The 72,089-nt window shown below is 32.9% G+C and overlaps 1 protein-coding gene across 1 annotated transcript; it reads right to left on the bottom strand.

The window, feature by feature from the left end:
• Positions 1-35,733: 35,733 nt before the first annotated feature.
• Positions 35,734-37,041, bottom strand: LOC140438900 (uncharacterized). Its single transcript, XM_072528536.1, has one exon. It carries the CDS (start codon positions 37,039-37,041, stop codon positions 35,734-35,736), a length of 1,308 nt encoding a protein of 435 aa, XP_072384637.1.
• Positions 37,042-72,089: the final 35,048 nt, after the last annotated feature.

Genomic DNA, 72,089 nt, shown 5'->3' with positions numbered 1-72,089 from the left:
TTCTGTCCAATACTTTTTCTTTCCAATTCTCGATATACCTTTTTTTGTAAGTCTTCATTTACGCTATCCTTCTATCTTTTTCTGCGTCTACCCTTTCTTCTTTTTTGCATTGGCTTTTGTGATAGTACAATTTTCGGCATTTTTTTCTTTCCCATTATTTTAATGTATCTTAAATATCTTATTTTCTATTCTTTGTTTACCAGTGTTATTTTGGGTTTAGTGTATAGTTCTTCCAGTTCTTTATTATTCCTTCTTCTTCATTGACTAACTATTTTCACACCTCTATATATTATTCTTTGTATTTTCCTCTCTAATTTTTCTAAAAGGTCTATTTCTCATTTTTTAAACACCTCATTCATATGTAGCGATCGGCCTGATAACTATTTTGTAGATTCTAATTTTTGTTTTTCTTGAGACATATTTAGATTTCATTATTGAACACATCTTTATTACTCTATTTTATTTCTATCCTAAACCAAAATATTTCTGCCGTAGCAACAAGTAGTGGCTACAATCATAATCAGTGTCCGTATAGATAAACTTTTTCAGTAGGCAGCTATTAAGCCAACAAAAAAATCGCCTGTGGCGTATTCTTGAGAAACCGAAGACAGACAGAAGGCCGGTATTCTCATTCATATCCATCCCACGCGAATATTTAGCGTTTTCATTGTATTTCGATAGATTATATTAAACGAGGCGATGCATTTTTGATAAGATCTGTATAATAAAATAGATTTATGGTGTAAATTAAAGCAAGAATGTTAATTCGTCATCATCAAGTCTTTCCAATTTCAAGGAGTTGTTGTGAAACGCATGGGCGTCTTATAAAAACTTTAAAACGTTGATATAGATTATTAAAGTCTGATGGTGGTCGTAACCAGTTCATGTTTTTTTTATCATTATCTAAATATATAAATATATATATATATATATATATATATATATATATATATATAAATATATATATATATATATATATATATATATATATATATATATATATATATATATATATATATGTATATATATATATATATATATAAATATATATATATATACATATATAATTATATATATATATAAATATATATATATATATATATATATATATATTTATATATATATATATATATATATATATATATATATATATATATATTGTACTACAATACTATTTGACTATTAATATATATATATATATACATATATAATTATATATATATATAAATATATATATAAATATATATATAAATATATATATATATATATATATATATATATATATATATATATATATATATATATATATATATATTGTACTACAATACTATTTGACTTACAAACTTACAAAATTTATTTCACCATAGAATTCACCTTTACAAATAATTTACCTATGTACTTAATCAAAATGGTTTTTTAGGTACAAACCATTCAGTTATCCTCAAGTAAGTTTCCTTCTGGATAGTCACTATTAGTATTACTAGTATGCTTTTACTAGTATACTAGTTTTTATAAAAATCATGGAAAAATGTAGGAACATGTGGCAGTAACGCCAATAATTCATTATACTTTTGTTGTAATATAGGTATTGGACATTATGATGTTAGTTGCAAATCTTCTGGCAATGTTAGATGTCGCCTTGGAAACCTAATAAGGTCAATCTCCTGGTTTTTATTATGAAAATTACTCTTAAAAAAACAGAGTTCTCATGGTGTTTTGTTTTATTTGCAGTTAAACACAGTTTGACAAAAGAACTTGTTCGTTGTTAATATCTCTTTCTGTATTAATCAAAGACGTATTTTGAGATGTTTTGACATCATACAAAGGCCAATTTTTTTTTTTTAATCTTTTAGTTCTATCTTATGTACGGTATATTTGTAACGATTTAATTTGCCTACCACGTTGGGTATCACTTATAGGGGGCTGAAAGTGGGACTGAGCAATTCTTGGGCTGAAGATAGGGTAAGCAAACAAACCGAAACCTTTGCGAACGGCCACTATTATTTTGGTTGGAGAGTTGGGTCGTACGTAAGTGAATAAGGGAGGGACTGGAAAGGGTAACTACAAAGAAAGAAATAAAAAAAATACTTACAGAGATTTGCTGGGCAACAAAACACAAGAAGGTTTCTAAACTATTTTAATTGGACGCCGTTTAAAAGAATCCTCTTGCAGGATATCCTAAACCATATTAAACGGTGAAAATCTTTTTAAAGGAAATACCACTGCAACTTCTGAGTTAGAGAGAAACATTACATATTTATTATTACTTCACATCAACAGTTATTAAAAATAATATTAACACAATTTATCAGCACACCTTACAGGTTGGGCGACAGTTGTAACAATTTTACAATTAGTTGTAACTATTTAAATAATTATTAGAATGAAAAGTATCTCAATTTTTTAACGAAGCTTAGATTAAAGTTAACCTTTAAACAAAACAGAATTCAAAATTATGGTCATGTACCAACTAACAGAAAAGGATAATACTGACTGTCATATGCATATGTCGAAATAAGATATCAATCCTTTTTAAAATAATAATCAAATATTGTTAACTTTATTTAAAAGAAGACTAGAAGAAGAAGTAATCTTCAAAACACGGCCACTCAATTCCTTCTTAAAACCATGTGGACCTCTTAAATGGTTGGTAACGCGGTCTTACAAATCCCTCACATAGAGCACAGCACAAACAATTGGCGATTAACTCAACAAAAACTGCCAAGTAGCATCTTGAGCCAAAATTCACCTTTCAACTTAAAATAATTGCCGGCTTTGAAGACTACACGCCGAAAGCTATCTCTCCTAAATCTAAATCTTTCCTCAACTCTAACTACTAACTGCTACTTCCTCTTTGCACTTGAATTTCCAATAACCAAAACGAATAACAAAAAACCATTACGAATTAAAAAAAATCCGGGATAAACCTGACTGCTATCGTGGTCCATTGTAGAGTGATGTGATTTTTTCCCCTCATAACTTTCTCATCAATGTAAGTGCAAATGTTTATATTTATTTGACGCACAATATTAGGTGGAATCAACACCAAAAGAAATACCCACCTGTGTTATATAAACAAACTAAAAATGTTTATATTATTATTCTCAGCGACGCAAAGAGATTAAGAATATTTTTCGGTGTTTTAACATATACCAGGGGAAATAGAAATGCTACATGTTCCATTGGGTTTGTATGACTAACTACTGCCAGTCCCAGGGCGGTAAAATAGAAGTTTTGTTAATTTTTTTCTTTCGCTCTATCAGCGCATGGACAGTGTCCACCTCCATGTGGATGTGACCCTTTAGTAGAATTTTCTGAGTGATGATTTTTACTTGAGGATACTTATTGAAAAAGAAACACATAATAATGCTAACATTTTTATTCTAGCCGTAACAATAGTATGATTGCTTCTATCTCACTGCCAGGAATGACGGTATCTGCCCATTTTAGTATTGCAGATCGGATTTCATTTAGACCACGAGTAGTCCATCATAACTTTTGTCTATATTAGACTCAGCTTCTTTATCAAAAATCAAGGCATCTCTAATAATATGCTCTTTATTTAAAACATAATTGCTTGGTGTATTTTTTGATTCTGAAATAAATCAAGGCTTATACTATTGGTTGTAAAAGATTTAACAATATTGCTAGTCTAAGGTTGGTACCAAATCATTACATTCACTTTTTAAAGTTATGTTTATATTATATATACAAGTTTTTATTAAAAATAATGAGCAAAAAGGTAGCTTACTTGTAAATGAAGTAGAAGAATTCGCAGAACTTTTCAGTAGTTCAAGAATCTTTCTTCCTCGAAAATTATGGTTACATATTCTTATTATTAGTAACAAACAACTGTAAAAACACCTAAAATGGAAAAAGTACTATTATTAGATCACCAACAGTCTACCTGTAGCATAGAGATATGCAATACTCATATGTGCGGCATTAATTCATATGCGTAGAGGGATAAAATATTAAGTCCACAATCATGGTGTTCTATCTCTCTAAGTAAAAACTCTCCATTTTCTGAAAATTTTACTCAAAATTGTACATCAACGAATATACAGAGAAAGAAACCTGAGAGACAATCAATTTGGATTTCGTATGGGGCTTGGTACAAGGGAGGCATTATTTGGCCTTCAGATATTACTACAAAAATGCCGAGATCAGCGAAAAACCGTGTTTCTCTGTTTTATCGACTATGAAAAAGCGTTTGATCGAGTAAAACACTCATAGAAACCCTAACACAACATGGTATAGACCATAATACTGTAGCACTTATTAAAAAACTATATTGGGATTAAATGGCGTCGATTAAAATAAATAATCGTCTGACAGCAGAATTGCCAATAAAAAGAGGAGTTCGTCAGGGCTGTATACTTTCTCCACTGTTATTCAATATGTATTCCGAAAAGATCTTTCATAATACCCTCGAAAACATTGAAGAAGGAATAAAAATCAACGGAGAATACGTAAACAACTTGAGATACGCAGACGACACCGTCACTATTGCGGACAGTGCTGAGGGTTTACAACGACCTTTAAATGTCATAACCAGAGAGAGAGATAGCTTGGGACTAAATATAAACACAAATAAAACAAAAGTAATGACTGTTACTTGTGCACCAAATGTCGACATTAATATTTATATCTATAACAAACATATATAATCAGTACAAAGATTCCAGTATCTTGGTTGCTGGATAACAAACGATCTTGACCACGAGATCGAAATACGTGCTCGTATAGAATATGCTAGGTCCGCATTTCAATGAATGAAAAAATTCCTAATAAACTCTACGTTATTGGATATCCGATACCAATTTGTAAAAACGTTTATTTATTTCATATTGCTATACGGAGTGGAAACATGGACTCTCGGAATTACAAGTATAAGGCGTATAGAAGCCTTTGAGATGTGGGTTTTTCGAAGGATGCTGAAGATCTCTTGGACAGAGCACGTGACCAACAACGAGGTCCTAAGAAGAATGGGTACTGAGAGAGAATTCCTAAATATTGTAAAAAACGGAAAAACGAGTTATCTAGGACATATTTACAGAGGAGAAAAATACAACTTCCTACGGCTTATAATGGAAGGGAAAGTGGAAGGAAGAAGAGGTCCAGGAAGAAGAAAATGCTCCTGTTTGAAGAATGTAAGAGACTGGACAGGCATGGACACACACTCGATACTAAGAATAGCTCAAGATAGAGAGCAATTTGCTGTAGTTATAGCCAACCTTCAGTAATGGAGAAGGCACAGAGTAAGAAGAAGAAGTAAAAACGGACTTGGTGTTCTTTTAAAGGGCAAACAACGATACTTATTTTTTTTTCAAAAATAAAGAAATATTAGCAATTTAAAAAACACAAAATAAAGGAGATTACAGCAGATTACAGCGATAAGAAAAAGGCTTCCAATAAATCTTCTGGAAATACAATATTCATTTATAGCCTAACCTCACTCGTATAATGAGATATGACATATTACAGCTAAATACTATTACTGGGGATATTATTATTATTATTGTCTGAAAGTTTTAAATAATAAAATTTATAAATTAAAACACCAATGGAAAACACATGCGAGATAACTAAAAGAGATGCTAACATGTTAAAAAGATATTTCCCCCTAGTCTGCCCCCCACTTTGTAAATCAACGCCCATAATAAAAAATTGTACCGAGCGATAAACTAGATTGTTTCTGATTGAAGTTAAAACTATTTTAAATAATTACCTAAAAAAAATGTTGGCCATAATTCATCAATTTAAAAAGTTAGACTGTATTAATGACAGATGTAAAAACTGCTATGCTATCTGGCCATCAAATCTACCTCGTGTAAAGAAAATTAGTCAAGAAAGAGTAACTAGAGAGGACCCAAAACAGAGTGACGAATATTTTGAAAAGTAATATTTACCATTGTTATGAAGTGCAAGCCACTTAAGAAATATTTCCTGATGATCATTTTAAACGGATGAAGTTCTGTGAAATTATAATGGAGAAATTATAATTTCCGTATACACAAAAGTTTATTATTTGGATTGGAATCATATTATTAGTCCTTTCTTTATCGATGTAACTTTAAGCGATAAATCTTGATTTACTTTTCGATCCTATCAGATCATCATCAGCGACAAACGTCTATATAGCAGTTGTAACTAGCCACATGATGAGGTCAGTTGACCCTTACATTTCATAATTTGAGTAACTAATATTGAAATTAATAAGACACTAGGTCGATGATAAACAATTAAATTTTTTAAGGGAACGTACAATAATTGCTCAGCTCGAAAAAGGGAACCTTATGCCCTGAGAGGTAACAACCCACTCAAGTTGGAAGTTAGACCAAAAAACTAATTATTATGTAATATTTATAAAAAAAGAATTAGTAATCAGTGCGTAAAGTTTTTTTAGCACAAAATGGTTGACTTTAATTAGTGCGGTCGTAAATGTTATTAAACTTATCTGACTTGGCCCATTTTTAAGACCTTGTACCTCAGGTAAACCATTGTTACCTGAAACCGGGCCTTTTATACTATTATCAGTTAACGCAGGACGTTTATAGTCGATACTAATTGAAGTCAACTATTTACTGCTAAACAAACTTAACTTAAATGACATAAAAAAAATTAAGCGACGAAGATGATGAAAAAGATATAGACGAATTATTTGATATGTACCAAACAGAAATATTGATATTTTTTTTTTATTATATTATTTTTGAGTTATTTATATTGCTTCAGATAAATAAACATCATCAATAGATAGTTTTAAAATACATATAGAGATATAATCAGTTAAAATAGTTGTAACCATAGCAAATCTTGGATGCCATTGGAGGAAGTTTAATGACAATGTAAAAAACCATCAATCTGTATAAAATAATAAAGAACATTTACTTTCAGTAAAAAAATTGACTGCACATGTACATTTAATGACATGACTTTTCAACAATTTTTTATTATGATGATCATGAGCATGACTATTACATTAATAAATCATCACAATTAGATAGCAGGCAAATAAAACCGACAGAAAATTAGTATAATGCCAACAGCTAATTAGTGTTATTATTGAAATGTCTCTTATGATATTGGGTAATGCCTACGATACGACACTATTTGTCTATGATACTCCTTCATCTATCATCTCATTGTTCCATAGTTAAAATTTTTATCGTAGTTGGCATTAATCAAAGGATTACTAGTAATTTTTTTAAGTAAAGGTATACGAAGCTCTACTATCTAGCGATATTTTACATACCATTGTTGTATCCGTTTGATTTATTAATAATATGGAGGTAATCACAGTTGCCACACATATACTTGGTTAAACAAGAGCCGTATTAAGTGCTTTTTTGCGTAGCCTGTATATTATTAATTAAAAATTTTTATATAGAACATTTGTCTTCGTTTGTAAACCGATACTTTTCTTTTTGAGCTTAAAAGAACCTTTTTATTGACCACATTTTTCAAACTGCTTTGCAAAACCAAAACTAACAATTATCCAAATACACACGTTTCTCCAGTTCTTACAACAGATCCATCAACAATCTCGACATCATCCTTACCTCTCCCTGGAATGAAGAGAGCTTTTTCGAACAGTAAATACCAGTGTTATGAACGTCTGTAGACAATTATATATCTTCTTAAAAAGAGCTATGGTAGTAGCAACCCATTATCTGAAACATAGCATTTATAGATGATATCGAAGCATTCTTTTCCTTAAGGAAAAGAACAGGTATCAGTGATGTCGTCGAACGTATAGCCAAACTGAAATGGAATTGGGCAGGTCACATAGCGAGACTGAAAGACACAAGATGGACCAGAAAACTAATTGACTGGTGCCTACGAGAAGACAAACGCAGCAGAGGACGACCACTAACACGCTGGATGGACGACATTAGACGAATATCCAAGAAATGGCAACTAGAAGCACAGAACCGTGAAGAGTTGCCAAAAATGTGAGAGACCTATGTCCAGCAGTGGACAGAAGAGGTTGCATGATGATGATGATGATGATGATGATCGAAGCATTACTATTTTTATATTATTTATACAACTCCGCCTGCAGTTTTGTTGGGTGGAGCAGCAATGACAGAACAATTAACAACATAAATTAATAACAAAAAGAGAAATCAAACGATTTCTACCTAGCGAAACCGAATTAAAATTTTTACCACTTGTTTCCTAAAACTTGCGAAACAAACAGCTGGATAAATTACTCGGCAAGGGAATCTAAAATTGCATTCTACATGCCGTTCATCCTGGTCAAAATTCGTAGTGAATTCAGTTTTCTAGTACTCCAAACGAAGTAAGTAATAAAACATAATGACGATATTAGATTTTTGTTTTGATACAAGGCAGCGACAACCGCTTATACGTATTTCGACCTCTTTAGGTCTCGTCAGAATGGTATAGCGACTGCTGTGAACCAAAACAAAAATCTCTCCCGTCCTAGAAAATAGTTATCAAAATAACTATATACGGACGTAACTATGCCATCTAAAAACAAAAAGTGAAATCAAACGATTTCTACCTAGCGAAACCGAATTCAAATTTTTACCACTGTGTTTTCTAAAACTGGCGAAACAAACAGCTGGATAAATTACTCGGCAAGGGAATCTAAAATTGCATTCCACATGCCGTTCATCCTGGTCAAAATTCGTAGTGAATTGAGTTTCTAGTACTCCAAACGAAGTAAGTAATAAAACATAATGACGGTATTAGATTTTTTTTTTGATACAGGGCAGCGACAACCGCTTATACGTATTTCGACCTCTTTAGGTCTCGTCAGAACGGTATAGCCACTGCTCTGAAACAAAACAAAAATCTCTCCCGTCCTGGACAATAGTTATCAAAATAACTATATACGGACGTAACTACGCCATCTAAAAACAAAAAGAGAAATCAAACGATTTCTACCTAGCGAAACCGAATTCAAATTTTTACCACTGTGTTTCCTAAAACTTGCAAAACAAACAGCTGGATAAATAACTCGGCAAGGGAATCTAAATTGCGTTCCACATGCCGTTTATCCTCGTCAAAATTCGTAGTAAATTCAGTTTCTAGTACTCCAAACGAAGTAAGTAATAAAACATAATGACGGTATTAGATTTTTTTTTGATACAGGGCAGCGACAACCGTTTATACGTAGTTCGACCTCTTTAGGTTTCGTCAGAACGGTATAGCCACTGCTCTGAACCAAAACAAAAATCTCTCCCGTCCTAGACAATAGTTATCAAAATAACTATATGCGGACGTAACTACGCCATCTAAAAACAAAAAGAGAAATCAGACGATTTCTACCTAGCGAAACCGAATTCAAATTTTTACCACTGTGTTTCCTAAAACTTGCGAAACAAACAGCTGGATAAATTACTCGGCAAGGAAATCTAAAATTGCATTCCACATGCCGTTCATCCTGGTCAAAATTCGTAGTAAATTCAGTTTCTAGTACTCCAAACGAAGTAAGTAATAAAACATAATGACGGTATTAGATTTTTGTTTTGACCCTAAAGAGGTCGAAATACGTATAAGCGGTTGTCGCTGCCCTGTATCAAATACCGGAAGAATGCAGAACGAGCGAACTAATCCTACTATTCAAAATAGGAGATAAAAAACAGCTAGAAAACTACAGAGGTATAAACTTGTTAAATACTAAGCTAAAACTTACAACTAATATTTTACAAGTGCTAATAAATCAGAGGATTAGTTTAGAAGATAAACAATAGAGTTCTCGTAATAGAAGATCGTGTACAGGTGCAATATTCAATATAAAGCAAAGTACTGAGAAATCACTAGAGTATAATAGACCAGTATTTCTGTGTCTGATTGACCTAAAGAAAGCGTTTGTCAGGGTAAGACTCAAAGATGTAATCCATCTTCTGTATAATAGAGAAGCTCCCCTACATATTATAAAAACTATCGATATTATTCACCAAAACATCAGAATAGATGGACAACTTACAGAACCTATAGAAATAGGCAGCGGAATAAGACAAGGAAATTCATTGAGCCCAATGTGATTCAATTTGATCATGGATGACCATCAAAACCATTAACAAAGGAAGAGGATACAAAAAGGGAAACAAAGAAATCAAAATACTTTGTTACGTAGACGACGGAACATTGATAGCCCAAGACGAAGATAGTCTGCAAAGACTTGTTCACAGATTTAACATAAGAGCAAAAGAATTTAATAAGACGATCTCATCTCAGAAAACTAAAACAATAGTAGTCAGCAAGGAACCAACCAGATGTGAAATAGAAATTGATGGCATCAATATTAAACAAGTAATGGAAATAAAATATCTGGAAATTACACTGTCTAGCTATGGAGACCTAGACAATGAAGTAAGAGATCAAGTACAAAAAACAAAAAGACTGGCAGGATGCCTTAATAATATTATATGGCGAAACAGACACATTAACACTGAGATGAAGTTAATAATTTATAAAGCCAGTGTAAGACCAATACTAATATACGCCCCAGAAACAAGACACGACACAGCCACAACGCAAAGGCTACTGGAAACGGCAGAGATGAGAGTACTGAGAAGAATTACAGGAAATACGCTGAGAGATCGAAAAAAAAGTGAAGATATTAGAACAAAATGTAACGTACAGTGTATAAATGAATAAACACAAAATAAAAAAAAGAATGGAATAACCTCATAAGCAGAATGAAGGAGACCCATGTCGTCAAAATAGCAAGAGATAAGTCACCAATCGGCAGAAGAAGTATCGGATGACCTCGCAAAAGTTGGGGTGACAACCTTCCATAGAGGTATTAATCCGCCAAGGAACAAACAGAATTACTTAAAAAGAGGAAGAAGAATAAGAAGATAATATTTATATATATATATATATATATATATATATATATATATATATATATATATATATATATATTTACTATCACTCAGAAAGTGGTTTAGTTGCTCGTCTAATGAGCTTTTTAGAGCAGCAGTGAACAAAGTTTAGGTAATCATGATGATCGCCGACTTTCAAAAAGAAGAAAAAATTGATTCAATATGCAACTGTGATGGATTAAATTCTGGAATTGAATATCTTCAAAATTTAATCTTTGATGCTACTGCTAACATAGTCGTCATATAAGAAACGAATTTTTAATGTGAATAAAATAAACTTTTAATTAAAGGGTTTTGTAGGATGATACTATTTCTTGAAAACCGATTATGTAAGAGGTAGAACTTCTATATACGTTTTCAACAGTTGCTACAATACATGTCTACCGATTTTCACAAACCTAGGAGATATCACCATTAACAAAATGAAATTACAATTTGTCGCATCTGCATTCGTCCAGCTTAACTAAAGCTAAACTGGTGGACCTCATATATCAATTACCATCACCTTTCCTTCTTGTTGAAAATTTTAATGCCCACCATAATATAATCTGGGGTTTTAAAAAAGTTTCTGGTTGAGGAAAAACTGTCAACAATGTATGGAATATTGCTAACTCTAACATGATGAGTAATCACTCCAAAATTCATTTTAATATTGCTACCGGAACATTTTCCTCAATAGAATTAAGCTTATGCAATCCAAGAATACTTCTTATCTCTATTAGTATTATTCCTTATTCCTAATTGCTTCCTCTTCATCCAGATGTGTGTCCTCCATGTTAGCCTCTTGTCAAGGTGAAATTCAAGATATTGTACAGTATCATTTTTGGAAATTTTCTTGTTATACATTAGGATATTTGGTGTTTTTTTTTTGTGACATTTAGTAAATATCGCGTTAGCTGATTTTGCTTCGTTGATCTTTATCTTCCATTTCTTAGCCTGTTAGTGCCTATATTTCGATTATATATATACCCGGTATTTAGGCGGCACACGCCCTTCCGATAGGGATCTATGGAGGAGTATCACCAAGCCGCAAGCCATTATCTCTTGCCGTACTGCTCCACCATAGGCCGATCAGATACCAGCATATTCTAGACTAAGCCGCAGATTCATTTAGAATTTTAAACTGCTGCGTTAGCCTTTTTTGTTTTCTGTACACCGAGCTGGGGATTGAACTGACATCTCTCAAAGATTGTGTAGAGAATTGTTTCCAAGACACTGCCCCGCATTTATGTTGTGAATGCTAGACAAACTTTCTTCGTATCTTGCATAAAATAGTCTTTCTTTGAGGTATGATTTTAGTATCGCGTATAGCGGCAGTAAAAAAATCGTGCAGTCCTGAAAGGGTTCCACAAGAATTTATCTTAGGTTTGGCTAAAGATATAAAATTTTTTGGTGCATTTTAACGATTTTATTAAGTCTTGACATTACATTAAAAAATATTCCGTTTATCAAAATAATTATCACTAATCATTTTTAGCTCATACGGCCCTGCGTCTTCAGGATAACTCCTTTATATTGAGCATAATTTATAGTTTATTCCATGACGTTCTTACTTTTATAAAAGGTTTGTTAGTATGCGAGACACACTGTGATTTATTATCATTGTATCTAATGTGTATAAGACGAAAAGAATTTGACATTGTTTTGTTTTTAATTACTGTACGTTCGATGGCTTTCTCTTGCGTAATGAATATGTTGATGGATCGAAATTGCATATGATGACAGATATATTGCATTATTATGCGGTGTGATGGATTGGTACAGGTATTGAACCACCATGGGGCACAACAATACCGCACTGCATTTGAAATTAATAATTAATTTTTACCTAGTTTGTATTGGGTTGGCGCTTCTTTTGATGGATTTAGATCTATTAAGATAATATTTTGTTCTTCTTTACTAATTTATTAATTTACATCTTAGATGTAAATCATAATTCTTCTTCTTGTAGTATTTTCTTTACAATGATTGGTAGTAATTGTATTAGGGTAGTTACCTTACTTATACCTCGTACGATAGTTATATTCCAAGGAGCGTGTTATACTGCTTGTACCATTAACCAATTTTGCGATGCCCCTGACAGAAGATAATGAAATACCTTAGAAAGTTATATTTATAGAAAGTGAGGCAAACAATAATTTAATGACTTTTGTGCGTAAAAGTATAATAGAGTGTAGCACGTTGACGAAAAAAATAATTATTCACCCAACGACATTTTGTAAGTAATTACTGAAAAAATAATTATTGGTATCAGAACTGGGATGATAACAATATTAGTTTGCGTGGCACTTATATTGACAAATAACATTATATTTTGCTTATATTAATCAATAATTTACAATAAATTTTGATCGTAGTTTCTAAAGAACGAGAAGAATCATAAAGAAAAAGAACCGCAGAGAATACTAACTACTATTAAGAAAAAAGAAGAATTTAGTTATTTCTAGAATGAACCTAAAATTATTATTATTAGACAATTATTAGACAATTTAACAATTATGTTTTAGATAGTAACTACAGTCGGATCATAATTTGTTGATAGCTCACTACAAGTTTAACCCTAATTAGAAAACTGAAATACAGAGAGGATAGGTAATACAATATAATAGTAAAAACCAACCTAAAACTGACGGTTTAAGACGTTTTCGAGTAACGCACCTTATATCTGAAGGAATACAATACCTTATAATCCTATTACGGGGGTATTTTGAATGGTTAGAGATGAACGACCAGTGTCGTAGAGTATATGATTGAAACATTTATTTGAACTAAATAAATATATTGTTTAAATTGTACTTATGTAAATTGTATTTTTTAATAAAACTGATTTATTTTATTCAAAAATAAAAAGTTTCTTGCCATTTGTAAAAGATACATTTATTTAATTAAGGAAAAAGGCGCCAAATGTCGCCTGGCAAAATTTCCAATGTGTTTTAAATGTATCCATTATTTTCGAATCCGGAGAAAACTAATAAATATTTTTGAAAAATTTAAACGCAGAATGAAATATTACATTATTACTCAGGGCAGAAAGTCCCTGAAAACTTCTACAATGTTTATTTTAATATGTTATGTAACAGGGGTGAAAATAAAAGAGAAAATATAGTATAATTTTTAATTGAAACTATTGCATGCAAAAGAAATTTTTTATTTATTCTAAAAAATATTTCATTCTGCCTTTAAATTTTTCAAAAATGCTGTTTAGTTTTCTCAGGATTTGAAAAAAAAAATGGATACATTTAAAACACATTGAACATTTTGACAGGCGACATTTTGCGCCTTTTCCCTTTAATACCTTACGATTACAACTATTATTACTTACTTTAGATAATTACGATTAGAAAACTATTCAAATTCAAGTTAAATAGGATCAACTTCGGAATCCGAGTCATCTTGAGGGTTAATAATTAGCGCTTGTGTCTCTACGGTCGCATCAATTATGTTATCAAGATCCCACATTTTTTGTTCTTCTTCTATTACATGCCTTACTGCATCTTTCCAGTTTTGTTCTGCAATATGTTGTAAAGACTCGTATAACAATTCACGTACAGCTTGTATTTTATATAACGTATTTTTTCTAGCCAAATAACTTTTCATTTGTGCCCAAATAAGTTCAATTGGATTTATTTCGCAGTGGTAGGGTGGAAGTCTAAGGACTGTAATGTTTCGCCTTTCCGCCATTTTGTCAACTACATATTCCTTGAACTTACGATTTGTGTTGCCGGGCAATTTTTAGAAGTTCTGCTTTTACCATTCCATCTTCGTAAGGCAGATACTTATTCCGCAGCCAGTCAAGAATATCCTGTTTCTTCCACGCAGTCGTTGAAAGTCTTTCTACTAGTCGTGAATGATAAGGTGCATTATCTAATACTATAATTGAATTTGGTGGTATGTGTTCAATCATCTGCTCAACAGTACCGGTTGTAAAACTTGATGATGTTGATGATCAAGCCATCACAAATAATCCAACAAAACGAGCACGAGCGAAAGGTACGTATATGTTCGTAGGTATATGGAATAAAAAATCACTCACGCACTGCATATAATTCGCAAAAGAAATATTCGAGACTCTAATTACTGCCGTAGACGCGGACACACCGATGAGCCGTAAATGACATGCGATCAAAAACGTACTAAACAAAAAAATTGTTTTCGTTCGTAATAACTTCACCCTTTTAAGTTAAGTTTCGAATATAAACTGAACAAACGAGGCACGTGGCCAAAGCATACCCATTATATTATTAAAAATCTGGGGAATTCCATCCTAATTATCTTGCAACGAATAGTACTTTTGGATATGAATTCCAGGTTTTCTAGTAAGGTGATTAAACGCGAAGATTAGTATTGAAATATCCAAAGAGATAAGGTATTTTTATTTACAAAATTGTTAATGGTTAAATTCTTATTTTTATTAATATAATATAATTACATAACATTAGCCGTGAAAGTTTTAATTGTTTTTTTGCTAATAATATTAGTATTAAAATAGTATTAATATTATGTATATATAACAGTATTAAAAAATATTATATTATTATTTAATGAATAAACACCTCAACAATTTATGAACGGAGAATAGCAATAGATTACAAGCCTATGGGACATTTTTAGGGGGTCATTTGACCCAACATAAATCACATATAAATTAATACCACAATATGTAATAACAGCTTTAGAAACTATGTCGCCAATTCTTATTAGTATCCAAAGCATGAGGGTCCAAATTAAGGATTGCGCCTTAGATTTCTCACCCCTCTTCCAGTCGAAATGTACGGCGTTGCAAAAAAATAATCTGTATACCGATCGGAAATTTTGTGTATGAATGTCGTGGTGTATCAAATTGCCAAAAATGGGGAAAACGTTTTCCAAAATAAACAATTTTCCCTGCTCTTGGTACCAATACTTTATACGGCATTAGGTTACAGTTAGGTCATTATTTTTTTATTACCTACCCATGTTATAAAATCGGCCAATGACCAGTTCACCTCAGGTTATTAATATTTAAGATTTAAATATTTATATTGTAAGATTGTTAGATAATCTTATATTATTAGTATTACGTATGATATTGTCAAGATATACTTTTGGTACAAAAATTCACTTCCGGTTTTGAGATGACCGGAAGTTAAAATTTACTTAAAGTTTTAGACCCCACAATGTATATATGGATCGAAAGGTCTCGTCGAGACGAATCTAAATATATACTTCCGGTTGCGATCCGACACCGGAAGTGACCCGAAACGCGCATAAAACGTCAAGATAGAGCAAATCTGACACCGGATTCGTGATCAGCATGCAAAATTAACTGCTAAATGATAACATTGTAACAAAAAACATTGTTTTCGACGAAATATTTCGTGAAATTTAATACACTTTTTACTTGCATTATTATTAATGAATGTTATGTATATTCTTGCTTATATTGTTTGTATTGATCTCTTAATTTTTCTCGCAAAATAAAAATTTCATTTAAAAAACTCGATGTCGAGTTGGTCCGCTAGTAGAGTAATTAATCTCAATACAGTGTATTTGATACACCGAAAACAACTTTTTTTGACACAGAGGAAGGTGGGGGAATATTGACCGCAGGTTAATATCGACCACTCTCAAATTTTATCTAATTGACGTCGCAGAGCAAAACGAATGCGCACATTTTGAACGCATTAACAACAGGTGGTGCACTGGCCACTGGTGCAATACGCCATAGGCACTTAATGTCTTGTAAATTTGTGTTTTGAGGAAGCTTTTTATAAGATTCTACAATCGTATTTTAAGGTAAGGGCTCCTTTATTAGCTGAAGTCAGGATTTTATTATTTACAATGCATGAAAACATATTTCTAGAATACAGATATCACAAAATCATATAATTTCAGGTTAAGTGTTTTTTAAAAAAGTTCGTATCCACAATGAGCACACTTTCGGATAAAATCTACCATAGTGGTCGATTTTACCCTAACATGATCGATATTACCCTAATTCTGATAGGTCTTAGTTGATGTAATTTATTTCAGATGCCACGAACATATCACAGAAAAACAACACGGTCCTCAATGGACGAAGGGGCAATGGAAAGAGCCTACAGCGATATAGCTGACAAAATACTTTCGATAAGAGGAGCATCCAAGTTATACAACATCCTTTATGGAACATCGCAAGATCGATTAAGAGGGAGTTTCGAGGCCAAAAGAATTACACTAGGACGAAAAGCTGCTTTACCAAGGAAGAGGAATCCGAATTTGTATCTAGAATTTTAGAACTGTCGAAGGCGTTTTTGACCTTACGTCCCGTACCATACGTCAAATAATTTTTGAATATGCAGAGCAAAACAAAATTAAACATCCATTTAAAATGGCAACGAAAATGTATGGAAAAGACTGGTTTTATTCATTTATGCACCGTCATCCAGAACTCAGTTTGCGTAAACCAGAAGCAATAAGCTTGAGTAGAATTACTGCTTTTAATCGCCAGGAACTAAAGATATTTTACAAAAACTTGGCAACTCTATGTAATTGTTGCAAATTTGAGTGTCATCAAATTTTTATTTTGATGAGACGGGTATCAGTAATGTTCATATTCTCTATAAAATTGTTGCTACCAAAGGCCAGAAACAAGTTGGTGCAATTACCAGTGGTGAATGAGAACAAACCACGATGCTAGTATACGCTTTAAGTGTCTCAGGTAAATATATTTCACCTATGTTTATTTATAGAAGAAATCGGATGAATGAAGGTTTGGACAAAAACGGTCCTATTGGGGCAATATACAGATGTTCCAAATCAAGGTGGATAACGGAACAACTTTTCTTGGAATGGTTGAAACATTTATAGCGGCATGTTAATGCTTCTTAAGACCATCCAGTTCTTTTAGTGCTAGATAACCGCACAACGCATTCAAGTCTGCCTTCCTACAATTTTTGTCGCGACACCGAAATAAATCTCCTTTCATTGCCACCGCAGACTTCCCACCATCTCCAGCCTCTAGATATCACGTTTTTTTCTCCATTCAAGACATGTGACAAATATGTAAAGAAAAAAAAAATGAGAAAACCAATACAGCAGACTTTGCGGAACTTGTTAAAAATGCCTTTAATATGGCTGCGTCTGTTGAGAAGATTGTAAGTGGTTTTAGAACCACAGGGATCTTTTCCTTTAATCCCAATATTTTTTTCTAAAGAAGAACTAATATCTATACCAGTAGTTAAACAATATCAAGAGAATTTGTCTTCTCTGCCCGATACACATCAAATACCATCATCTAATACCAGTTCCCCTAGATGAACTACCAGGGCCCAGTGGAGTCCAAAATAAAAAACTGAGACCAAAAGCAGCACCATCATCAGAAGATTCTTTATCTGAATCAGAATTAGAGGAAGTTTTAGACATTGATCTCAGCAACGATAAGGATAAATCTGTGCAGCTAAAAAACGAAAGCATATCTCGTATATCTTTCAGTGAAATATGCCCTCTACTGGCACTACCAGTCAGTAGTTATACAAAAACTAGAGGCAGGTGAACTCAATACTTGATCATTTTAACATCAACATTAAAAGAACAATTAGAAAATAAGAAACAAAAAACCAAAAGAAGAATGAGGTTATGAAGACTTATGGCATGAAAGCACGCCAAATACGAGAAAGTGCACTATATGCAGTATGTTCGGAGTTTGGATCAAATGAATTATGGTGGAGTTGTCGTCTCTGTGGTCTCTGGGCTCATGCAGACTGCTCGGAAGCGGATACTGCTACTCTTTATATTTTCTCAAACTGTAAATGTAACTAAAAAATGTATTTTATACTTAAATCTAAGTAAACTTAACCATCCAACTTGTCTATCTGTGATCGATATTTCCCATCCTTGATCGATATATTACCTATCTCCATTGTTGATATTACCCGATTGATCGATATTACCCAAATTTTTTGAGTTTCAAAAATATGTATTTTTAAAATATCTGTAATTATTTTATAATATTATTGAAGCAGTAATTGGTTAACTGAATGAACTAAATGTCCATATTATAAGTTTCAAATTCGTAAAAGCTATAGCAAACAGTCTATAACAGTTTTGTTTTAAGTAGTCGACATTCTCCCACCTTCCCCTACATATGACCTTTTGCAGTTAGTTCGACGAAAATATACAGCTTGTAATTGAAGAAAAGATAGATGGAAAACAAAGCTTTGGTCAAAAAAAGAAATCGTGTCAGATATAAGGGACGATACAAACACCAACGAAACCAACCTCATTCATACAGCAGAATAAGTAAACAAAATATATCTTTTTTATTTTTCCCTATTAATTCGACGTTTTCGTAATTTGGCAATAGCGATTTTGCTCTTTATAAATAGCACGCGATACCAACCTGTATAGTTTTTGGCCAGCGACCCACCGACTTTCACAAAGATTGTTATCTTTTTTAATCTAATTAGGCTATGTAGTTATGTAAGAATATGTTCGACATAAAGAGCCACAAAACCATTTATCACTTAATTCTTACAATGATGTGATTCAATTAAGGTATAATTATGTAAATATCTGGCGGCCTGCAGGAAATATAAAGTATAATAGTTCGAAAACAACATAAATTGTTCTTAATCGATTGAGCAATATAGGTTATTGAATATTTATAACTCAACAAGAGTCCAATCTGCATCGTGAACATTGATTTTATTTGTATTAGATAGCCATAAACAAACGGAAACAGAATTATTTAGCAATCCGAAAAATTAATTGATGCCGCTACACCCATCGTTGTAAAATAATTGGTTGTAGAAAAATGTTAACATTTACTTAATATCTAAGGAAACTGGAAATGTCTTAACTAAGTAGATCATCTTTACCGAATTATAAAATACTAAATTTTACAAAATTGTAGTGAGAAAAAAGATACATACAAGACAAAATAAACAGTCTTTAAGTCTAAATATTTATTTATTTATTTTTTTCTTACAAAACAATAGTCGTTTTAACCAGCTTATGTCATTAGTTTAAAGAGCTAATTAAGTTTTTGGTATATAAATGTTCACCTAATATTGTTTTTAAGTCACTGGAAATATTTTTTTTAGTAAAAAAAACTAGCATCCGATAAAAGGTTATTAGCGATGGAACAAAAGATAAATAACAAAAGTGAATAATATGTTCGACATAAACAGCCACAAAACCATTTATCACTTAATTCTTACAATGATGTGATTCAATTAAGGTATAATTATGTAAATATCTGGCGGCCTGCAGGAAATATAAAGTATAATAGTTCGAAAACAACATAAATTGTTCAACAAAAATTTTCAAAAAATTCATAAGTATTTCTTATAATTATATCTTGATGCTGTAAAAAAAATAACAAAATCCTATGTTTGGTTTTCCCGCTTTATACTTGAAAAAAAGTAGTTTTTTTGAGTTTTTTCAAAAACGAAAACATGAAGTTTGCTTAAAAGTTGTCAAAATACTTCTAGTCATCACACATACCTTCTCAAATTTTTTAAAATTTTTTGAATTTGGAGTTTGTCTTTTGGGGGGTGCAGATCAACCTTAATCGATTGAGCAATATAGGTTATTGAATATTTAACTCAACAAGAGTCCAATCTGCATCGTGAACATTAATTTTATTTGTATTAGATAGCCATAAACAGAAGATCTTAATTCAACTATATTATCAAAGAAACACTTTTCACCTAGAGCTTCTGCTAGAGAGTTTGGGATATCGTAACGATGTCTTTCTTTATCAAATCACAATTTATTAAAAAATGTTCGACTGTTAATCAAACGTTACACTGATCACATATGGTGGTTTATTCTTTGTGTAAAGGTAAGAGTGTGTAAACTTGGTATTTCCTAGAGGTAAACACGCAAGCACAATTTGTTCACGCTTGTTAAGCGACGATGAAATCGTCTGAGAAACATTATTTTTGATTTTGTTTAGCTTGAAATTAGTTTGAGACCACTCATATTTCTCCTCAAGCATAACACTTTATTTTGAAAATAATATTTATGTCACTGAAAACCCACTATCCTGCCTATAGGATCCATATAATCGCTTAAAATTGCCCGTTGTCTTGCAGTACTGTCAGCTTCTTCATTTCCCGTTATTCCGATGTGTGAGGATACCCACAAAAATTAAACTTTTATTCCGTGTTAATGAGCTTGGGACAGCTGGTATTTTAGTAACCTTTCAAAAGAATGTTTTGGAAAATATGTTTTAATGAGTTTAGAGAGCTGAGAGAATCTGTTATGATCTGGGATTTTGTGAAGGTAAATCTTCACCTAAATATGTAATGTATACTGGGCTTAGACAAAAAAGAAGATTTTATGGCGATCGGGATACTTTCCTAAGAGGGTTTCGAACTCAAGCCGAATCAGGGAATTGTTCATACTGGATGTAGTATTAAAATATGCCACATATATATTACAGATTAGTAAATCGATTAACCAAGGCTCACGGTATTTAATATTCGAGAAGAAAACATCCGGAAAATTAGTGTTTGGATTTTGAAGTATTGATTTAATTTTTCTTTAATATGCTTTTTTAGTATTGTGAATATCTTGGAATTTGTTTACATATTTGTTTTTAAAAGTGTTTTAATATATTGGTTTTGAAATATTACAAGCGACTGAGGCTGCATGTGATAGGGCGAGGAACATGGGGCGGTGATCTAGCAGTGGTTTTCCTAAAGAAGCATAAATGCTGGGTACAGTGGAAGTTGTAAAAGCACCTCTGAATAATCTAAAAATTTTGTATATGAATTATATTTATTTATTAAGAAAAATATTTATTAGCAGTGGAATAAGCAATTACCCCATAATCTAGCTTAGAAGGTAATAAAAATTTATACAGAAGAAGTAGAGTGGATTGACCTAAACCCCAGTTTTTGTTACAGAGAGACCTTAATACATTTAATATTTTATTACAAATGAGTTATGAGATTGGATCATTCCATGTTAGCTTTGCATCAACGATTAAACCCAAGAATTTGTGATGATGATTTCTAAACTCCAAAGCTGGGAATTGTGGCAAGGAGCTTGAAAAAAAATACAACTCCTATTGATTTTTCTAGTGAAAATTGAAAACCTTTTAAGTGGTACGAATTTGCGAGAGTATCTAAAAAGTTTTGAAAAATTAAGGACACTAAGAGATATTTTTGCTTTTAATAAATACCACTAGGTCGTCAGCGTATAAATGGGCTAGTATGGGTGCTTGAATGTTTTTGATTATATCGTTTATTGCTACCAGAAATAATGCTGGACTGAATATAGATACTTGGCGTGTACCATTTTCCAAACTATAAATATTTAAAAAAATCGTATTCATTTTTACTTGAAAAAATCTATTGTTTAAAAACTTTAGATGAAGACAAGACAGTAACCTTGAATATTCCATTTATGAAGTGGTCTCAAGATGTTGTACTTCCAAGCTTTATTAATTGCAGTTTCTAAGTAAAAAAATATAGCAACATATTTTTGGTTTATGCCAAGAGCTTTAGGTGTCTCACTTTCTAGTCTAAAATATTGCCTGTGGTTGACCGATCTTTTCTAAAGCTATTTTTCTCGGAGTTTAAAAAATCGGAATTGTCTAAATCCCATAAGAATCTGTAGTTAACAATATTTTTTAGTAATTTGCATGTTGTCGATATCAGATATTTAAGTCGGTATCACTCTGGGTCATATTTAGGTTTATCAGTTTTTAGGAGAGGAATGACTATTGCCTTTAACCAAATAGCTGGCCATTGGTGGTAGGGCCAGATTTTGTTAAATATGTTTAAGAGATACGTTATAGCTAAAATAGGAAGATGTTTCAGAAATACTGATCTATACTACTACTTATCCATTAGGTTTAGGACTAGAATCCTTCAAGGTAAGAAGAGATCAGTTTATGTCTTGAAAAGAAATATGATGGTTACAGGAACTATTTTAAACATCAAACTGATAAATGGGGTTTTGTTCGGCGAATTCTTTGGTTTTTTTAAGAAAATTTGCGGTATCCTGTTGATTCGATGAGTGGCCTCAATGGATTCTATCAAAAATGCAATATCACTACTGAATGTTATGAAAATATCATTTTTTTAAAACTCGTGAAATTGTGTGAAGTATGTAAACATTTTTCTAACTTTATTGCAGACATCAGAGAGAGTGGCATTGCTATTAATTTCCGATACGTACTTATTCCATGAACATTTTTTAGCAGTTTTGACAGTTAGCTGTGCTTTTTACTTTATTTTTCGGTGTTTTATGCTTTTTGTATCGCTTTAGGGTTGATTTACTTTCACTCACCACGGTATAGTATATCGGCTGTTAACAGACTTAAATTTACTAATACATTTCTGGGCAGCGGTTAAAATGAGTTGACTAAACTACTCCATAGTCGACTAAATATCGTCTGTTATTTCCAAACTGGAAATATTATTATCGATATATTAATGGAATTTTTGCCAAATTGCTTTTTTTATTCTCCACATATTTACGAGTAGAAGACCCGACGAGGAAAAAATTCTGGTTTCTAATAAGGGTTGGGAAATGGTCACTACCACATGTAGAAGCTTGGGCACCACATTTAAAGCGGTAAACTAAATTTGGATCGCAGAGATTTAAATCGATGCATGAGGATGTATCTTACTATACGGAAGGGAAACTTGGACATTGAAGAAACAACACATAAGAAAAATAGAAGCGTTCGAAATGTGGTGTTACAGAAGGATATTAAAAATTCAGTGGGTTCAAAGGATTACCAATACTGAGGTACTACGACGTCTAAATAAGGAGTTAGAAATTATGAACAGCATAAAAGGAAGGATCCAAGGAAGAAGAAGCATAGAAAGAAGACGCATCTCCTGGCTGAGGAACCTTAGAGAATGGTTTAACTGTAGTTCACTACAACTTTTCAGAGCAGCAGCCAACAAAGTGACCATAGCCGTTATGACATCCAACCTCCGATAGGAGATGGAACTTTAAAAAGAAGATGAGGAATATCCTGTTAAAATATTGAACTTTGTAGAGCTACCGTCATTAAAAAAATATATATTAAGTTTATCTAAGATATCGGCTCTTGTGCCTCTGACAGATGTGTAATCTGAACCCCATATTATGTTGTGAGCATTAAAGTCGCCTAGAATTATACGAGGACATAGCAGTGGCTCTAATAATCTGCAAATATTATTAGAATTTACTTGTATGTCATACGGAAGGTAAACATTGCAAATACACACTTAACTGGTAGTTGTGATTCTGATAGCGACAGCCTTCAAATCACTAAATATTGGAATTTTCACCAACTCGATGGATTTGTTTACTAGTATCGCTACACCACCACATGCACGACTTGCATCTGTTCGGTCTTTGCAAAAACAAGCGAAATGTTCAGAATTGTATAATTAATTGGTCTTCAAGTTTATCTTCTATAAACAAATAATATCTGGAGAATATGAAAATAAACGAAGCTGGAGCATAGGAAAACGATGGAAAAGTCCATAAATGTTCCATTGAAGAATCTAGTTGAATGTTTTAACAGGTTTGAAGTTGAAAAATACTGAACGATTGTCTGCAGAAGAGTCACTGTCTAAGTCAGATGTATCTTTTCCTGAATGGTTAATTAAGTAGTTTCTTTTAAAGTTTTCTAAACTTGGTTTTTGTTGATGTATCATTTGAATATTGATAGCATTTTAAAAGATAGAGTAAACAAACCAAATCAGTAGTTTTTTTACGACGTTAATAGTGTCGAGTGAGCCTTAGATATTACCAATCATTAAGGACTTCTTCTTGATGTGCCTATCCCTTACGAATGTTAGCGATCATCACAACAATCTTTACCTTATCTGCAGCAGCGCGGAAAAGCTGCACAGATGTTTTATTGAACCAGATTCTGAGGTTCTTTAACCAAGATGTTCTTCTTCTTCCTGGACCTCGTTTTCCAAATATTTTTTCTTGCAAAATGGCTTGAAGAAGAGCATATCTGGATTCATATCGCATAATATGTCCGAAGAATTGTAACTTCCGAGATTTGATGGTGGTCAGTACCTCTCGGTTTCCTATTCATTCTTCTGAGGACCTCCTCATTTGTGACTCGGTCAGTCCACGGGATCTTAGGCATTCTCCGATATAGCCACATCTCAAATGCTTCCAGTTTTCTGCACGTATCTTCGTTCAAGGTCCACGGTTCAACACCATAAAAAAGGACAGAGAAGACACAGATGTTTTATTGAACCAGATTCTGAGGTTCTTTAACCAAAATGTTCTTCTTCTTCCTGGACCTCGTTTTCCAAATATTTTTTCTTGCAAAATGGCTTGAAGAAGAACATATCTGGATTCATATCGCATAATATGTCCGAAGAATTGTAACTTTCGAGATTTGATGGTGGTCAGTACCTCTCGGTTCTTATTCATTCTTCTGAGGACCTCCTCATTTGTGACTCGGTCAGTCCACGGGATCTTAAGTATTCTCCGATATAGCCACATCTCAAATGCTTCCAGTTTTCTGCACGTATCTTCGTTCAAGGTCCACGGTTCAACACCATAAAAAAGGACAGAGAAGACACAGATGTTTTATTGAACCAGATTCTGAGGTTCTTTAACCAAAATGTTCTTCTTCTTCCTGGACCTCGTTTTCCAAATATTTTTTCTTGGAAAATGGCTTGAAGAAGAACATATCTGGATTCATATCGCATAATATGTCCGAAGAATTGTAACTTTCGAGATTTGATGGTGGTCAGTACCTCTCGGTTCTTATTCATTCTTCTGAGGACCTCCTCATTTGTGACTCGGTCAGTCCACGGGATCTTAAGTATTCTCCGATATAGCCACATCTCAAATGCTTCCAGTTTTCTGCACGTATCTTCGTTCAAGGTCCACGGTTCAACACCATAAAAAAGGACAGAGAAGACACAGATGTTTTATTGAACCAGATTCTGAGGTTCTTTAACCAAAATGTTCTTCTTCTTCCTGGACCTCGTTTTCCAAATATTTTTTCTTGCAAAATGGCTTGAAGAAGAACATATCTGGATTCATATCGCATAATATGTCCGAAGAATTGTAACTTCCGAGATTTGATGGTGGTCAGTACCTCTCGGTTTCCTATTCATTCTTCTGAGGACCTCCTCATTTGTGACTCGGTCAGTCCACGGGATCTTAGGCATTCTCCGATATAGCCACATCTCAAATGCTTCCAGTTTTCTGCACGTATCTTCGTTCAAGGTCCACGGTTCAACACCATAAAAAAGGACAGAGAAGACACAGATGTTTTATTGAACCAGATTCTGAGGTTCTTTAACCAAAATGTTCTTCTTCTTCCTGGACCTCGTTTTCCAAATATTTTTTCTTGCAAAATGGCTTGAAGAAGAACATATCTGGATTCATATCGCATAATATGTCCGAAGAATTGTAACTTCCGAGATTTGATGGTGGTCAGTACCTCTCGGTTTCCTATTCATTCTTCTGAGGACCTCCTCATTTGTGACTCGGTCAGTCCACGGGATCTTAGGCATTCTCCGATATAGCCACATCTCAAATGCTTCCAGTTTTCTGCACGTATCTTCGTTCAAGGTCCACGGTTCAACACCATAAAAAAGGACAGAGAAGACACAGATGTTTTATTGAACCAGATTCTGAGGTTCTTTAACCAAAATGTTCTTCTTCTTCCTGGACCTCGTTTTCCAAATATTTTTTCTTGCAAAATGGCTTGAAGAAGAACATATCTGGATTCATATCGCATAATATGTCCGAAGAATTGTAACTTTCGAGATTTGATGGTGGTCAGTACCTCTCGGTTCTTATTCATTCTTCTGAGGACCTCCTCATTTGTGACTCGGTCAGTCCACGGGATCTTAAGTATTCTCCGATATAGCCACATCTCAGATGCTTCCAGTTTTTTGCACGTATCTTCGTTCAAGGTCCACGGTTCAACACCATAAAAAAGGATAAAGACACAGATGTTTTATTGAACCAGATTCTGAGGTTATTTAACCAAGATGTTCTTCTTCTTCCTGGACCTCGTTTTCCAAATATTTTTTTTTGCAAAATGGCTTGAAGACGAGCATATCTGGATTCATATCGCATAATATGTCCGAAGAATTGTAACTTTCGAGATTTGATGGTGGTCAGTACCTCTTGGTTCTTATTCATTCTTCTGAGGACCTCCTCATTTGTGACTCGGTCAGTCCACGAAATCTTAAGTATTCTCCGATATAGCCACATCTCAAATGCTTCCAGTTTTCTGCACATATCTTCGTTCAAGGTCCACGTTTAAACACCATAAAAAAGGACAGAGAAGACGTAGCATCGCATCATTCTTACTTTTGTATCAAGAAAGAGGTTATGACTCTTAAAGAAGGTCCCCATCCGATTAAAGGTGGATCTAGCTTTTCTGATGCGTGCTCTAATCTCCTAGTTGTTGGTTCATTCTTCATTTATTATGGCGCCGAGGTAGTTGTAGTGCTTCATTCTCTCTACAGGGGATTCGTTGACGTAGAGTGGATCCTTTCATTAAGGACAATTGGTGGTAATTTAGAACGATCGGTGGCGTATGATTATCAATAAAATTTCCAAGAGTCTGCCTTGTAAATAGTTGTTTAGATCTATATACACGTTTAGAAGATTTGGGTTTTGTAAACAAATTTTGTGATCAAATCGTTGAATACGTAGAAGGAGAAATGATCTTACCAAAACTACGTTTCATAAAGGTACTTGCATTGGCGCAAGTATTATCAAAGTTTTCACCTAAAATACGATAGTTACATAGAAAAGGTAAAGAGCTGACAGGTGAACTAGGATCAAGATAGAAAAGAACTCTAACTAATTCTAACGGAAATATCGTATTAAATAAAGAGAGTAAAATAAGAACGTGGAAAGAATTCATAGAGAAAATATTTAAAGACCAAAGATATATCATCTTTGAGCTAGAAAAGGGTGTAAATGATGGCCCAAGAATATTACAGCAGGAAGTTTATTCTGCAATTTCACAGCCAAATGAAGCAATAGGCTTCGATATTATACAAGCAGAAGTTCTTACACTAATAGAGAACGAATTAATCGCAATAATCACAAAGATATAGCAAAAACATATACAACTCTGCAGAGAAACCAATTGAATGACTAAAGTCTGAGTTCATTTCAGTTTTGAAAAAATCAGGATCTATGAAATGCAAAGAATATCCTACGGTAGGTCCTATAACTTATCTTCTAAAAATATTTCTAAAAGTAATCCATAAGAAAATTTACAAGCTGTGTGGGAGGCAAATTTCCTCCAACCAGTTTTGAGTATATAAATGAAATTGGTACGAGAGAAGCTTTGTTTTCAGTACAAGTCTTATGTCAGAGATACAGAGACGTCAATTGCGACCTATACGCATGTTTGGTTGAATAGGAGAAAAAGTTTAATCGAGTACAATATGCCAAATGAATGCAAATGCTACAAGAAGCAGGAATTAATAAGAAATATCTGAAAATTATTATAAACCTCTGGGATCAGATCGAAAATCTCATAATTAAAGACAAACATACCAAATTCGTAAAAATATGCATGAAATGAGGCAAGGCTGTATTTTGTTACTCTATTTTGTCCCTAATTTCAATATCTATTCTGGAAAAACATCTAGCTAAGTTTTGCACGAAATTGAAAAGGCATCCCACTAGATGGTTAACGGTTAAACAACATCAGATATGTAGATTACACCATAGTATTTGTGAGGACGATTGAGAAGACCTACAAGTCCTTATCAACAAAATCACCTAATACAGTCAACAATATGGACTCAAAATTATTTGACTTAATTTTTCCTTAATTTTCAAAACATTTTAAGCTGAAAGTTATAGTTATTTCCAACCGACAACTACGTATTAAAGAAATCGTGTAATTAATATTTTGTTATAAATGCAAGTAATCACACATATTGTTTGTTAGCAAAAGTAGATAGGTACTACACGTATATGCTTTTAATAAAACAATAACAAGGCTCACTCATGCAATCATACTCGAAGACAATGCACAATTCGAACTGTAGCACCATTGCATACAAATAAAAAAAACTCCATATAAGCAATTATATGATAATTGACTTGTATTATTATAAATTATCTCGTGTAACAATAATGATTATAGGCAAGTTGTTATTAGCGAGGCAAACAATGGCCAATTAAAATCAAACAATTGTTGTACGACGCTTATCTGATCCGAAGCAGTTCATCTTGGTAATATATCATGCGTAGAAATAATTCTGTTACCTCCTGTATAGAATATAGCAAACAATCGAATGAATTAAAATCGATCAGTGTATGATTAAACAATAATAATTGTATTGGTACTATTTACAACACTTTACTGCAATATTTTTAATATATGTTTTAATTTTATTTACTCCTAAGCAAAGGTTTGTTTACTAATGTTTATTTTCTTGAAATCCTATTATCAATAATAATTATAAAATATATAAATATTTTTATCGTTTATCTTGTGGCTTTTCTAGGAGCATATGGTCGTTCTAGCATCTCTATCGAAGATGTCCAATTGATATTTTTTATGTATTTAGGCTTTAACCTCAAAGGGTCATTTTCGTAGTACAATTTCAAGTTTTACAATTTATTTAGTACATTTATGGAATATAAGTATTATAACAAATTTTTCCTATTGATTTCGTCACATAATATTATTTTTAGGTATCTTGTAATTTATATTGAAGTCTCTCCATGCAATATAAAGGACACTCCAGTAATACACTATGTTAGAAAAAAATATTCCATTTTATAATTAATAGTGGTAAGTAGTCGGACCAGCTCTTTAAGATTTGGTATAAATCCAATATATACCCGGAGAGTGGGGTGGGTAAAATGTTATGGCCCAATTTTATCGAATAATGCCGCGTATCAGACCATTAGCCATAACCCAGCGGAGGTGTTGTTGTCACCTATCTATGGTTGTCACCTGTCAAGAACTACACTTTATGTTTATAGTTTAAATTTTTATTCAATAGTGAAGTTAATTGTAAGAATGTTTAGAGCAAATAATATGGATTATTACAATGATTTGAATAACCCCAGCGTATATATATACCTTAGGTGTACACTACTTTATCAACGGTAAGTTTCTAACTTAATATTATATCACACCGTTTGTATTTTGTGGTAATTTATTCCTACTAAGTTTCTAACACTAACTTAACTAAATTAAATAAACCTTGTAATCTATACCCCTAATTAGTAACTAAATATCTAACTTTACTTGTGATCTAACTTAATCTAATTATACTTTAAACTACTAATTATAATTTAAGGTTACAGATATCAATAGTTTCAATTATCTAAACGTCTGGTGGAAAAGAAGGTTATTATAAATACATCAGTTGTATGTAACCACAGATAAACTATTTGAATATGTGACTAGTATTATCCCAAATATGGTAAGGTAGACAAGATGGTTGCAGGGAAGGTAAAATGGTTAATTCTCACCAAGTTTATTGTTCACTTTCCTTCTTAGGGTCTATAGCTTGGTCTTCTATATATCCGATAACCCTACAATCAGCTTCTTGAAGTTGTAGATCCAAACGACGAACAGCTTGTATGGAAGCCAATAAAAGTAAACACCAAATAGAAGATTTGAAGGAGGAGAAGAATATAAAATAAAAGTATAAGATCTGAAAGTAAAAGAATAGTCTTAGAAAGTTTTTAAGTTGTGATTGATGGAATAATAGGTCTTAGATAGGACTTACCGTTGATGTAAGGTGACCTTAATGTAAAATAATTCTCAATCAAGAATTTAATCCGCTATAAGCGCCTATTTTACAAATAGAATTGATTCCTGATCCTGTTGAGGTGAAATTGAGTTGTAAATCCAGAAATTTCCTGTATATTCAGTACCCTTGGCACATGTGAACCCAAAAATCTCAACTTTTTTCCTCAAAAAAAAAACAACTCAAAAAAAACCCACAAATCCAACTTTTGAACGAACTGATGACAAGATATCCTGTCTCCAACCTATTAGGACCAACAATTCAAAGTACAACTTTTAGTTCCATGAACCAATAAATTGACCTTTAGAAGTTGATGTCAAATAACCTGTAAGAAGAGGCTAAATGTCATGTCACTCAAGATAAGCATACCCTGCCATTAACCTAACATGTGACAGTTTTGATAAAGAAAACATTTGATAAGAAAACAATAACCTAAACAAGGACAATTTGAAAGATACATGAAGATACTACCAGAAGAAAAATTAATTAATATTAAACAATAACCTAAATTAACTATAAGTAAGTAAGTTTTTATAAAATAAATTCAAATCCAATTTATTGTCTATTTTATTTCTAGTTTCATTGACCACATAAGGAAAATAAACAAAGGAAATATTAAACCTGTAACAACTACTCAACAATTGAAGTGGATAATTTTAAAATTCCTAAAATTAACATATAAAATTATTTTTAAAATAATTGCCTGTCCTATACTCTATATGATATCTTTATTGCCAATATTTTTTGCATGTGGTTTTATTCTCCCTATTCTTATCGGCCCTTATCTCGTACAAATAGAGAAATGTTGTTCCAAACATAAATATATATATATATATATATATATATATATATATATATATATATATATATATATATATATATATGTATATATAATATATATATATATATATATATATATATATATATATATTAACAAAATTTTTTAACAAAAAACAAAATTTGTTTAATTTACTAATGTTTGTATTTTGAGAACGATTTCCGAAGTGGAAATTGAAACGTCAATAAACGTATTTTAACCTTTAATTGTGGCTTATTCCCATTTAAATAGTAATTAATTTAAAATGGCACAAGAAAATAGCTTCAGAACAATATTATGGTTTTAAGTCAATCTTCAGCAGATGATTATGCGTGATGGTGGTGTGGCCTATTTTCAAACGAGATAGGATGGTTTGATCTCAATGCTTATTTGGGGTTGATTTCCAAGATAATATCGAATGTTTTACTTCTCGTAGTTTGGACGTCGATTGATTCTACTTAGTCTGCCAAGCATTGATTACTAAGTTCTTGATTATAAAGGAAGTTTAAAAAGTATCTGAAAAAATGTTTAAAAAAATCTTAATCCTAAAATATTGATTTTATTAATGTCCTACGTAAAGGACAGATGTAGGTTGTTGATCATTTAAATCAAAACTAATGTATTTCTCATAGGACCCTGGTTATATATTACAAGATTAGTAAAGGTAAAAAAATGAAAAAAAAATTTAAGAAGGTAATAAGTATGTCTTTTATTTTTGAGACTACAAAAACAAGATTCATTCTTATAACCAAAAAATGTACATTCTCTAAATGTTTGAAATAATAAAAATATAAAATTTATGCATTTTCGTGAAAATCGCTAAAACAACGTCTTGCAGTTCTAAAATATAGGAAAATTGAACATTTTTTTGGAAAATATTGTTGTTTTCATGAAGCAGCCATCTTTTCTGCATCTGTTTTGTTTAAGGGCATATTTATTCTGGTATGTGTATTGCTTTTTGTTGCCTTCGTATAACTGATGTTAAAGGAGTAATAGGCGTTCTTCTGTGTTTATGTTTAGGCATTAATTGAACTATATCTTCATCATCGCTATCGCAATCGTTGTCCATATCATTTTGTTTAATTAGTTTCCCTTCCAATTTTATTTTATAGTGTCTCAATTGCCAAATAGTTTTGCTGCCTTTACTTCTTTCACACTGTCCATATTGAAGTAATCCGTAATGTCCATTTTTTTGTACGACTACGCGACGGACAAACGGCAAGCATATGATCTATTAAATCCACCCTACCCATATTTTTATTATACTCCTTAATTACTTCTGGCTGGCAAACTTGTTCATAGAATTTATTTTTTTTTGTCCACCGCTTACAATAATCTATATTCCCCGAGGAAAAAATAGTAGATAACAATATTACTGATTTATTGTCCATCCACCGTATGATGGCCATTTTGCCATTATCTCAGTTTATGATTTCATAAGTACCCTTTAAAGATTTTGAAAAAAGTTTTTCTGGTTGCATGAAACAATCTTTAGGGATCCGGTTCTTCATAATGTTTCTAGTTCCATAAAGTGCACGAGACAATAATCCGGTACAAAGCTTTGTGGTAGTAAAATATCTGTCAAAGTATATTTTATACCCTGGTACCAGTGATCTTACTAGATACAATACAGCTGACTTTAATAATCTACCTACTGGACATCTACCGCAGAATTTAATAATCATTTCGTCGATACTTAATGATTCAGTGGGTTCTTGAGCGAGACAACCTTCACAATTCACATACAGTATCAAATAATGGCCTTATTTTCCAAATCTTATCGTGTCTTTGTTCCACATTTATATCGGAATCAAAAACTACTTTTAATGAAGTTCTGATGGCATAAAAGCGTTGACGGCTCATTGCTCCTGCAACAATAGGGATTCTCCATTTTCCGCCCGATACATGTCTATTTGTGGATACTGCAAATTTGACATCACCATAGTAATGCCGATAAAAACTTTGATTTCGCCTAAAGATAACCCCAAAGTTTTTCCTTTATTTAAAATAGCGGTTCTATTAGTGAAATTTACTATTTCCAAAAGAATAGTATCATCAATATATTGATAAAAAAATGCATCCCACTCCCAGGAGCCTACATCATTTAATAAATATGCAGGCTGTAACAATGACGATACCTCCGGAGTAAATGTACCACACCATTTATGAGTTAAAGGGTCATTTTTATTAACTCTAGATTGCATGCTTGTCGTATGTCTACCTCTTCCCACGTTCCTTTTTCTTACAATACGGCCACGTCCTCGCTCTCGTTCATGTCCCCGTCCTCGTCTTAAGGAATGTCTTCCTCGTCCAGAAGAATGAGGTTGAGTTACAAAAGACGTATCCGAAATAGCTGGCAAAGGCATCTGGAAATATTGCTGGAATCACTTTCTTCTACAATAGGCGAAATAGATCTAGATATATCTTCAGAAATTGTTCCTCCTTCATCAAAACTGGATGTGTCTTTTTTATTTTCGAAATCTGGATCATTGTCATAGTCATCACTTGAAAAGTCATCATCCGATGCATCTGAATTATTGAGCAACTCTAATAATTCCTCCTCTGATAATGCTGAAAATAAAAACTGTAACCAACAAATGTCCAATACGAAGTACATAAAAAAATGCTTGTCGTTTGTCTACCTCTTCCCACGTTCCTTTTTCTTGCAATACGGCCACGGCCTCACTCTCGTTCATGTCCACGTCCTCGTCTTAAGGAATGTCTTCCTCGTCCAGAAGAATGAGGTTAAGTTACAAAAGACGTATCCGAAATAGCTGGCAAAGATACACATCTAGAACTATTGCTGGAATCACTTTCTTCTACAATAGGCGAAATAGATCTAGATATATCTTCAGAAATTGTTCCTGCTTCATCAGAACTGGATGTGTCGTTTTTATTTTCGAAATCTGGATTATTGTCATAGTCATCACTTGAAAAGTCATCATCCGATACATCTGAATTATTGAGCAACTCTAATAATTCCTCCTCTGATAATGCTGAAAATAAAAACTGTAACCAACAAAAATGTCCTATACGAAGTACATAAAAAAATGTTAACGTAGAGTATTTGACACCGTATGCCTACATAAATGATATAATCATTTTATCTCATTACTCATTATTTGTTTATTTTTTGAAAAACTATACTGTTTACATTAATTTGCAACCTTTTAAGAACACAGTAAATAAAAAATGTGCTGCAAATTATTTATGATTAAATAAATATTTGAAGATAGTACTGACCCTTTTTTCTCCAAACACGCTCACTACGAATGTTTTGTGCCATTGTCGCAAAACAAATGAAATTATGCACGTGCTGTCGGTTTCGTAGTTTTAAAATATTCCAATAGAGTGCCACACAGGGATATAAACTTAATACATTATTTTTAGGAGGCGCTACGAGAATTCAAATGTTATGTTCTACCAATAGTACATTTGCGGTCAGGAGGATATGTAAAATGCTTCTGGCTTCTACAGCTTTCGGACTCGAGACTGCTAGTTTTGCCAAGGAATCTACTTCTTCATTGCCAGCAATTACGATAATGCTGATTTAATAAGGAGTAGACTTGGACAGCTAGGATATAACTTATTAAAAGTAGTTACATAACTTTTACCTTTTATTAATATATGTGTTTGAATAATACCATATCGCCAAACTGTATCGTATGCTCTAGTTATGTTAAAAATATTGCGATACATTTGTATCGCAAAAAACTTAGAAAACCGGTAACAGAACATTAGTAAAAATAGACACATGTTATATTTATTCAGAAATACAAAATTCACACTGAAATTCTTCATCATCTTCTGGATCTATTCCCGCACATGCTTCATGAGCCCATTTCAGACAGGCCGAGCAACGTACACATCCTTCTTCATTGGCTGATGAGGAGAACCACTCGTTACAGTAAAAACATTCAGCATCTTCACCATTGCCATCATCTTGTACTTGATGGTTACATTTATTTTTTTTCTTTCCCTTACCATCTTTGGAAGGACAAACTTTTATTTTTTTGTTACTTCTTTCACTATCTTCGTGTTTATCATCATTTATTTTTTTCTTAGCTTTTTCCTTTTTCATTGTTTCTATTGCCTCCTTCGTGTTTATTTCAAGTTCTAATTCTAGCTTATACGGACTAGATGTCAGTACAGCCGTTTTACCTTTTTTGGATTTCCTCTTTGGTTCCATTAATTTACTTCTCTTTGGCAGAGGACGAATGTCTTTAGGGCTGTTTGCTCCAAATGAAGTTGTTGCTCTATTGTGTGCAGGGGAAATTGTCAATTGAAAATCGTTACCAGTATGAAGCTTTGCAACTGAGGTTGAAGCAATTACCTCATCTTGACTTCAGTGAGGCTCTGCAGTTGAAGTTGAAGGAATTGCCTCATCTTGACTTGACACTGGTAGACTATTATTCTCCAAATCTCTTTCAGTCGTAGCAGATGGTGCAAAATCGAGGTCTGTAAATATATTGGGATCATAAGGTACTATCCCACATTTTTTAAAAGCGTTAATAGCAGTCAAAGGTGTTGCAGCTTGTAAGAAAGCCTCACCAAAAATTTTAGAGATTTGGAAAGCTGTTACCACTCTGCCTGGGTTGTTATTAACAAACTTTTCTAATGCCATATCATAATATCGTGCTAAAGGAGCCATGACACCAACATCGGTTGGCTGCATTCGATGGGTGGAATGTGGAGGCAAACAAATGATATGTACATGTTTTTCCCCAGCCAAATTAATTACTTCTATGTTTTTTGTATGGCTGCTGTGTCCATCCAAAATCAATAAGATCGGATCGTCTTCACTTGGTTTCGTTTGTTGAAGAAAATGTTGAAACCATATTAAAAAGAGTTCACTATTTATCCAGCCACTATCGCTACAGGCGAATATTGAACCTGGAGGTGCACCAGCTTGGAGTTCAACTTTCATTCTCTTTCTTGCAAAGATTAACATCGGCGGTATGAAGATTCCTGATGATGACATGCAAATAACGGCTGTTGTTATTCCACTTCTATCAGCAGAAGTAAGCCGTCCAACTTGTTTCCGTCCTTTATGCGCCAAGATTTTACTATTACATTTGGGGACTGTACCTAGACCTGTTTCGTCACAGTTAAAAACACGCGTTGGATTGACATGTTTAGAATCCAAAGTAGCTTTATACAGATCAAAAAATTGTTTTACATTGTAACGATTAAAAGCTTCAGCTCTTGCAGCAGATGTTGATTCGGGTTTACGTAATGAAAGCCCTGGGTGCCGTTTTCGAAATCCGTACGCCCAATCTAAACCTGCAAGTTTGTTTGTTTTATTATATGGATGGTCTATGTTATTTTTTTCGGCTAACTGGAAAGCTAGGTGACGAAGATCAAGCAAAGTAATTCCGTATAAACGCTTCTCCATATCTAAGATATAATTATACAATTCTTCTTCCTGTTCCTTGGTAAAAACCGTTTTGTAGAAACCTAGACCCTTTTCGTCAGGAGAAATTCTTGTTACTTTTTCTTTGCATCTGCGAATTAACGTTGCTTTCGGGATACCATAAACTTTACTAGCTTTTAAATAGCCCATTTCCCCAGCTTTAACTGTCCGGATAGCATTCTTCAAGGCAACAAGAGACCAGGATTGTTGCTCAGTTTTCCTCACATAATTTCGTACCATTTCTAACTGCAAAAGAAGCATATAATTAAAAAAGTGTCAAGAAAATATAATGGGGCAATGTGAACCACTCCTAGTCCACGTTGCCCCATGCGTAGTACACATTCAAAATATGAAAATTAACGTACCAGTTCACAACGTATCAAAAGCAAATCTTAATTATTAAAAGCACATTTTACAAGCAACACCACAGTATCAAAAAGTTAAAATAATCATGTCTACTTACCGAGAAATCTTTAGTCAAAAGTAGTAAATTCCTTAGATCAGCAGCGACGAAACACGTGTTTTTAATTATAACACGTCTGAACGTACTCCCCGTGCGTTCACACTCATACTAAAAGTAGATAAGATGTCTACGCATATTTGTAGTAGTTACTAGATGCAGCGTTGCCAATTTTAAACAAAATAACCGATGTGGTTTACATCACCCCCATGGTCCATGATGCCCCATCCTCCCCTAAGTTTGAATATGTGCTGTTTTGACGGTTTTTTTGTGTGGCTATAATCTAGTTGTGAATAAATAATTGTTTACACAAAAATTAAGCTGAGGGCTAAGGATTTAAATAATATTTTCTATTCCTTTGACTTTTATACAGACATTAATATTAAAATAATGATAATAGAATGTATTTGGTGTATGCTAAATCTATATTTGTAAATGGGATATATGCTTCTCACCGCCCATCCTTGTTGTTTATTTTTATTATTTTTTTTTTAAATGTGGGATCTAGGTAACCCCAGAGATGCTAGGGCTGCATTAGCTTATTTGTATCCTTTACGTGACAATGAGGAACATTCAGAAGAAAAAGCAGATGAAGGTGCTTTCGAAGAACTTGAAAATATTCAGGTAATCTTTCTCTCCATACATATCCGTTACATGTTCAACCATCTGTATTAGAGGATCGTAAAGATAAAGAAAATGATGAGGAATGGGATCAAAACACAGATTACTTTAACAAAGAAATCTGTACCTTTTTCTTACACTTGAGTTTTCCAACGATGCCAATTCTGCATACGATTTAAATATTGAAGACAAAGAAATCGATTGTTTTACCAAAATTTTTGATTTAGATATTCTTGATACGCAATTCTTCACTAAAAACGGCCTATTCATAAACGGAGGCACAATGACTTTTGTTCCTACTACATAATTCCACTTGACGTTGACGGGTACTGACTGATTTTTCATACCATCTTTCTATCAGTTAACCCTAGACTCCAGTACAGATCAGAGGTAATGTAAGTCGACAAAATCTCACCAGCTCCGGGGGGTCATGTTAGATGCCCCCATTTTTAATTTTTATTAATTACCGAAGTTAACGGTCTATTGCATTTACCTTTGTAAATTCCATGAGGATTGTTTTTGTTACTGATGTCCTTCCAGTGTTTTTCTGTGGCCAAACAATGTTTTTTAACGACTTTTTATGTAAGTAGTAAAAAACCAACGTGTTCTTTCTATACATTTAAATTTTAACTTACGTGTTTTTAATATTGGTATTTTTTACTCTCTCTTTTAGTAAACTGATGATGGAATGATTCAATTCCGAAAAGATCTTCTTTAAAATAAAAGTTTTAAGCTTTTAATAAGCATTTTTTTATACCTTGATACACACGAACACCACATGCTTTGTATTCAACAGGTATACTAGCAACTCCTGGATATCTCCACTTCATGGTTTTGTTCCAGTTTCACTTTTAATTTAAAAATATTTTTAAAAATAATACACAGCAGAATTTATTGTTAAAACTCTTGAATATGAAATTAGTGACACACAATTTGACTTTAGAAATGGTATGTGCACAAGAGTTGTTTTGTTCGGCTTAAATGTCCAGAGATACATGGATATAAATCAGGACATATACCTATGTTTTGTACATTTTAAGGCATTTGATAAGGTTTAACATAAAAAGCTTGTTGAAATATTTATAAGCAAACACATTTACAGTCTTGATATGAAAATTGTATCTAATCTATATTGGAATTAAACTACCAAGGTAAGTTGAGGTAACTACCAAGGTAAGTAATTGACAACCAGAACATCCGAGATATCAAAATACAAAAATGAGTCCGTCAGGGTTGCGTGGTGTCACCACTACTCTTCAATGTCTGCAGTAAAGCGGTATTTAAAGAAGACCTCTCAGATTTAAGAGAAGGTATATCTATCAATGAAGAAGTTTTGAATAAAATGTGTTTTGCAGACGATATAGTAACAATGACGGATAACAACAATGATTTATAGAACGTAATGCAACGACTTAATGAATGCTGTCGTGAATACGGGCTAAGGATGAATTTCAAAAACACTAAATGTATGATCATGACTAAATCATCAGATGCAAACATCCAATTGATTGTTGAGGATACTGTAATTAAGAGTATGGATACCTACAAATACTAAGTAACATGGATAACATCAATGTAGACCAAACCAAAGAAATTAAGACACGTATTGAAATAGCATGGGCACCATTCGTTAAACTTAAAAAGTTTATTTGATGTCAGGATATAAGGTTAGGACTACGCCTAAGAATATTTTAGTGTTACGTATTCACTACTCTTCTTTTTGGCTTGGAAGCATGGACATTAAAACAAGTGCATCCAAATAAGTTGGCCGCCTTTGAATTTTAGTCTTACAGAAAAATCCTACGAATATCATGGACTCAAAGAATGTTAAATACAGAAGTTACTAGAAAAATAGGAAATAAAGCTGAAATAATATTGACTATCAAAAGAAGAAAACTTGAGTACTTAGGCCATCTTATGACAGGGCAAAGATATTTGTTATTGCAGCTTATCATGCAAGGCAAAATTGCAAGGCGAGGGAATGGTTTGAATATAGTGGTGCAAAACTATTTAAAGTGGCAGTCAACAGGGTCTGCATGGCCATGATGATTTTCAGCCTTCGATAAAAGATGGAACATAAAGAAGAAGAAGAAAAGAAAATGTGGATCAATGGGCATTAAAATTGGAGCTCATAAACTCTATAGCTTACATTTGGCGGATGGCCAAATAATAGTTGCAGAAGATCAAGATGATATCCACTACATGCTGTAAAAAATAGATAAACAATAAACCGAGTGGTGTTTATTAATTAATCCATCAAAAACAGAGTATGTAGTGGTGGGAGGTGAAGAAAGGCACTTAAAACTAAGAGGCACACAAATCGAAAATACTGATAGCTAGAAATATCTCGGTGTAAGCATTACGAACGATGTCGGAATGAAAAAGAAATAGCTACCAGAATTAGTCAAGGTTATTCAGAAATACAATACTAATACACAACAATACTAATACGCAAAAAGGGAGACACCACAGATCTGAAAAATTATCGACCAATGTCACTTCTTTCACAACTTTACAAAACCTTTACAAAGATTATTACAAACAGGTTAATAATTAAATTTGACGGATATCAACCAGTAAAACAAGCCGGATTTAGAAAACGGTACAGCACCTGTAACCATTTGTATACTTTAAAAATCCTAATAGAAAAGACTAATGAATGCAATCTCCCATTATGTCTGGCTTTTATAGATTATGAAAAAGCTTTTTATAGCGTAGAACTACGGGCAATAGAAGAAGCATTAGTCAACAACCGGATCGACTTCAGGTACAGAATATTAATACATAATATTTACGAACAAGCTGAAATGATAGTGACGTTGGGTAATGGAATCGTAACAAGACCAGTAAAAATCAACCGAGGAGTAAGACAAAGAGACACAATATCTCCAAAATTATTTACAAGACCCTAGAAGTCAATAGACGGGGAAAATAAGGGAATCCCTATTAACGGACGATACTTGAACCATTTTAGATACGCAGATGATGTAGTACTAATAGCCGACACGTGGAATGCACTGAATACGATGATTGAGGAGCTACAAATAGAATCTCTTAAAAACGACTGAAAATGAATTTCAGCAAAACTAAACCAATGTCAAACAAAGATGACAAACCTATAATAAACATCGAAGGGACAGAGATAGAACACGTAGATGAATATACATATCTGGGTCAAAATGTCAAGGTAAGCAAAGAAAATCAGACTACCGAAATAAGCAGACGAGTAAAAATGGGATGGGCAGCATTCGGAAGACTCTCTTACATACTTAAAAATAAAAATATACCTCAAAGACCGCGAACCAAAGTATTTAATTCCTGTATCCTACCTGTACTTACATATAGAGCTCAAACTTGGACATTAACTAAAATAAACATGGAGAAGATCAGAAAAACTCAGAGAGCTATGGAACGACAGATGCTGGGTATCTCACTCAAAGACCATAAAACCAATGAAAACATTCGTAATAGAACAAAAGTGAAAGATGCTGTCGAACAGGCAGCTAAACTGAAATGGAAATGGGCTAGACATAACGAACGTCTTAGGGATGGCCGATGGAATAAAGAAATCGGGAATTGGCGGCCATATGAAGCCAAAACACCACGAGGAAGACCGTAAATGCGATGGAGCGACGTTTTTAAAAGAACTGCAGGGTCAATGTGGAAACGTCTTATAAACAACAAAGATGAATGGCGAGAATTAGAAGAGGCCTATATTCGGCAAACCGAATAGAGAAAAGGGCTTAAAAAAAATTCAGCAATACATCAACAGAATAATATACTCTGGTATAACCACATCAGAATAAATAAATAAAGTCAGATTAATACGCTGCTACATATTCTTCACATTGCTGTATGGTATGGAGAGCTGGACCCTTACAAATACATTAATGAAAAAATTAGAGGCCTTTGAGATGTGGATTTATCGACGAGTATTGCGGATAAATTGGGTTGATCGAATAAGAAATGAAATAGTTTTACATCGAATGAAAAAGAGCACAGAAATAACAAAAACGATAAAAATTCGAAAGTTACAATATTTCGGTCATGCAATGAGACATCCAGAGAGGTATAACCTTCTACACCTCATAATACAGGGTAAGATCGCCGGAAGGAGAGGCCCAGGCCGACGAAGAACATCCTGGCTACGAAATCTCCGAGAATGGTATCAAGAGACCACCGCTAATTTATTTAGAGCTGCCGCCGTAAACAAAGTTATTATTGCCAATATGATCGCCAACGTTCGATAATCGGACAGAGTACTGAAAGAAGAAGAAGATAACCACATCACTAAAAATACAAAAATTAGGATATTGTTAATTTTATTTGATATTAGGATTTAAGTTGCTCAGCAGTAATAAATAATCAATAAATTTTAAGATAGATATTCACATTTGATTAGATATGTTTCTTAATTGCAAGAAAATTCAAAGTAGAATAAGAATAGTAAAAGCGTGTTACGTTAAATATATTACATTCAATAAAAACCAACCAAACAACTTTACAAAAAGATCTTTCTAACATATAGTTAGCTTCTTTAATAGCATAAGTTCAAACACTTTATTCTTATCTCGGAACTCCTTAATTTAAATGTAATCACCGCCTCCCCAACCGTATTATTAACACCTTGTTAAATTATTAAAACCGCTATAAAGTGCTGCCCAATAATTACTATTACAGAATCTATTTTCATCAAAGTCAACTGATTGAACAGGTCTCGTGATTGAAGTTGACAAGTTTTCTGTTCCGTTACAGTTGAGTAATCAGATTTAATACATTTTCGATACGTTAGTGTTGTTTAAAACATGTAAATAAATTAGTTAAGACAATGATATGAAGTGTATAGTCAATCACCTTTTTATCTTATATTTGTCGTTATTGCTAAGAGTGTGGGTCTCTATGATTACATTTGTGATTTTTAGTTTTGTAGGTCGTATCAATATTTTTCTGTGTCTTTATTTTTTCCAATAGCATCTATTTTGTTTTCATCTGTGATATATATTTTTTTCTTTTGCTCTGGTAACATCCCTCCTAAGCATTGAGCACATTTTTGCGTTTCCTGAAAACCAACGAAGGGGGCTGATTGGCTAGATCAGAGCAGTTGATTAGGTTTGATCCACTTAATCCTATAAAAGTCACAGTTTTCTATGTTTTCTGCACCTTTGCCCATGCTAGAAAGAATTTTAGTAGCCTTTTTATTTTAAGAACTTATTTATTTTCTCTTTTATAAAATTATACGATAAGGTTTAAAAGCAGAACAATTTAATAAAGGGACCTCATGCACCGTCATAAAAATATCAATGAACATAGAAATTTAGGTTATAAAGCTAAAGCTATTTACTAAATTACTATCAGCGATTCTGATATTATCTTTGCCTTTATAACTATAAAAATTGGCTTCTCGAAGATTCTATCTTCTTTACCTTTATACAGTCCATCTAATTTACAAACCGTTGCACGTCATCGGCATTATAGCCCGTGACGTCACATGATAATAACACGAAATATTTAGGCGGTGGGTATGTTTTTTTTTTAGAATCACTTTGTCGAGTACATTGGCATTACAGCCACTAGACATATTTTATTATATACGCGTAGAAATATTATTTAAAGATTTCTATTAATGTTAACTTAAACAAATACATAATAACATCTTTCTTTTAATTTGTATAAATGCATTATAAAGCGTTTTTATAAAGAACATTTGTCCGGAACACACTGTAACTGTAATCAAACGAAGGTAATTTTTTGGCATAAATTTTTAACACTTATTTGACAGTTGCGGTGTTGACACTTTAGTTTTGTTTTTATTATTTACTATTAATTAAACTATGTTGTTTTTTAAATAAGCGGCTCAAATTGTTTTTAACAAGATAATTTTTTAACTCTTGTTTTGTTTCTATTTATTTACATTAAATATTAATTTATTTTGTTGTATACAGTTGTTGTACACTTTTGCAATAATTATGTGACCTTTTTGATTTAAAATGGATTCACAAATTTTATACTTTGGCAACTATGTCAACTTCGATCTCTGACGTAGATAATGACGTGCAACGGTTTGTAAATTAGATGGACTGTATCTAAGAACTATTAGCTACAAATTATATTTCGTCATAATTTTCTATTTTATGTCATAACAATTGTAATCTTCTTGGATCCCATATTAACTATGTACCTCCTAGTAATGGAATTCGGGCAACTAAACACTGGCTTAGAAGGTAATCCTTACAGTCGGGACCTATAAAAAAATAAAAGCGGATGTAAGGTAATACTAGATTTTGGTTGAATGGTGGTGAGTTGGTTAACCGTGCAAGAAATGGTGCTGATAAAAAGACCTTCTCCAACATACTAAAATTTATACTGAAATGGTGGCACCTCTGGGGGTAAATTGTTCCGAAAACAAACTGAGAGCACAGGATTTTTGCATACTCCTATAATTTGGTTAATCCATCTTGCTGGGGATATTCCTAGCGATCTTCGGCCTTCTACTTTCTACTTGAATAGTAAGTCTTTCCATGTTTTCTGTGTCTGTTTTCATAACATATCCAAAGTATTTTAATTGTTGGAGATAGACTTTGCTGGACTGCTGTTGGCTGATCTTCACTCTAATCGGTATCGTTTAATCGCAAAATAACATTTGTTCTACTTTAAAATGATACTGATAAAGGTGGGCCGCCGGAATAAAAAAATGGAAAACTGATAAAACAAAACTCGTAATTGGGAAAACCGACGCTCTTTACCGGACGAGAAATTATATAAAAATTTATTCTACTTAGATGATGATATTACGAATCTGAACTTCAACCAAAGTGACCATTATGAAGACAGTGATTTAGATTGTAATGAAATGGTATCACAAACTGAATCATCTGTTGCACACCATGCTAACTTGTGAGAAAATTAAGTACAGTGATTCTTAATTGGTACAGTGATTAGCCCTTCTAGAGGGCCGCGCTATTACTAATAAGGGTGCGTGAGCATATCCGAAAAAAAAACACCAACAACATTAAAACTAATTTACTAAAATCAAAGCAAAACAAAATTCTGACAAAATGAAAAATAAAATACACATGAACACTAATGTAATAGGAACTCTTATAAAAAGCACTGTATTTGTACTACACATGAACTTATTAATACTAAATTATGAACAAGTTTAATACATATCAGTTACTTATTTGGGTCTGTTTTGCAGAACAAAGTTTATCGAATCAGGGTGTAATAGTAGAAATAGACGCTCTCAGTTCTTTTTCTATATTTAGCTGCGATCTATATTTGGTCTTTAAAGCAGCGACCATGAAAACTGATGCGCAAAGGTAGGATCTTGACAAACTGTAATAGTATACGAAACGCTCTGATTTTAAGTGCAAAAAACTCATCATTTACCTCTGTCCAAAATTCAAAGAGGGATTTATCATTAAACTGTTTGTTGATTTTAGCATTTGCTGTAAAGTATATGAAGGTTTCTTCTTCAGCAGTAGAGAGCCCTTCGTGTGTTATTTGAAACGGATTCCTAACCCAGTAAGTAACTAAATATTAATTTGTATTCTGCAAAACAGTTATTTTTTTGTCAAAATCCCTAAATGATTTTTAATGGTTACAAAAACAACTTTCACGTGTTATTCTTCAACCTTGTAAGTTTTAATACATTCATCCACATTTTTAGGTTTTTTTCTTTAAACCTCTACTCTAGAATTCCAACTAAATCCACTAACCAATAACTTTTCGTATCTAATATTATGTGTATTGGTTCCTTGAAGCTGAAGGTTAAAAATATTTAGTTTCTTGCCGATTTGATATCTTAATTCAAAAACCCGTTGTAAAAATTTCACACGTGGTAACCATTTTGTCTCACAATACAATAATAATGCTGAATGTACTATGCTGCTGAATAACTGGAACACTAAGATCCTTGCTGGAATCCATACCTTTTAGTGTTCATTTCTAATAAGTAGATATCGCTTCATAACATCTTCTATAGTTGGCAAAATATTAGAAGGTATATTGGCAGGTGCACCAAATATAGGACAATTAGTAGTGCCCCTAGTGTCTTTCTCTGGCAAACTTATTACATACCGATTAATTATTACAATAACGATCTTATCTCTACGGCTGTCACAGTGGGACTGAAGACTGAACTAACTTCGTGTGCTTCGTCTTACTTACTACGTTGAACCGACCTATTCTTCGTTCACAAATTGTTGAGAGCACGAAATATGCCTCAAACTCATAAAACGGTCGTAAATCATAGGCGTTCCTAAGGTGTTTATTCATTAAATAATAATATAATGTTTTAATACTGTTATATATATATATATATTATTGATAATATTTTAATACTAATATATTTAGCAAAAAACCAATTAAAACTTTCACGACTAATGTTGGTTATTATATTATATTAATAAAAATAAGAATTTAACCATTAACAATTTTGTAAATAAGAATACCTTATCTCTTTGGATATTTCAATACTAATCTTCGCGTATAATCACTTTACTAGAAAACCTGGAATTCATATCCGAAGGTACTATTCTTTGCAAGATAATTAAGATGGAATTCCCCAGATTTTTAATAATATAATTATATTCGAAACTTAACTTGAAAGGGTGAAGTTATTACGAACGAAAACAATTTTTTTGTTTAGTACGTTTTTGATCGCATGTAATTTACGGCTCGTCGGTGTGTCCGCGTCTACGGCAGTAATTAGCGTCTCGAATATTTCTTTTGCGAATTATATGCAGTGCGTGAGTGATTTTTTATTCCATATACCTACGAACATATGTCATATACGTACCTTTCGCTCGTGCTCGTTTTGTTGGATTGTTTGTGATGGCTTCATCATCAAGTTTTACACCGGTACTGTTGCGTACAGTCAGTAAGTCTGTCTATTCACCAAGAGAGAAGACTATTGTCCTGAATGTTTACGATGCTCTGGTTTCTCAGAATCCCACAAACACTGTTCGCAACATAGTCGAAAGTTGTGCCAACATGACTGGCATAGGAGAGTCAACTTTATATAGGTTCCTATCACAAAGAAAAAAACACGGTATAGCTAACCCAAACACAAACGAAAACTTAAAGAGAGGGAAAAAGCCTATTGAAATTGATGAATTTGCCAAAAATGGTATTCGAAGGAAAATTCATGGATTTTTTTTCAAAAAAGAAATACCAAACCTAAACAAAATTTTACAAGAAGTTAGAGACGACCCGGATTTGCCTCATATCGGACGAACTAAATTGTGGCAAATTTTAAAAGAATTAAATTTCCGGTGGGAGAAATCTGACCGAAAATCACTTTTGATTGACCGGAAGGAGAAGATGATGTTGGGGAAGAAATTATCTAAGATTCATACGAAAATTCCGGGCTGAAGAAAGGCCCATATTCTACCAGGATGAAACGTGGGTAAACTCAGGTCATACTCTAAAAAAAATTTGATCAGATAAAAATATATTAAGCTCCAGGCAAGCCTTTATGGAAGGTTGGTCTACTGGTATCTCCCCACCTTCTGGTAAAGGCAGTAGATTAATAATTTCTCACATTGGCAGTGAAAAAGGATTTGTTAAGCATGGTTTGTTGGAATTTCATTCCAAAAGCACAAAAGACTATCACGAGGAGATGACAGCTGATGTTTTCGAAGAGTATTTTGAGCTACACATATCACCAAATTCTAAGATAGGATTAGATAATGCACCTTATTATTCACGACTAGTAGAAAGACTTCTAACGAATGCGTGGAAGAAACAGGATATTCTTGACTGGCTGCGGAATAAGTATCTGCCTTACGAAGATGGAATGGTAAAAGCAGAACTTTTAAAAATTGCCCGGCAACACAAATCTAAGTTCAAGAAATACGTAGTTGACAAAATGGCGGAAAGGCGAAACATCACAGTCTTTAGACTTTCACCCTACCACTGCGAAATAAATCCAATTGAACTCATTTGGGCACAAATGAAAAGTTATGTGGCTTGAAAAAATACGTCATATAAAATACAAGTTGTACGCGAGTCTTTATAACATATTACAAAACAAAACTAGAAAGATGCAGTAAGACATGTAATAGAAGAAGAACAAAAAATGTGGGATCTTGATAACATAATTGATGCGACCGTAGAGATTATTAACCTAATTATTAACCCTCAAGACGACTCGGATTCCGAAGTTGATCCTATTTATTTTGAATTTGAATAGTTTTCTAATCGTAATTATATAAGGTAAGTAATAGTAGTTGTAATCATAAGGTATTAAAGGGGAAAGGCGCAAAATGTCGCCTGTCAAAATGTTCAATGTGTTTTAAATGTATCCATTTTTTTTTTCAAATCCTAAGAAAACTAAAAAGCATTTTTGAAAAATTTAAAAGCAGAATGAAATATTTTTTAGAATAAATAAAAAGTTTCTTTTGCATGCAATATTTTCAATTAAAAATTATACTATATTTTCTCTTTTATTTTCACCCCTGTTACATAACATATTAAAATAAACACTGTAGAAGTTTTCAGGGACTTTCTGCCCTGAGTAATAATGTAATCTTTCATTCTGCGTTTAAATTTTTCAAAAATATTTATTAGTTTTCTCCGTATTCGAAAATAATGGATACATTTAAAACACATTGGAAATTTTGCCAGGCGACATTTGGCGCCTTTTTCCTTATATAAATAAATGTATCTTTTACAAATGGCAAGAAACTTTTTATTTTTGAATAAAATAAATAAGTTTTATTAAAAAATACAATTTACATAAGTACAATTTAAAAAATATATTTATTTAGTTCAAATAAATGTTTCAATCATATACTCTACGACACTGGTCGTTCATATCTAACCATTCAAAATACCCCTGTAATAGAATTATAAGGTATTGTATTCCTTCAGATATAAGGTGGGTTAGTCGAAAACGTCTTAAACCGTCAGTTTTAGGTTGGTTTTTACTATTATATCGTATTACCTATCCTCTCTGTATTTCAGTTTTCTAATTAGGGTTAAACTTGTAGTGAGCTATCAACAAATTGTGAACCGGGTATAGCATGAAACAGGTCAAAAAACGTTTTGTAAGGCGAACATTATTTGATGAGATTTTTGATCTGTTTAATTTACAAAAATATTGCTCATAGTTTTACTTGGGTGACAGATAGAGCTCTAATGACATTGTTTTTAACTAAAATAATAGAACATAATTAACATTGATACAAGCAGCTTCTTTTATTTATTAACAGTAAAAAATAAATAAAATCGATTTTTCTTGATTTTTTTCTTTTTTTTGATGCGCGGTAGAGCCCTGAAGATATTTTTATTTTCTTCTGAAATTTTAGGAGCAAGTATACTATAGGTAGGGTCAACTTTTCGTATTACACGTCAAAATATCGATTTTTTTGCTCCACCCTAATGTCGAGTAGCAACATTTTAAAGTTTTAATAAATTCTCCTATTCTCAATAACTTGAAGGTCTGTAATTAAATCTTATATTAGCGCTTTACGTATACACGATAGTTTATTAATATATAATAAAGAAACATAAGGAGGTGCCACAAAAATGATAATTAAATATTGAACATTGAGTACTAAAAGGTTAAGAAACCATGATTTAAAGTTATACTAATAGACTTTTATCAAAATATTGTGTAAACCATTTATAGCCATTTAATCTAATTATGATAAACAATGTTACAAATAACATAGGAATATAATTTTTAAAAACTTTTTAAAGTGAAAGAGAGAAAACCAGACATATTTTTTTTACCATGTTACACGGAAACTATTATTAGTCGCGTGTAATTATTTTTACATGTCAAAGAATTCTAGATCAAACTCAACATCCTTTTCCTACGCCCCTGGCTATTAGAATTCGAACTGTTCATCCATAACGGCGGTACTGTCAGCTGAAAACAATCGAGAAAAGACAAAAGAAGTTAAAGCAAGTCTATTAGAATGTGTATATGGTAGAGGTTTATGGTTTACCTACTCCAATTAAAGATTGATTAACGATTATGTACGTCCAACAATTCCGACTTTCACCCATATGCCGTCAGTCGGTTTGTTTGTTATTTGTTGGTTGCGCTTCAGGATATTTGCATCTACCGAATGACACGTTATATCATCTCTTTTTGGAATTCATTCGAAGTTTATTGTGGCCTTTTTAGAATCGGTACTAAGTAAAGCACGTATCAATGAACATTCAGGTAGGTACATTGCAGAATTCTGAAAACCACGTAATGGTAACATTACGTATGCAAAAAAGTAAACTATAAACTAACTTTTTTAGTTCTGCAAGAATTTTTACTCAAATCTGCAAATATGCTTTCTAGAAGGTATATTAAAGTTTTGGGAGAAAAATATTTACTGTAACTTGTTTAGTGCTAAGAACGGACCAGACCTCGGGATATTCACCAATTGTAAATTCAGTAAATTGACATTTTTCAAAATTATATATATATATATATATATATATATATATATATATATATATATATATATATATATATATATATATATATATATATATATATATATATATAAGAAAAAAGAAGTACTTGTGACTCGTTTGGAACAAATATATAACTGTTTTGGATGGGTTGGAGTCAACTTTTATTGACTCCAACCCATCCAAAACAGTTATATATATATATATATATATATATATATATATATATATATATATATATATATATATATATATATATATATATATATATATATATATATATATATATATATATATATATATATAGTCATGGGGAAACAGGAATGTTTTGAAAACTTATCAGTTTGTGAATAGAAACGGTTTTTTTTGCTTATTTGATTCCTAGAATTGAAAAACATGTTAAGAACATATGATCCGTATGTTTTTTTTGGTTTTTTTTGAATTTAGGTGTCATAATTTGAAAATTTGATTCATGTTATATAGCAGGTATAAGTCGTGTGTTTATCAAGTACATTAATGTATTTTATATTTGATATTTTTTTATCTTATTTGCTAAGTATACTAGGTATACTAAGATTTTATTTTAATAAAATTTGATGTAATTTATTTATCTTACTGAAAAAAAAACAAGATATAAAGTTTTTAGTTGGAGATTCCGGTTTTTATACTTTTTGTTTTTAAATTCACTAACAATCTAAAAATGAATATTTCAGCAGCAGTAAAGATCCAAATTTGGCGGATTGTGGTTCTTGACATTCTTTACGATTGGTTACGATGCCTAGAGTACGGAGACCTGTACGATTTCATCAACTTAGTGAGTTTGATAGGGGCAGTATAATGGGACTTCAAGAAGCTGGACTTTCTTTTCGGGAAGTTGCAGTTAGAGTGCAAAGTAGTCTAGACACCGTGGTTAGGTGTTGTCAGGCATGGCTTCAAGAAGGCCGTACGCAAAGAGCAAGGGGCACTGGACGCCGCCGTAGAACAACAGACAGTGAAGATCGCCGCCTAAGATTATTGGCCTTAAGAGACCGTTTCTCCACTACCAGCTCCATTGGAAATGAATGGTTTGCAGAACACGGAAGACCTGTTGGCATGCAAAGTGTTTACGGACGAATAAGAAGTTTTGGCCTATTTTCATACCGACCACACTGGGTCCTCCCTTTAACTCCAGAACACCGCCGTAATCGCCTTCAGTGGTGCAGAGAACGGTCACTCTGGAATCAGGAATGGAACAGTATTGTCTTTAGTGACGAGTCTCGATTTTGTTTAGGCATGCACGATGGTCGAGCGAGGGTTAGAAGACGACGTAGAGAAAGGAGGAATCCACAGTTTTTTGTTGAAAGACATGTTCATTACACTGTTGGAGTTACGGTTTGGGGTGCTATAGCTTATGGTTCCAGGCCATATTTAATCTTCATCAGAGGTAACATGAATGCGCAGCGTTATATCCAAGAAGTTTTAGAATCCCACCTTTTACCCTATCTTGACACCCTGGCAAATCCAACTGCCCAACAAGATAATGCCCGACCACATGTTGCAAGAGTCACAATAGACTTCTTTCAACATAATTATATCACATTGTTAGCATGGCCACCAAGATCTCCCGACTTATCCCCAATTGAGCACGTGTGGGATATGATGGGTAGGAGATTGCTTAATTTGCAACGTCCTCTTCAGACTCTACCAGCACTTCGAGAAGAGTTGGTGGTTGCCTGGAATGAGATACCACAAGAGGACATTGACCCCCTGATCAGAAGCATGCCTAGGCGCGTTGGAAAATGTGTAACACATCGGGGTGCATCCACACATTATTAGAGGTAAAAGGGCTTTAAAGCAATGCAATCAATTTGAAATTTTAATCATTTACTTATTATGCTTCATTTAGTACCTACTTATACAAAATTTTATTGAAATAAAATCATTTAAACTGGGTGTTCGGATTTCTATGTCACTTAGTATATATAATATCTTGATGAAATTTACATTTGATATTTATGTATATTTTTATTATTTCTCTTACAAATACAAAAAGAGAGATACTGAGCCACGAGAATAAAGTCTGAGATAAATTAAATATAGGTAAGCTGTTGAAGTAATATATATTCATATTTCTGCTAACCATATAGCTTATCCTAACGTTCAGACAAGATGAAGATATTAACAATTTTTAACAACTGACATATTGAGCATGAGAGTTGAAATCCAACCACTAAGGAGTTTAAAGCTGGTACCGCAGTGTAAAAGATGCCAGGCCTGGATGGTCATACCTGGAAATATTGTAATAAGAAACCAAGATGTGTTACAGGTATCGGTAAGCACCTTACAGAAGGTGATCAGAAACCAATATAAGAGGAACCAAAATGCATTCATTGCGGTGAAAATCATCCTGCAATGTACCGAGGATGTTACATAAACAGGAAAATACAAAAGTTGAGAAATCAGAGGATAAATAAAGCTAATGTTTCAAACCGCCACAAAGGGTTAATGAGAAAGAAAAACCAAAAGCATCTGAAAAGTTATTGAAAATAAAAATATAGTTATGTAGTAAATAATGCAAAACAATTGAAACAAGAACAGGAAACCGAAAAAACATTAAAAATCATATTACAACAACTAATCAAGATAGCTGATAAAATTGTTAAAATAGATATAAAAGTTACTAGATTGGAACATACCGCTAAAGGAGATATACCGAAAATTAGAAATGGCTAAGTAACTACGAATCATGAAATGGAATGCCAATGGGTTGCTACAATATCAAAATGAGCTGCAGGCAATCATATCTGAAACACATGTCACTAAACAATCTTTCATAACGTTTAGAGAATACAGAGCATACCACACTATTCATCCTGACAATGACATAATAATAAAAGATAATATTCTGACGATATAAAAGATATAAAAGATATAAAAGATATATTATGACGAGCTGAAATATAAAACCGAAAATATACACGCAACTACAGTATGTGTTAAACTCTAAGCTAGTTGCGAAATTAATGTAATGTCAATTTATTTATCCCTATGCATTTCATTAAAAAAGAACAGCATGAAGAATATATGAAATGTTTTGAAAAAAATATATCATTGAAGGCGACTTTAATTCAAAACCCACCAAATAGGGATCAAGATTGACAACAACGAAAGAAAAAAAGTTACTAGCAGCCATTGAACAACAGAAATGTAAAGTAATATCAATACGTAGACTGACTTATCCTTGAAGATAGAATTAAATTAAAATTGCCATAAAAGAACCTAAACAGTTAGATGAGAAAGTAGTATACAGTTACATACATAACAAAGAGTTTTTTGTTATGTCTGTAAAGTTAACATATCCATTTATAAGGTCAAATTCAGACCAACACTATAATTTATTACTAATTTATTGTTAATTTATTACAGACAGAAAAAATTTGTTCCTGTAGCCGTTTACGAGAAAAAAGTGGGTATGCTAGCTTTTCAATAAAGCTACCATAGCCATACCTATATCTCGACAAGGAAAAGGGGTAGAGGCCTCATCTTCGCAGCATATTATGTTGCTAATTGATAACTGTTAATTGGTATATTAACCAATGTTTTAATTATAACTAATCTATGGGGTGAGATTTACGGGTTAAACTGATATAATTTAAAATTATGTTTTTTAATTTGAATTGACATTTGTTCACTTCAAATAAAAGGTTATATAAATCAACTACCCGCTTTGATTTACAATTATACGATTTTTTTCTAATAGCGGAAGTTTACACCCTAAAAAAATAAAAAGTAATCAACGGCACAAGTTCAAAAGTGAAGTGGAGGGTAAGTAGAACCGAAATCCAAATTTTCATGCAATTCGTTGTTGACACCGAAATTTACAGGGTTTCGCTGTATTTCACGTCCATTACTAGACTAATAGTATATTGTTACATTTTGGATGATCATTGAAGTAATTAAGTAGATCCTCGGTGCAAGATAACGACAATTTCGTTCACGCTTATTTTAATGCCTTTTCATAGTAAATTAAATTTAAGACATTAAATTATTTAAATAAATAAACTACTAGAAAATCAACTTTACTTTATTCCTTTTTCTCATGAGTATTTTTCATTGTTATTATCCAAAGTCTTTTGTTTTGTTACTGCATTGCAGGTTTGTTTTTACAACGACATTATTAGATATTAATTAAGGTTTCTAGTGCATATTTTCAAAGGTCGTTACTTTTCATTCGATCCATTCCAAGCATTATCAACAGAATTAGCATTGTGCTGGGTTCAATGAAACCTGTCCACATTTAAGGTGTGGTTGCTGAACTAAATGTGTATCATTCTCGTTGTTAGCTAACAGCTATTTAATTGAGGCTGTTAAAATAACATTTGTCTCTATTTTTTATCGATATACGACTTTATTTCAAACTTAATTAACAATTCTTGAATAATAATAGAAAATTATTTTGTTGTGTATAATTAATTAAATTATTTAAAAACAATTATAGAAAATAATAAAATAATCAATACTTAGCAGGTTTCACAAAAAAAATTAACAGCATGACTTTTTCGAGAATTCATATTGGACAAAGAGGGAGATGCTTTAAAAGACGCATAATAGAAATAAATGAAAAATTTTATTTGTAATAAGATATTGATCAGTATTTCTATTTGTTCTACTCCAAAAATATTAAATATCACAAACAAAAAGAATACCCTATTATGCTAATACAGTAGGGCCTCGTTAATCCGGAGAGGCAAAAACAAGACCCTTTGCGGATTATCGAGGCATCCGGATTATAGTATGCCATATTTAATGGTAATAAAACATGTATAACCCTGGTTTCTTTAATCGATTTTTAAATTAAAGTATAAAGAAAAAAATGCAAATATTCAAAATTATTGTAACCATGTAAGAAAAAAATTGAGGTCAAATAAAATATTAGTTAATTTTTCTTGAAAAAGTCTGTAATGCTCTTCTGTTTATAATTTGTGCTATTTATTTCAAAAGCCCAATCTCTAAGCCGATGAGAAACATAACTTCGTGGTTATCAAATTCGTTTCCTTCTAATTACTATTTAAATGGGAATAAGCCACAATTAAAGGTTAAAATACGTTTATTGACGTTTCAATTTCCACTTCGGAAATCGTTCTCAAAATACAAACATTAGTTTGTATCTCACTAATGTTTGTATTTTGAGAACGATTTCCGAAGTGGAAATTGAAACGTCAATAAACGTATTTTAACCTTTAATTGTGGCTTATTTCCATTTAAATAGTAATTAATTTAAAATGCCACAAGGAAATAGCTTCAGAACAATATTAAAAAATCGTTTCCTTCAGCTCATTTTAAAGCTGTGTTGAAAGCTCCTACTGCCTCTGAACTACCAACTTTTTTAGAGACGGGAACTTCAACGCTATTGTCTTCATCTTGCTCATCGTCCACACACATAGCCGCTAGCACAATCTCCTGATCACTTAACACTTCATATCTTTGTATCTCACTTTCGGCACCACTAACAGCCCATTCTTGAGCTTCTGTCTCACTTATTTGAGAATCATTGGGTTTCCTCAACCTATTAAAAATCTGGGCTAAGAGAATATCATCTTATGGTTCATCATTATCCGTGAGAAATTCAGGGTGCAAATTCTTCCATGATTTGTTAATTAGAGATGGCTTAACATCGGCCCAACAATTAGCCAATAGAAAAACAGTCTCCTTTGAAGATGTCGATTTTAAAGTGTCGATGAGGTTGTCAAAACATAATGCAAGACAGCTAACCAAAAGTGATTTGCGGTAACTTAACTTCACATTTTGTATAATATTCTGATCCATTGGTTGTATACAGGCCGTGATGTTAGCTGGCAGGAACGTTGCAAAAATATTGCCGTCTTTAGGGATAAGTTCATCTGCTGATGGATGCCCAGGACAATTACCTAACAATAAAAGTGTCCAAGGAGGTAAATTAAGAGACAAAACATGGCGAGGGATCGCGGGAAGAAATTCCGTTTTAAATTACTCAAGAAACAAGTCTTTCGTAACCCTAGCATTTTTTCTGTTCGATAACAAACAGGTTTTGGTTAAACGATAACAACAAGCAATTGAAGTTTTTAAGTTATTTGCACAAGGCATAAATGTCATTCTTATCTTTATCATTTTCCTTCTGGAAGCCGACTTCTCATTGGCAGAGGCTGAAGTATGATCGGGCAATAATCGCTTGTACGAACCAGATTCGTCAGCATTGTACACTTGTTCCGCTGTTAAGTTTTTTCTCTAATAACATTCTTTAACTCTGATTGGAATAGTACGATAGCGGAGAGATACACCTTGATCCATCTGATTATGTAGGGAAAGATCCAAGGAAAGAGAAGCAAAGGGAGGCGTAGAATGTCATGGCTGCGCAACCTGAGAGAGTGGTACGGATGTTCATCAAAGGAACTATTCAGAGCAGCCGTCACAAAAGTCCGAATAGCTGTGATGATTGCCGACCTCCTGCGCAGAGATAGCACTTGAAGAAGAAGAAGATAGCGGATTCGTCATCGGATAGTTTTTCACAGGCCATTTTAAAACGTCTTATTTCGTGGCGTTTTTTAAACAATACTTGGCTTGCATTAAACTCGATATTAAAATTTGTAATCTAATTAAAAACACGAGCGTTCTTAATTATATCACCACTTACAGAAACATGTAATAGTCTTTGTTACAAAAACCACGTAAACAAAGCATCTGCTAAAACGGGATTTTCCGATTTCTTCAGTGTTTTTCGCACACCGGGATCACGTTCAGTTAGAATTATAAACTTTCAAGATTTTCTCTTTGCTTTTCTTTATGTTATCCATAGTTGATCTGCCTATACCAAACCTTATAGCAATGAAATGGTAGCTTTTGTCTTTATCTAACTTTTCTATAACCCGCACTTTATCTTTTATTCTTAATGTTGAATGTTTACGTGGCGGCGTTATGATGTTAACGAGCGCGCTAAATTAACACTGTACCAACACGAAAGGCGATAAACAAAAGACTGACGGCATTGCCAGGCCGGATTACAGCGATCACCGAACAAGGAGTCCGGATTAGCGAGGGCCTACTGTATATACATTTATTATAAATAGAATTGAACATCTTTAAGTCGGTGTTTGGGTCGATTTTAACATTTGATACTTAGTGAAAGTTGGACGTTTACTGATAAATTAAGATCGAAAGTACAGGGCATAGAAATGAAGTTTTTTAGAAGAAAAAAGTGCACAACCAGGTTAGACAGGATTAGAAATGAGACAGTTAGAGAACATCTTAATGACCAATCAATTAATAAGAAAATTGACTATTGACTAAATTGAAATAGTTGAGGTTCAACTAAGATTGTATAGACAAATGATTAAAATAAATCAAGAAAGATCAGTTCAACAAGGATGGTAATCCTAGAGAAAAGCGGAATTAGAAGAACAAGCAAAAAACCAATCAAAGAATAAAAAGCAAAGGAGAAACATTGTGCATGCAACTAACTAAAGACATTACACTGACATTTATTTTTTTAAACTTTTTTTTATTGGAATTGTCGAATAAAGGCTCTCCGCTTTCTCGCCATTCATCCGTGTTGTGGGTGAGGCGTTTCCACATTGGTCCTGCGACTCTTTTAGTCGCTTCAGCGCATTTGAGGTCTTCCTCTTGATCTCTTAGCTTCGTATGTTCGCCAGTTTCCAACTTCCAACTTATATATTATCCAGCTGAGACACCCAGAGGCTAAATGCTTTTTTTTTTTGTTTTTGGGTACAAAAAATTAGCCACACGATTAAAAGTGCCATTTATATCAAAACTCTAAAGCTATAATGTATAAGGGATGTTGACTTGACATCTCCTAAACATTTTTACTTTTCTGTAAAATTGGTGATAGAAAAGACCAAAACTGCATTGAATGTGAAAGGTGCAAGAAATATTTCCACAGTCAGTTAATCATAACGACTTTAGGCTTTATGGTTCAAGGATTAAAAGTGCCGATTATAAGGACAACGCCGGAGTATCAATCTCGGATAAATTGAAAATCTACGTCCAAAATAATGGACTGCTAAGTGCCTTGATGATGATCCTAAATTAAGTTAATGACCTTCTTTGTGAAAAAGTGTAAAACAGAGCCGAAGTTGGAAAATATATCCAAAAATGAAAAGCTGAGGTTAGTAAACAAAACGAAATTCTGGCCAATTCTCGGCGATCCCTCCAACAGTCAATAAAAGTCATTAAAATCAACAACATGAAGTTTGCAACAAACGACGTGGCTTTTCCTACCGAGTATATTTGTAGCGAAAAACGACGAGCTGAATGCGCCAGCTGCGTCACTTGATACTTGCGCAATTAGAGTTCCTGTAACTATAGTGCAACAAGCAGAAAACTACATTGCCATGAAGATTGAGATTCCGATTTTTTGCTCTTCCAAATGAACCAACTGTTAGCGACACAAAACCAAATGTTCAACTTATTCTAGGCACGGTCCTGACACGTTACACTTTTGTGTAACTTGAGCGAGGCTCTTGACTCGGTCCTGAAATCCTCCTGCCGATTTAAGAAAAATATAACTTTTGTTCCGTGAGTATTGGGCTCGTAAAAACATATCTGAAAGATAGGGTACAAATTTTGGGGGTTGGTGGGATGTTGCCGACATATTCATGAATATGTACAACATAATCTTAATTTTATTTGAGTTTTTATACATATTTGACATGTGTAAGATTTTATATTTTTAACATAAAAGACAGTATTGAGAAATTACGTCATCAGCTTTTTTTATTCATTTTTAACGTCATTTTTCTTATATATCGGGAAACTACGGAAAAATATCAAGTTTAAATTAATCTGTTAACCATTTTCACAATAAGAATCTATCTGTACAATTAGGATAAATATGTGTAGTCTCCTTTCTCTTCGTTTCATAACAGACATATCTGCTTTTCGGTCGCCTTTGGGACATTGATCCCATAGCATTCTTCTGCGAAATAAGGGTTGAGGTCTTTAGAGCCAGTGATATTTGGTGTTTGGAAATAAGTAATTTTCTTATTAGTTATTTCGTAATAAAAATCGTAAAACGATATCCCGAAACTTTCAGACTTTTTATATAAAAAAGAGGACTTTATTAAAATATCTGTTTTACTACATATGCTGATGTCTTATAATTTATTGCCATGGTGTTGCGACCACTACTACTTGCAAACTTCTCCAAACATCAGTGGACTTATTACAAAATAGATTGACTGCCATCGGCCTGTCCCTCTCATCTACAAAATCACAACTCATTAAATTCACCAGAAAAACACTCTGCACTGCCCCTAAAATCTTAGTGAGTAACCATCCTCTCCCAGTCGTCGATCATCGCAAAATTCTAGGACTAAAATTCGACTCACAACTTTCTTGGAAACAACATATTCAGGAAACTAGAGCAGAGTGCCTAAAACGTTTAAATATTATCAAAACACTTTCCCACTATCAATGGGGCGCTAGCGAATGTACACTATTAAAAGTATATAGGTCTCTTATTCGCTCTAAACTCGATTACGGCAGCTTTATATATATGTCAGCATCCAAAACATCCTTACAAACCCTTAATTCAGTGCATAATATTGCTATCCGCCTCTGTTTAGGAGCTTTTCGTAGCAGTCCAGCTGAGAGCCTCTACCGCGAAGCCAACGAACCCCCTCTTTGGCTTAGGCGCCAATATCTCCTCCTTTCTTATGCTGCCTCTACTTCAGCTAACCTTTCTAATCCAGTACACACACTGTTGACATTACCCAACTATACTAGTACCCACCCTCCTGCTCCACGCATACACACTATCGCCCTCCTACTTCCAACTTTAATACCACATATAAATTTATCTTCAAGCCTTTAAACTCTGTACAGCACCCAATCAACATATTGCCATCTGTACAGACTTCCTTGCCTCTATCCAATCCATCAATAATCTATTTACTAATCACCCTCTTGTAGAAAAAATCCATTGGACACTAACCAAAATCTTATCATCCACGACATCCATATCACTATCATATGGATTCCCTCCCACATCGGTATTATGGGTAACGACAACGCCGATCGCTTTGCCAAAGAAGCTGCTGTATACAATTGTAAACCACATAATATACAAATTGCCAGGGACCTTAAAAACTAGTATTAAGATACTCGTACGAAATTACTGGCAGAATCATTGGAAACAATTCACTACATTTTTACACCAAATAGATCAGACGATTGAGCGGTTCGTTATCCCTGGAATAACTAGAAATGAGATGGTTGTTGCTAAAAGATTACGTATCGGTCACACCAGATTTACACATGGTTACCTAATGAATTCTACACCTAAGCCAATCTGTCACTATTGCCAATCTCCACTAAATGTTCTACACATCCTTGTGGACTGCCCTCATTACAATAAACGACGCCAAGAACTGGGCATGAAGGGCGACATCACAGATATATTATCGAACCAGAGTCAAGTCATCACAGCTATCCAGTTCCTGAAGCTAGAAAACTTACTAAATAATATATAACTATAGTATATTATAATATGTAATTTTACCTTATATATAATTGTATCCACGGTACCTCGTGCTAATGGCCGAAGCTGTCACAAGCACGTTAAATTAAATAAAAAAAAAATATCTCTAATTATTTTATAATATTATTGAAGCAGTAATTGGTCAACTGAAGGAACTAAATGTTTATATTATAAGTCTTAAATTCGTAAAAGTTATAGCAAACAGTCTATTTGTAGCAAACAGCAAACATTTGTAAAACATGTGGCCTATTTTTTTATATTATCGTAAAGCTTTACTTGAACAATAATAATAGGACAGTATCTGGTCTTGCCTGTCGTCTCCTTCAATTTTCTTATTGTACAAGTAAATTGCAAAAGTTTTCTATTTTTCTAAACTTCTGTTTTGTCTCGCCACTTTTAAATAACTACCCCATTAGTGAAACATATAATGGCTATACATCTTGTTTGTTTCTTTTTTCTTCAATTCCGTGGAATTGTTTTTTCGCTTTAGGCATAGTGTTTCCATACAAAAGAAGTTCTTTTCTAACTATTTTCTTGCTAAATCATAACTGTTATAAAAATTGTATATGAAGAGACTATGACCAACATGCCAAAGTCGGCTTGCATTAAACAAGGAACAATTTTTGTAGTATATCCTTTCCCACCACGATCATCCAGCAAACCAGTATAAATTGCAACTTTTATAATCTAGCTCTAGCTCTATAATCTAGATTATATCTAGCTTCGTGAGCATATACAGCTTTATGTCATATTTCTGTTTCTACCATATTGCCGAAAAGCAAGAATCTTAAATGCAACAAAAGAAAAGGTCAAGAGGCTTTTCCTGTCTACTCGAGCCCCGTACACCATATCAATAAATAAGAATTTAACATCTAGCGAGCAAAAGTAGATATACGGTTAGTACCAGTGACGCAGTACAAAGCAGATGGGTTAAGTATTTCAAAGAACTACTTGCTATGCAAGTGGAAAATTATACATTACGCTAAAGATCAGCAAATAACACCCACTTAGAACCTCCTTCAATATTGGAAGTGAGAGACACAATCACACGTCTCAAAATTAACAAGATGCCAGGAGTGAGTCGACCGAATCTCCTGAAAGTTTTCTTACACTAGTGCTCCAAACACCGCGGCCAAACAACATAATGCTGAGACAGAAGTGTGGTTATGCTCGATTTTTTTAGTTAGTTGCGGATATTATTTCTGGCGCTTACCTTTTTCTTGATATCTTGACAGTGGTATCGCAATTCTAGCCGAACACACGCTGAGGTATTTTGACGTCTCGTTGTGTTTCAGTATCTGACCACTCTATTCCACCTTCAGCGTCCTTTGGACATGATTGTTTCTAAGTTAGAAAGCACACACATCGGCTTTTGTGAGATTGTGTTATAGTTTTCTAGGGCATTTGTTAGTTTCACTGCCACAACTGTATCATCAGGGTAAATAGTTTCTGTTGTTTGTTGGTTTATTGGATGGTCGTTGGTGTATATGTTATATGCTATCGGCGCAAGGAGACTTCCCTGTGGGAGTCAATTTTATGGTGTCCCAACTGACTGTTCTTGGATTGGAGCGTTACGTAGGAACGTCTATTCTGGAGAAGACTTCACTAACCTTGCAAGTTGCAAATTCAATATTGGGCTGCAGCAGCACTCCCCGGGTATAAACCCTGCTTGTTCTGGAACAATTTAACTCTCCACAGATTCAGCGATTCGGTTTAGTATCATTCTTTCATTGGAGGCTTTATTGACGATTCCATTCAAGACCATATTTTATTGACCATATCCACGTGTTTATTAACAATTTTGTTAAAAACCATTGGAGGACCCAACCTAAATTCTAATCAAATCATGAAAATTTACATGAAAATAACATAACATCTAATTAGGAGGACACCCAAGCAGCTCGTCGACGCCATAAGTATCATCCTCACTAATTAATTGTTAAGCATTGGCAGGGTTGATTATTGTTTTTTATTTCTTAAATAAATATAATTGGCTAAAATTTGTTTTATTTGCTATCAGCTAAGGGTTCGGGTTCAATTCCTAGCTTAAGACAAGACCAACTTACACTTGAGATACTGAGCTAGGCAAGGCATATACGATAAGCTCCCATGGTTGACTGAGGTATTATTCTTACAATAGTACTTCAATTCTCTTTGGTAGTCTTCGTTACACATTGAACGCCTTAAAAATATGACACAAAAGGGACAATTCACAAATTATTTGTATCTGCTTGATCCTTCTCTGGTTTTAAGAAGGCCACCACACTGGCTTTTCTCCAGATTTTTAGGATTCATAATGTATGGATTTAGCAATTCACTATTTTTTTTTGTTTGTGTGACGTAATAATCAATAAAATTACGAATTGTTTACCCATTTCCCCATTTATTTCCAACCGAGTTGTAAAAATAAATTACATACTTACAACATATAACCACAATAGCCACAACACAACCATGATTATATTATTGATACAATTAAGAACTTTAACTGTAATTTTACCATCTATTGATTATACGTCTCGGAACAGCAAAATTGAAACTTTTTGCAAAAATATACCTAATTCGTCGTATACCGCACCCGTAATAAATTAATCTAAAATGATCAATTACAAAATTCCAAACATCGCAAACTCACCTCATCTATATTGTTAAAAGAGAAATACGCGGAATCTGGCATCGGCTTTTATAAAAATCGATCTGTAATGTGACAAAAAGTGCTTAATCGTATATCGAAGGAATCGTGGCAGCATAGTGGAACGCAGTTTACCGCTGGTGTGCCAATTAAATAACTTAATTAAGCGGTTTAATCAACTTGTCATACGGGAATCAATCTCTACACCGATCTGGCGACCAAGAAAGACAAACAAAAAAAGTTTTACAATGAAACGTCACGCTTTCCAACAGACAATGATGGTTCATAACCGCTTGATGTTGTTAATTTAAACTTTTAGCAGAACGGTAATTTATAGGAAGAGCGTAAAATGATAATAACAGAGTGACACTCTCTTTTTCTTGTATCGAATTTTGTTCCATGGGAACTTATTAGAAATATAAGTACCGACAAAAGTACTGACTTTTCTACACATATATTTATTGGAACATGTACACAGTGTTATTCGGAATAATAATAATCTTTGTAGCTTTCTTTCTGAGTTATCCTGAGTATCTCTGTCTCTATTTCAGCTAGTCGATAAAATTTATTTAAATTGTTGTGGGCTCTGCTTTCATAATTCATTTTTTATTATCGAATTATTTAGACGGCCAACTTTATATTAGAAAATCCTGCTTTTCAGAATATGTTTGTAACCTTGCATTTTTACGTCTATTTTAGCTTCTTTGGTTTTAGAACTCATCTACCTTCATCACCATCATACTCCTGGATATAATTTTATATGTTTTCTCTTTTTTAACTATTGATTACGTGAATTTTGCAACCTTTTTTTTATTTGGTATATTTGACTTTAATTTTTTTGTTTTTATTTTTTTTTTCTTGTGCGAAAACCTTCAATCCGGGATAGTGGTAGGAATATATTTCACTTTTACGGTATACTCGTGTATCTTTAAGATGGCTTTGTAATTTTTTATTTACAATTATATAGTATATTATTAATATCAAATAAATAAATATACAACGCTGAAGATTTTCCGAAGGGCGAATTATTGTCTATGCCTAAAACATGGAAACTTTAAGTTATTTCCGCCGGCTTTCATCAATTGGTCTGACCAAATTACGATTTTTTTATCGTCGTTGAAAAGGCCAAACGCACGGGAAATTTTAAACGCTTGAAATCAAGTATACTCGAGATCAAGACATTGATCCTTTGTATTTTTGCTTGATGATCGTTGCCTCAATGACATTATTCATAAGCCTTTTTATAGTCAGTCTCGTTCCATTCCACAGTCGAGATTGACACTGCTTGTTACGCAGCATAATCCTTACTGAGCCTAGGTTTATTTGTAAATGGTGAGGAAGGTGTTGAGCAAAGATGCAGGTGTGTTTGTCCTTACACCTTGTCGTGATGCCTTTCACTCGCGCACCAGTCATAGGTCGCTGGTTTTTTCCTTTGGGGAACAAGATTTGTCCTTTGGGAAAGAGGTTCATTTTGTATACTTTTTTGAAGGACCACCCAGAAAACTGGGACAAATGAAAGTTTCGAAAAGAACATTTTAACAAGTCTGTTTAATCAATTATTACAACAACGTATTTTGGACGCCGATAACTTGCTTACGATAGCTGATTTAAGAAATTTAGTTTGAATTTATGTGAAAAACTAGATAACTTGTCGGGGATATAATATTGACACGAACTGAATAATCTTATTAATATACCGACTGTGTTAGACCTTCTGAGGTGCTTCTAGCGCAGACAGGAGCCTAGCGCTCATCCAATACTGAATTCGAACTGATGCAAACTCCCCTAAATCACTACACTCGTAAATTGACCATCGACGTATGTGAAGGATATGTTTACATTTAAAATACCTTCGACTTTCCTTTCATTGGTAAAATTAATTACCTGAGAAGGGTATTTTTCAACTTTCGTTAATATTGGTAATTCTCGAATGACTCAAACCGATAATTTGGAAATCATTAATCCCTTCATTGTTATAATTCTTTGACGATTTTAGAGGCTTATGTCTAGAAAGTTATTTGCAAGCTATCGGCGCCGTACAGATTATTAGATGGTACAAAAGAATTTTATAAATCTTAAACTAATATACAATGATAAATAATATATTTGTTTACTGTCAAATAATATTGGTGCGTTTTCTTAGAAAAACATAAATGATGCGCGCTCAGAAATTTTCTTATAAAAATATATCAAGTTACATAAAAAAATGCCTTGATAATAAAAATGAAAAATATTAAAGTAATTGTCAGACTACAATTTAATGGGCATATTACGGATCTTTTAATATTCCATAGTCTATGCACATTACTTGACAGATACGAACTATTTGTATGGGAAAATAAAATTGTTTTACTTTGCTTGCCTGTAGTAACCTAAGGTTAGATCAATCCTAAGATGATCTTGAGATGGGCGCCAGGGCGAATTTTGAATATCACTCCAATTTGGGATATATGTAGTTATATACTGACTAAAAAATAAATGATAGGAAACAAATAAAAATCAGAAATGCTTTATACACTATATTCCAATCTTATGTACCATCCCAACCCTATACTTATATACACTAAACAATTATTAAAATATATCCCCAAAATATATATTCACAAGAAAAAACAGTTACCTAAAAATATGACCCAAAATATAATTATATACAAAAATTGGTCTACCCAGTTCTGTAACAATGAGATAAAATGATCAGGGATTACTGTTTAGGATAACTCACTTGGAGTAAATAGTAATTAAAATATCGTCGGTATACTGCGAAAACCAGGTAAATGTCGGAATACCGAAATCGAGAAAAAACGTTTTTAAAGTTTAGTTTTATATTGTGAATTAAGCAGTCAGCTTGTTTTTGATATTAGGTATTCTAGTGAAAGATGCATATATCTGAAATGATATTCTATCATTAGTTTGAAAAAGTTGAGACACCTATCTGACTAATCCTAAATTTAAGTTGGAAATGCTATCACTTAACTGGTTTTACCTGTAAATCTAGATAAATCAATTACTCTTCAATTAACATATTTAACACAAATATAATAAACCAAGTATAATATTGTCCAGTTTTGTGATCGAGATACGAGGCTTTTACTAGGTAATAGCAATGTTTTAAGGTATTAGTCGATATTTATGACATTTAAGTGGTTTTCCCTGAAAATTTTATTAACAGCTGTGTGTAGTTATAGTTATTGTTTATATGAATGACAGGCAGTTTTATAGAAAAAATCAAATTTATTTCGAATATAATAATAAGAATATTATTATTATGAGGCTTCCTCGCCCGATTCGTCACTGAAAGCAGGCTCTGGCAAGATGTTTGTTACATCATTTCCCGTTTTCAAATTACGATACCACCCGTGATATTCCTCCGGTATCACTCCCTTACTAGCTTATAGCTGTACCAAATCTCTCTTTTTTGCTATGCTAATTTTCAAATGTGCATCATAAAGTCGCGTAAGTTCTTCAAGATTGCTTGAATTAGTTGATAACTTGGCGTGCTTTTTTCTTGTTGACTGCCGTGCAGTATCAGTAAGGAAATAATTGAAGCTTGTTGACATGTCATAATTAAAATAGATTCTGTTTGTCTCTACTTTCACGAATCTCATTCTTTTTATCTTCAACCACATTATTTTTTCGCCGTTTTGGTCTTTTGTCCGGTTTTTAATTAAAGTGTGTGACACATTTTTTAAATCATAAAAGTCGTAGTATTTAAATTCTTTACATTTGTATGGTTCTATACATACTTTTTTATCATCAACCTTGATATTTCTATTTCCTCTTGCATTTTGAAAAACAGACAAGTAATCTGGCATCCCATAGATAGATCTGTGTTTTTTAGCGGTTTCGTTACTACTCTGCATAGACTCAACTTCCATATAGGAATGTCCAGAATCTAAAAATTTGTGTTCAATAATATTTAAACTGATTCTGTCCTCTGCAGGTATCAGAAAATAAACTTATTTCACTTACATATTCTGGAACACATTTTGATAAGTAGTGGAGTATAATGCTTTCTATTTCAGAACTTCCTTGTCTACCGTTAATTTCTGACCAGTCAAAACAGTAAGCTGCATTTGGTAATGCGGCTTCATATACACACAAATTGTAGACACATAATTTTCGATAATAATATAGTTTTCCAGTCAATCCACTTGGAATCTGTAGTACGGCCTGTAGATCGAAAGTAACTGAAACAAAATCCCGTTGTTCATTAGATCTTCTCTTATCATTTTGTTTTTTAAGATTACATACTTCTTTTCTTTTCTGATGTTTTCTGTAACTGTCTTCTAAATCCGATTTGTTAGTTGGATTAGCCCTATCATATTTATTACAAACTAAACATTGATCTTTGTTAGCAACAAAAAAGCTTAAATTATAGTCGTTAGAAAATATTCTTCGATATGTAATTTCGCTAACACCTTCCAGTTTCTTCTGCACATAGTCATTTATAAAAAGTTGGTACAATTTTCTTATACTTAAATTTTTGTCCAAATATCTACGCTTTGAACTTTGGCGAATATAATGTGGGCCCATGGTTGGAAAAGACTCAATATGAGCCTTCACGATTTTTCGGGTTTTACTGCTTGTTTTATTTGGCGGTGTATGCTTGCCTCTTTTATCCGTATCTGCATAACAGCCTAGAATATTAGTTTTTCTTACAACATCTTGTATTAACGACTCTGATATACAAAGTGTCTTACAAAGAAATTTCTCACATACCTGTATGTCTTGACCATTCAAAGAAAAGTAACACTTTTTGGAAAATGCACTTGGTTTTTTAAACTTCAACGGACTGCAACGACTCTCTTTGGTGGCTCCGTTTTAATACGTGCAATAAGAAAATGTTTCTGGCCTATATATTCTAACTTTCAATAATCACGACATAGTCTTTGTCTGTAATCTTCGCTGAAATAACTGGCACATTTGTAAAAGCACTCTGAACAATTAACTGGCTTTGGCATTGCTGGTCTATGGTCTTTTTTTATCTTATAAGGCAAACCCTCAGCACGCCTCCTTTTTGCGACATTTATTACCCAATCTTTGGGGTTAGCTTTTCTCCAACGTTTTAGTGGACGTACGTCTTTCCATACTTTGTCAAGAAGTAGATTTAATATCCAACTAGCTATTTCAGTTGACACTATATTCTTCGTGGGTGTACCTATTTCAGTATCTTTTTTCTCGTTATTTAGGCTATCAAAGTGTGTAAATCATATAGACTTCCTAGAGAGAGCGATCCCTCTTCACTTGGCTGATATGTGGGGTCTACATCTGAAAAGTCAATATCAAAAATGGATTCCATCATTGAGACTATATTGTTCTGAGAAACATCAAGAATTGAACTGCTGTCTTCAATTATTCTATCTGTGTATGTGTTATAAGATCATTTATGGGTTTAGCTTAATAACCATTTCTAAATTTTAACTCAACCCGTTTTCAGGTAGAATGAAGTAAGTGTACTTAAAGGTTTTTACTAGTCGATATGAAAGAGAAATTTTAATAAATCATACACGTAAAATGTATTAAAGACACTTATCACCTTTTTACTGAATATGATTTGCAGTAGTAGAAATATATTGTTGTCCGGCATAATAATATATGTGGGCTTACTTTGTTTTACATGCAACAGAACTTTAATTTTATGGAAGTAAGTAGCGATATATTGTTTTATTTGAAAACGAAAAGTTGATTAGGTGTAACTTATTTGTTTATTACACAAATTATCTGCTGAATGGTAAGTCGTATCATTTATTGGGTTTTACCTGTATGTAGAGCGAAAAAAGCTGAGAATTTTGGTATACTTAACTCAATATTTTAAAATTTGTCATTTACCTGGTTTTCGCAGTATACCGACGATATTAGAAAATAATTAAATACTTATATAAGTTACAAAAAGGGCAGTTTAAAAATCTAAGACAAGTCAGTTAAGACACTAGAACAATACATACATCAATTTGATATATGAGGGTATATACAAATTACCATAAAATTGGATAATATATCCTGACAACCTATTAAGTGTAATATAAAATATTAATAAATAGATAAATTTACAGTAAATAAGGAATAACAAAATTAAAGCAATAGAAAGGATTCAAAGAGTTGAGGGTACTAACCAGGGATTGTGCACAAATCTGTTTCGTAACCCACTTAGGCTGAAGGCCTAAGTATCCGAGGATATAATATGTAATATAAAAAAATTGAAATTTGAATTATTTACAGCTTTAACTAGAAAGTAAATGTCCTTAGTAACCCTTTTGCTGGAAAGGCAGTTCCCTAATCCGCTGTCCAGGGTCCAGGTAGTGGATGGGCTCTAGGATGGATCAGCCTATGTTCTTTCTATCTGCCACGGACGGTAGACCAACCAGAAAATCAAACTAAAATTCTTCCCAAAATAAAATCTTCTTCCAAAATCCAAAATTAAAAATATTCTTCTCCCAAAAAATACAAAGATAGGTCCAATAATTGGAGCCGGCAGGCGATAAAAGAACAGAAAAAAATCTTTTTATTCTGTCTTCATATACTTATAGTTTTTGTTCACATGACAAAAACTGGAATATATTGGTCATTAAGTGACCTTGACTGAAATATTTAATATTTCCATACTGGAATTTACTTATATATGTATATAAAAAATAAGAATGATTTTTGGATAGGTCTAATAAGGTGAGAAGATTTAAATGATTGAGAACTGGCAAGTTTAAATGGAAGATGTACGTGTATTGATAGTACTTACCAGAACCTCGGAGTGATTTTCCCATAAAACAACGTAACTTTCTAAATAAAACGATACATAAACTAAATACTTCAAACTCAAATTTCACATTTCCAAAAAGCCATAATTAACTTAAAAAATTTCCAATCTCCTAAGTTCTGCCTGCCGTCATAACTTAACTCATTACTTCTTGAAGTTCTGTTCCAAAATGAACATGGCCACTGGCCAGTATTCGTTGTCCCTTTAATGACAAGGAAATCGATTCTATTGTAAATCGATATATTAAATTGTATTATAAATTGCCTACTTTTACGGCGGCGAATTAGTAGCTATGTAGGGATTCGGTTTCATTATCTGAAAGATTTTGCTAACGTTCGAAGTGTTAGACTATTAACGATCGTATCGTTACAAAGTGCTTTTTAATTTGGCTTTTGTTATTTTTAATATATGTGCCTAAGTTGTTGTTTGTTCTGAAAGCTGGTGTTATTTCTTTCTTTTTTATGTGTTTGGCTATTTCTGTTGATATTTTGCCTGTATATGTGATCGAGCAGAAGGTACTGGATTTTTTCTCTGGTGGTGGAAATACTAATTAATTTCAGGGCTTTCTTGTCTAGTTTTTAATTTAAACTTAATATTTTAATTTAATTAATTTATAGATTTAAATATGGATGCACGAAAAGATGATATAAAAATTAAAAAAGGATTATTATGGCCAATACCCAAGCACGGTGATCATTCTCAATGTACAAACTACCGAGCTATTACATTATTGCATGTCACGTACAAAATAGTATCTTCAATTCTAAAAACCAGGATAGCAAAATATATAGAAAATATCATAGATGACTCTCAGATAGGTTAAAAAAAGGGAAATCTACGTCGACGCGATATTTGATTTATTTTCTAACAGTAAAATGTAATTCAGAACACATAATAGTTTTCTTGTTTACGTTTTCTCTTATTTCGATCAACTATTACATCCTTTATTGTATCAAATTTTCTAATTATGTCAAATAACTATTTTAAGTATCAAACATAGAGAAACAGACATCTTTAATTTATAGCCTCCATTAGACTTCTTGTCTACTTCCTATTCGAAACCGTTTTGATTTTATTACTGCCCGTGGCGGTACATTAACAATTCCCGATGCCAGTACTGGTCAAATGTAAAGATAACAAAAGATTTGTTGTTAATTAAATACATTTTCGGGTCGTAAAAGTAAGATAATATACAAGCAGTATAAAACGATGTTCCTTTCCATAAACTTCGAACAGTACAATAAACTATCTTTTTTATCGTTGATTAAAATGAGGTTACGTTACTTTTACTGAATGCCGAGAATGTAGCATATTTTTTTATATATTTTTTTGATGAGATTTCTTGGTCAAGGTATTTATTTAATGCATATCATGGCCTAACAAACAGCGCACATTATTCTGGACTTGAATTGCACCAAACTTTTGATGATTATACTTTATATGTTTATCGTAACCAGGGATATAAAAAGCGTTCATAGTCAGGTGCAGTTAGATCAAGGATTGGGGCAACCAGAAATAAATATAATATGTATTCATAAAAACATTTTTCGTAAATTTCTGCCTGTGTGTCTATCTTTTGCGGACCTGTTAATAAAAATAAAGATTAAGAAACGGGGATTAATGGTTTTAGAATCAAAAACATGTAAATTCTTTGTTTAAAATCGACATTAAATTTAAATTGTAGTTTTCGTAAACTTATGTACATTTAATATATAACAAAACTATATGCAGAAAGTATGATAGCTTTAATTTACACAAAAAAAATCAAAGAAATGACAGGTTCTAGAAAACGTACAAGAACGAATATTCTTAAAAATGATAAAGGGGATATTATTACTGATATGAAGGAGAGATTATGTCACTGAACCAATCACATCTAACAACTATTTAATGA

Source organism: Diabrotica undecimpunctata, chromosome 4, assembly GCF_040954645.1.
Source record: "Diabrotica undecimpunctata isolate CICGRU chromosome 4, icDiaUnde3, whole genome shotgun sequence".
Taxonomy (NCBI): Eukaryota; Metazoa; Arthropoda; class Insecta; order Coleoptera; family Chrysomelidae; genus Diabrotica; species Diabrotica undecimpunctata.
The sequence above is the reverse complement of the archived record's forward strand: the minus strand, read 5'-3'. Positions and strand labels throughout refer to the sequence as shown.

What these genes read in the sequence shown, in the direction of transcription:
- LOC140438900 (XM_072528536.1), bottom strand. Translation starts at nt 37,041, where the DNA reads ATGGTACGAAATTATGTGAGGAAAACTGAGCAACAATCCTGGTCTCTT.